Source organism: Homalodisca vitripennis, chromosome 7 (assembly GCF_021130785.1).
Source record: "Homalodisca vitripennis isolate AUS2020 chromosome 7, UT_GWSS_2.1, whole genome shotgun sequence".
Classification (NCBI taxonomy): domain Eukaryota; kingdom Metazoa; phylum Arthropoda; class Insecta; order Hemiptera; family Cicadellidae; genus Homalodisca; species Homalodisca vitripennis.
Window position 1 is genome coordinate 116,910,024 of NC_060213.1, and position 72,089 is coordinate 116,982,112.

Consider the following 72,089-nt stretch of genomic DNA (forward strand, 5'->3'; position numbering starts at 1 on the left):
TTCCTACTCCTCTTCAGGTAAATATTGGTTCTGTTTTGTTGCATAAAATGTATACTTTTATATATTGGGAGTTTATTATTAAGATTTTAAATGTAGAAAAGCATTCTGGGTGACAAGTTGTCCTTTACAAATTATTTTTAAAAGCTATAGAATAAGTTTGTCTACATAATTTCCAGTATATCCCATGTATATTTCGTATTATATTATTCAGTCTAGCATATAGCAATTGGATATGTAGTAGACACTATTAAAAACGTTTACACACACCGTATAAAGTAAAAATATATAATAAATAATGTAATGAAACTAAGAAAACCTTTTTACAAACTAAGGCTTTAATCAACAAAATTCAACTAGGTAACCTTAAATATTCAATCAGAATGTATAAACAATTACTTAACATCTTCTTTAAAAATAACAGATGATCTAGTTAAGTTTACATGGAGTTAATTATATAACATTCTCCCCCACTGAATTTAGTAGGTAGTCATTGAAACGTTTAGGGATCCTTCTTATTCTTGATCCTCTTCGAGGAGAAACTATTTGATTTTCTTGATTGAACTGTTCAGATTCAACTTCAGTGTCTTTTGAAGAATCTTCCTTATTTCCTTGTGATGCATCTTCACGTTCATCCTCCACCTCCTGTTCTTCCGACCAATTGGATAAGTCTGTCACCATTAGACTTTTATCACCTCGGGGAGCTAAGTGTTTTAGTGAAACAGTAGATTCTCTTCCATTGGGGTAACGAATTAGTGCATATTGTGGATTTGCTTCTACTAATTCAACTTCATCAACTAGTGGTTCGTATTTGCTGCTTCTTACATTTCGCCTAGTTAGTACTGGACCAGGTTGCAGTAACCATGCTGGTAGTGAAGTACCTTTAGTTGATCGGCGTGGATGTATGAAAATTCTCTCGTGAGGAGTACAGTTTGTTGCTGTGCATAGTAAAGAGCGTATCGAATGTAGAGACTCTGGAAGTACAGACTCCCAGTATCGTTCGTCCAGTCCTTTGGATTTTAGTGACAGTGTAACGGTCTTCCATATAATTCCATTATACCTCTCAATTTGTCCATTTCCTGCAGGATTGTATGGACTGGTTAAACTTGAAGCAATCCCCTTTTGATGAAGATATGTCCTTATTTCATCAGACAAAAATGATTTGCCTCTATCAGAATGGATGTAATTTGGTATCCCATAAACAGAGAACAAGTTTTCCAAACATTCTATCTCAGTACTCGAAGTCATCTATTTGCAGGGGTAAGAGAATGGGAAGCGAGAGTTCTCGTCAAAAATATTTAACATATAACGATTTCTACTTGACGATGGTAGTGGTCCTTTAAAATCAATATTGAGTCTAGCAAAAGGTGAAGTAGCCTTTATCAATGTGTTGGTTTGTTTGTAGAATCTAGGTTTGACTCTGAACAAATAGGACAAGATAAAGTCATTGATTTGATCTCATTCAAAGAATATGTCAAATTCTTGCTGCGTACCCAGTGATAGAAACGCGTTATTCCAGGATGAATAAGAGCCTAGTGCATTTCAAAAAGTTTGTTGTCGGTCGTAGAGGCATTAAAGATCCGAGAGAGTGCGTATGCAGAAACGTTTTCTTTACCAGGTCGATATTGAATGTCGTACGAGAAAGGAGAATGTCTACTGTTGAGTGTTGTTTTTTACTTCCAGACAAAGTCCTAGAAAAAAAGGCAACAGGATGTCCATTTTGGCTCAGTGTAGCAGCTATTGCAACTCCTGAAGCATCAGTTTCGACTATCAATTGATTGATTTTCCGGTTCAAAAGTCACAAGAAATGATCTTTCTATATCCTTCTTAATGTTTTGAAAATAACTAGCGGCAACGGAGGTTGGTTCAATAGGAAAATTCTTACAGCTTACTAAACTTCTAATCTTGACAGAAAACCTTGGTATCCATTTGTAGTAGTATGATAACAATCAAAGTGTTCGTTTAAAAGAAGCAGCATCATGAGGCAGAGGCATGTCCAAAAGTGGTTGTAATCTCTCTGGGTCGGGACGTATAGTTCTATTTCTGATTTGATAACCAAGGATAGATATAGTATCTTGAGCAAATTTACATTTCTTCAGGTTCAATGTTAGATTGTATTTCTTAGCCACAGCCATAAACTTTTCTAAATTTTTATCATGATCTTTTTTACCCATTCCTCCTATTGTAACATCATCAATATATGTGAAAGTACCTTCGAGTCCTTCTTCTGAAATAATCTTATTTATATTCCTTTGGAAAGCGGACACGCCGTTGGTTACTCTAAAAGGAATGGGTTTGAACTGATATAACTGCCCATTAGCTTCAAAAGCGGTAAGTTGTTTTTCATGCTCTGGAATTGGTATCTGATAATAAGCACTAGACAAATCCAATGAACTGAAAAAATCTAATTTAGCAAGTTTTAACACAAGTGATTCGATATCTGGCAAAGGATAAGCATCCAATAGTGTAAATTTATTTACTGTCTGAGAATAGTCTATTACAAGTCGTTTCTTTTGGTTTTCATTTTTGGTAATGAGCACTTGAGCTCGCCATGGAGAAACACTTTCCTCGATAACACCATCTTTCAGAATAGACTGTATTCCACATTGTATAAATTTTTCATCTTCCCCAAAAAAACCGCCTTGTCTTAGTCACAACAGGTCGACAATCTTTAGTCATGTGCTGAAATAATGATGGTGGTTCCACATTAGCACAGGCAACGTTACAAACGGAGAAAGATGACCTTGGTCCCCCAAAGTCTACAGTAACATTCGTATGTAGTTTCATGATATCATGTCCTATCAGTACATCAGTACATAACCTTTAAATTACAAGCATTTTGATTTGTTTGTAAGCATAGTCTTGTACATACAGATCTACCCTAACATGCCCTTTAATTGGTGAAACGTGTGACGTAGTTGCCATCGGCACCTGTTTGACTTCTGGAAATGTTTTAAGGTTGTCAGCCTTTACAAAACTACTAACAACAACACTATCAGAACTTCCAGCATCAACTAAAAACTTAGCAGAATTTCCGTTTACATTTCCGGATACAATTGCTTTAGATAGTACTTTGGGTTTTACTGCTGAAGTTATTACAGGACATGTTGTTAAAGAGGCTGAATTTATCTTACCTTTTTTAAGATTCTTAGATGAACAAACTCTGATAAAATGACCAGTTTTCGAGCAACCTTTACAAATAGCATCCTTTTCAGGGCAGTCATCTCTTGAAATATGTCTTGCTCTTCCACAAAAATAACATTTCCGTCGGAGTCCGTGTGCTGATACAGCAGCAGCAGTAGAATTGTCTTCCTGATTTTTTAGTTTGTCTGAAGGAATCTTTAAGCTACTACTCGTATCAAAGTTGTGACAATATGATTGAGGTACACCTGAAGTCATGGAATAAGCGTCCGCATGTTTCTGAGCTGACTCTAAGGAACGAGCTATTTCTTCAACTTTTTCCAAGTTTAAAACGTTATGTTCCAGAATAAGTTGTCTGATTTCAGAAGAATTTAAACCACTAATAAAGGCATCTCTGATAGACTCATAACTATAGGTTTTAGCATCGACATTTACGAAACCACACCCCTTACTAAGAGATTTAAGCGTTTGCAAATAGTGATTTATTGATTATTCTTCTTGTTGTTTATGATTAGCAAGCAAGTGTCTAGCAAAAAGTACATTTTTCTTAGGTATGAATAATGTTTCTAAAGTTTGTATAGCATTGTTGTAATCTTTACACTCACAGATAAATTCAGAGTTTTCATAGGTTAGAAAGTTCACTAGTACTCCAAGTTTCTTATCTTCTTTAACTTCAGCATTTTCTATGAATGTATTGAACGTTTGAAACCAATGTTTCCATTGTTTAGAAGCATTGGTTGTTTCAGGACTGCATGCAAATTTCTCAGGTTTCAGTAGTTTTTCCATTACAGAGTATTGAAGTTAGTATAGAAAAATTGTTGATTAAATTGTAATGAAACTAAGAAAACCTTTTTACAAACTAAGGCTTTAATCAACAAAATTCAACTAGGTAACCTTAAATATTCAATCAGAATGTATAAACAATTACTTAATATCTTCTTTAAAAATAACAGATGATCTAGTTATGTTTACATGGAGTAAATTATATAAGAAATATAAACAAATCGCATTTCAAGTTTCAACTCATAAACAAAATTTGTTCAGGCACTATTTAATGAACTGTATATTTAAGCTGGTAATATAGATAACAATTAATCGATTCCTTAACCTGATAGTTTGATCAGACATGTGAAGCATTTTAGATTACCATATATTGTCGCACTTGCTTATAAACCGTATAATAATCTTTCCCACGTTAAATATGTAGAAAAGAAATAATAAACCATGTTCTACAATTATTTCTGGATAAAAGTTCATTTTTGGGCAATGACACGTTTTTATACACATAACGTAGCAATAGTAGGAATTTTTGATTCATTTTCAATTTTGACTTTGACTTCAGTTCACCATCGTTTTATTGAAATGGCTGGTATCTGATGCTTTTCATGACGGTTTCATGTTTGCCTGGAGAGATAAAAAAGTCGACGACGAAGAAGCTGAGTATGAACCTTTACATCGGAGGTCGGGCCCCAGGGAACTGGGATAGAGGCTCAGTCCTCGAGGGTACACCAGTTCCCGATTTTTGCGGGCCGCCCTTGTCGCACGATGCGCTAGTAAACTTAAAGTATGGAATCGAAAAAACCCATCGACGTCGATACAGATAGTTTGAGGAAGGAATTCCCCCCTCTCCCTTCGTCTACTGCAGACCGGTTTCCTAAGAGTAGTCGCGTATTGAGGTCCTCTCCTTTGCGACCTCATAGCGAGACTCCGCCTTCGGCATCTCGGCAGGCCATGGCTTCCTGTGCCCCACAAGAGACGGTTACACCGGTTGTCTCTGATGAGTTTCAGTCTGAGGAGACACCAGTCAGATGTTAGGAAATGTCTTTTCCCTTGGTTTTCCCAGATGGGAAGAACATGGAGTATGCGGCGGACACCATCTTTACGGAGGTAAAGAAGATGAAAGACGTTCTTCTCGACATGCGATCAGCTACGTCTCGACAGAAGAGCCTAACCACGGTAGTCAGGAACGGCATGATCTCTCTGGAGTCGTCTCTAGATCTGATCGATACATTTTGGCAGGTATGGAAGATATCGATGGAGAGACTGCAGAGAGAAAGCCACGAAAAAGAAACTCAGGCCCCATCACCATCTATAGTGGCAGCAGCCTCTACCACGGCTGAGAAACGAACGCCCGGAAGTCCCCCTGAACATTCAAGGGAGGAAAAGCGGCAGAGAGACGCCGGAGAGCCTGCTTCTGTGGACGCGACAGAAGAGAGCGAGTTTCGCCCTGTAGTCTCAAAAAAGAAAAAAAGAAAAGCGAAGGCCGTACATAAGAGCGGGAAGAGGCAAGACCTACCTGTACCTTCCCCCCACAAGTAAAGAAGCCGGAGAAACTCCCGCGTTCCAGGCCTGGGAGGCAGGTGGTGATTGTCAAACCTAAAGCTGGCAAGTCATACGCTGAGATTCTTGGTGCAATGAGGGCTGGAGTTACTCCCGAAGAGTCAGGCACCGTGGTACGCCACAGAGGGAAGACTGGCACTGGAGGTTACTGGAACTCGCAAAATGCAACGACAGAAGGAAACTCCAGGAGGCGATACAGAAGGCGGTGGGTGACAGGGGCCATGTTCGCTCCATTGTTCCTAAGGCAAGGATAGAGATCCTATCTTTGCCGACATCTCGGACGCCCTAAACAGGGAGTTTCCTATCCTTGGTGGCGAAAGTAGGATTTCCTTCTTCAAGCCTAACCAGCAAGAACAGAGGAAGTGGTTGAGCTGCTCGAGAGTAACTCCTTGACAGTACTCCGAAAGGGAAAGATCAAGGTCGGGTGGGTCGTCTGCCGGATTTGGGGCCGTGTGGAGGTGGACAGATGCTTCCGCTGTCTTGGCTACGGTTACACCAGGAAGAACTGTTCTGGACCCGATAGGAGCAGTAACTGCTGGAAATGCGGCAGCGCCGAACACAAGGCGGCGGTTTGCACGGGGGCTCCTTCTTGCGTCTTACGTACCACCAGATAGAGACTAAAGCCCAGATAGTGATTGTCAGTATACCCTTCCGAACCAAAACAAGCTCATCTTGGTTTTACGATGGACTCGGCACTGCGGCTGTTTGGATCTCAGACAGTCGAGGGGTCCATGTTCTGAGTCATGGTTCCGGTGACGGTTATGCCTGGGTTAAGTTGAACAGCGTTACCATTTACAGTGTGTACCTCTCCCCCAATTACTCCGCGCGAGAGTATCTGGAAAGGTTGGAAGCGTTGGAAGACAGTCTCCGAAGTGTCCTTCGGCGTGTTATAGTGGAGGGCGACTTCAACGCCCGGGCGGTCGAATGGGGTATGCCCGTGACTAACGTGAGTGGAAGACATATTTTGGAGATGGTCTCGAGACTCGATTTGGAAGTCGTGAATAGAGGGACAAGGCCGACCTTCCGAAGCAATCTCGGTGAGTCAATACCAGATATTACGCTGGTATCGGCCGATTTGTTCCTTTAGTAGTGGAATGGCGAGTGATGGACGTCTACACTGCTAGTGACCACAAGTTCATCGCTTTCCATCTTATCGATAATCGGCTACCGCGGCGAGCGAATACCCGAAACACTCTTGGCTGGAATCTGGCTAAGCTGTGCAGAGGAAAACTCGTCGAGCAGCTAGATCGTAATATCGAGGCTGGTGTTCCGGGGTTTCCCGAGTCCACTGCAACAGCTGAGAGGTAGAGGCCTATATCGACTCTTCCATGAAACTGATAGAACACGCTTGCAATTCGTCAATGCCTGGGAAATGACGCTACCGGGACCGGCGCCAAGCCTTATGGTAGACGGAAAAAATCTGTGAGCTCAGGAGAACTGCACTAATGTGCAGACGTACAGCGCAGCGAGCTCGAAACCGGCATTAAGCTATAACTAGGTCGGCAGAGCATAAGGCTTCTAAGAAAGCTCTTATTGCAGCAATTCGTCTGAGCAAGGCGAGATGCTTGCTTGAGCTCTGCAGGAAGTGGACTCGGACCCTTGGGGAAGAGGATACAGATTTGTGAGACAAAATATCGGAGAAATTGGGGCTAACAACGCGGAAATGCCAGCTGGAATGATTTCGGCGATCGTAGAAGCTCTCTTCCCAAGTCACCCTGTTCGGCCGGAGGTGAGAGTAGCGAGGCCGGTTCCAAACGTTCCCATTTTTACGGAGCAGGAGCTTGTTGCGTTAGGGTCTACCATGCGCAACAAGAAGGCTCCAGGACCTGAGGCGACTTATCCGCTCTTGCTTCTAAATATGTTTAATGCATGTATGGTAGCGGGTGTGTTCCCGTCGCGCTGGAAGGTTGCTAGGTTGGCGCTGATCACCAAAGGCAAAGTTCACCTGAACTCCTTTTTGGCATACAGGCCACTTTGTATGCTTGACACCGCGGGGAAGCTCTATGAAAGGTTGCTGAAAGCCAGATTGCAGTCGTCAATCGAAGCCGCCGGAGATCTCTCTCCCCGGCAGCACGGCTTTCGAAAGTGACACTTGACTATGAACGCCATTATAGACGTGATCAGTGTCGTCCAGCAAGCCGAAACAGCTTGTCACCAGGCCCGGCCGATTGTGCTGTTGGTCACCCTTGAGGTAAAGAACGCGTTTAACTCTGCTCGGTGTAAGGACATGCTAGAGGCGTTGCAGCGAGACTTAAAAGTGCCCGACTATCTCATTGTCGTTGTGCAGGACTACCTGAAAAAACCGTCGGCTGTTGTATGAAACCAAAGACGAAAGGAGAAAAAAGAGCTGACTCATGGTTCGGCTCAAGGGTCTATTCTCGGCTCAGATCTATGGAATGTTTCATACGATGGTTTGCTTCGCTTCGAGACGCCCCACAACGTCTTCCTCGTGGGTTATGCCGATGATGTAGCTGCAGTCATCACGGCGAGAACTCCGGACTTGGTACAGTTACGCCTTAATCAGGTAATGATTCGGGTCAATGCCTGGATGACGAGCCACGGACTTGAGTTGGCGGTCGCCAAGACCGAAATCATTATCCTCACTCGACGTAGAATCCCCACTCTGATCTCTATGAATGTAGAGGGTGTCGAGGTTCGGAAAAGGACTGCGGCTAAGTACCTGGGTGTTTTACTCGACAGCTGTCTTCGGTATTGGGAGCACACTCAGGCGGTGTGTGACAAGGCCTCTAAGGTGGTTATGTCTCTCAGCAGGCTCATGGCTAACGTAGGAAGCCCTAGGTCAAGTAAGAGACGCCTCGTCATGTCTATTGTAAACTCAACCCTTCTGTATGGCGCAGAGGTTTGGGCGGGTCTCATGAGGATAAGGCGATACAGTCAAAAGCTTTTATCGGTACAGAGAAGAGCGGCACTTAGGGTCGCCTGCGCCTATAGCAGCGTTTCCGGTTCGGCCGTGGTGGTCGTGGCTGGGGATTCCTATTGATCTGCTGGCTATCGAGAGACGGACCGTCTTCCGTGAGGCTGCCGAGCGGGGTAGGGAGGATGCCTTGGCTGCTGCCAGGGTGGAGACTCTGCAGGTTTGGCAGTGGAGGTTTAAGGAAGGATCGGACGGTCGCTGGACCTTTCGTCTCATTCGAGAGCTTCAACCCTGGATAGATCGTGGCCACGGGGAGATAGATTTCTACCTGTGTCAGTTCCTGACGGTTCACGGTTACTTTAAGTACCTCTACAGGACGGGAAAAGTCAGGTCACCTCGGTGTGCTTACTGGCCGGAGGAGGATGATGATGTTCATCACAACTTCTTCGCTTGCAGGCGCTTCACCGAGGCCAGGCGAACGCTCGCCACCACAGTTGGCGATGTTTCAGCAGACACCATTGTGGAGCTGATGCTGCAGAGTAAGGACGCCTGGAATGCAGTCACCACTCTTGTACATGCGATTCTTCATCAAAAGCGTGAAGACGGATGCCTGGCTGACCCCTAGCTTCCGAAACAAGTTTTCCCTGGATGGGACATAAGACACACGGACCAGGCAATATGTCATCCGAAAGGATTCCGGCCTGGGTCCTCCGTGGCCCGTAGGGGGTTTAGTGAGTAGTCCACAAGGGAGTCCCACACTCCGTGCGCAAATGCATTCCCCCTACGTAAGAAAAATAAAAAAAAATTAACCTTTACATCGTTTCGACATAATAGACACCTACAAATAGGTCACGTCTCATCAGTTGCACTGTTCAGTGCACTACGATGATTCTGAAACGATCCCTAAACGCGGTGGAGCAACCGAGTTTTCTACATATAACGTAACCTTAGTTGTAAGGGTGGATTTAATTTTAATGATGGATTTGACTCCATACTAGCGTGAGACAGCGTCAGATACCAGGGATGTTGAAAAAATTAACGTGAAATGGAGCTAAATTCAACATTTAAAGGCTTTAAAATTTTACAAAAAAGAATTTCACAAATTCAATCTGTAATTAAGTAGTGTTTGAAACATTCTATAACCTCTGAAAAACAAGAATGATCATAATTGCAGAAGTTTTCAGTTTTTTTATATGGATGGATATTTTGGGAAGTTAGTAGGCTTTCGGATATTTCCCATCCTTATATTTAAAAAAATCTATAGTAAAATCTTTCGGGGATTAAAATCTGTATTCTCCGTAAAGTGAGGATTAAATTACTCATGAATAATAAAAGAAATTACAACATTTTGGTAAATCTTTTACTGTCTGGACTCTATGCAGTTTTCGGGGATGTTTAAAACGTTTTGTTTCCTTTCTGTTTTTTTCGTTTGCTGTCATCTGAGTGTAATATTTTCATGATTCCTCCTCCACCCGCGAAGTAGCCGATACAGCATTTAATTATATAATTGTAAGTTTCATTTTGTGCTCTTACTATATAGGTACTATACACGTAAAACGCTGTTTTTACAAATGTATTTTTGTTATTATGATTATTTTTAAGAATTAGAATAATTATACAACGTTCTATTAAAGTTTAACGTTTGAAGATGGTTTTATATAAAGTCATAAGTAGCAATGATATTTATTAAATCTGTTTTTTGACATATTAATATTTATAGAAAGTATAAAATGGGTATATTAACTAGAAACTAAATTAAAAAAATAGCGTTGGCTAGATTTACAATTAGTCTTAAAAATAGACAAATACTTATGTTTTTACAAATTACAAACACAGGTATTAAAAAATCTGATGAAATCTGGAACAAGACGTTCAGGATGTGAAAAACAATTTCTTATAAAGTTGCAAAATAAATATCAAGGAAGTGTGTAAACACTACTTCATAAAAGTGAAAAACAAATTCTATTTTAGTCCAATCATAAGGGTATCGGTTTTTAATTCATAAATTTTAAGAGAATTAAATATATATATATATATATATATATATATATATATATATATATATATATATATATAAGTAGATATGAATGTAAGGGTTCTAGACCACTTTTGGGACAGACAGAAAATCAAGGGAAAATACTGTTTAAAGGACAATAAACGAATCTGTAAAATCAAACAGTAAGGGGTTCCTAGACCACTTTTGGGACAGTCAGAAAATCAATGTAAAATACTGTCCATTGAACCATAAACAAATCTAAGAAATCTAACAGGAAACCACGAATGTAAAATACTGTCCATTGAACCATAAACAAATCTAAGAAATCTAACAGGAAACCACGAATGTTAAATAACCGAATCTATAGCTGTTTTACTGTTCATTGTAGGCTTCTAATTTCTTAAGCTGTTTAATGAAAAAATCCAGAAATCTTAATAAAAAATCTATAAACGGAAATAATGAAATTTGCTAACAATCACTCGAGAAGTCGGGGAGAATGTGAGTAAAACCGCATTCTTTTCAAGAGGTTCCTCGTTTAATTTCTTTAAATGTACTATAAAATCATCGAGGATTTCTGGCTTAAAATCGTAGACAAATTCAACATCCAGATAATGAAAAAATACAGGTAATATCTTTTCATAATAAACGTGTGTATTTAAACCAACAAACCTAATGTATTCTTTGAAAAGGAAAATAATTTTGTCAATGGTTCCAAGAGATAAGTAAAAATTTTTGTTCTTTTTTCTAAATTCTGTAACAAATTTTGTTTGCTTCTTGTCTCCGTATTGTAATTTCATAAGCAGGTTATTCAAATATGTTACTTTATTTCGAAATTTCTTAGGCTTAGGTCTTTCGTACAAAATTAAATTACAATCTCTACAAACTAATCTTTTATCAATAATTTCTCCTCTATTATAACACTTGTAACAGTTGGCATTATACTCTTCCATTTTTACAAAAAGAATAAATGGAAGCTATGGAACTAAGTCTGCCGAGATATAAATTTTTCAGCGCAAATGTTTATGTTTATATTTCAACTACCGAGATAAAAAGAAATAATTTCATTCTATTGTACAACTATTTAGGATATTTTGTTTATGATTACAAAGATTATTCCGGAAGAAATCGAGATTTTTCATCAGCGAAAGAGTATATTTTTAAAGTTTTAGAAGGAATGAAAGAGAACAATATGAACATCATTAACTACTGAATTTCTCTAATATCGTTCTTAATCACATCATAGGCTAAAAATTTCTCAGAAACCACAACCACATAACAAATCGCGTTTGTAACAGCATTTTGAAAATCCATATTGATAATTATATCGTTCTTTGAACTAGAAATATTTGTCAAACTCTTTGTTGTATCAATGACATAAATGGGTCTATTTGCTATAAATTCTTTGGGGTTGTAATACATTTCCATATTTTTGTAGTAAACTTTCTTAAAATCTTGATACATCTGATACATGATTCTGAAAAGACCACCGGAAATGTTTAAATTTTGTAATTCATCTGGATAATAAGAACCATTCAATTTTACTCTGATATTTTTCACATCCAAACTATCAAACTTTGAAGGATTTTTTTCTTGATTATTCTGTCTATCTGTTTGAAAACCGATGATAACGAACTTGGGATTGAAGATATTTCTATAAATATTTGTGATATCGAACGAATAAGTTGTTCCGGAAATACCTTTTTGTTCAATACATTGCCAATCTAGAAAATTAAACATAATGTTTTGACTTTTTGTAATTTCATCAATCAATCTAATTTTACTCGTGGTTTTATAATCAATCATTGGAACTCTAATGAAAAACTCGTTAATTGTAATTTTGCCATCAACAGGCATAACATTTCCAGTTGCAGTCTTCAGAATCACATCATCGTCTTCTGCTCTTATAAAACTTAGATAAAATCCTCCTTTATAGATCGGAATAGTAACATTTTCAAAAAATCCTAAGCCGAAATGTGCTAAATCACCGACCGCTTCAAATTGTCCAAATTTAAAAGTTGATTCAAAACTGTTTGAAAATACATCACTTTTGGAATAACAAATGGTTCCTTTAATAGTGCTTAATTGGCCACAGTTTTCGACTTCTTCTATCAATTTATTGTGTTTTCTTACTTCAATCTTAGAAAATAAAAACGGTATAAAATTATCGATTAATCTAACATTATCAGTTCCAAGATATGCTTGACCATCTTGTTTTGTTAAAGTTCCAGAAATATAAAACTGGAAGTTAGACGAGCAAAAATTATCTCCAAAATCAATATTAAACTCAGTTCTTTTATTCGGTTCATTCAAATGTTGTTTACTAATTGGATAGAAATTTTTAAACTCCGCCCTTTCAATATCGCCTGAATACTTTTTGTAGTCCACCATTTAATAAGAGAAAATTTAGAAATTTTAAACATCATGTATAAGTCGATAAGAAAAGATTTTAGTCATTTTTTAATGATCTACTTCGTCATATTCAGGATTCTGTTCCTTAAATTTTGCGATCTCGGTCACATATTTCAATAAAATCTGCACAGGATAGTAACCGCTATCTATAATATTGTTCCAATCAACTGTATCTTTATTTTCATCCAAAAACTTTATACTCAAGTGTTGATAGAGACAAAGAACAGACATATGATCTTTTAATTGATAATGTATATTTTCTTGAATGAACTCTGGGGACAGAGTTTGATATTTAGCAATGTTATACCAATTCAATTTGTTTAAGTATAATCTCATCATATCTTCGGATAATTCATATTTTTGAGAAATATCATCCCAATGTTCTTTTTTCAAATCTCTTTCGTGTTGCATGATAAAAAGATCGAAAGCACTGTAATGTCCCGCCATCTCTATTTATTAAGAAAAAATTTCAAGTTTTTATAAATTGACTCTTTTTTGAGTTACATTCAGCACATTTTCCCGAAATTCTTTTAACTCCATTGATGTTTGCATAGTATTTTATATCATTTGTTGCAGTTTTTTCTTTACATCTCACACAATATATGAGCGCCATTTATATAAGGAAATTTTATCATGCATAAAACCCTACACGAATACCTATCTCAGTAAGATCTTCCTCCATATTATTAAGTTTTTTTTCTAATTTTTGAAATTTGACAGCATAAGAATCATTGTATTCAACAAATTTATGACCAATATTCTCAAAAGTTTTCGTAGCATCTAAACTAAACTTATCAAAAGACTCTTTAAATTTAGTAAGTTTTTCATTAATTTCACCAACATCGTCTACTGATCTTCTATTTCTGGCTTCTAACTTGTCATAGACTTCTGTTGTAAAATCTTTAACATGCTGTTTATGATTCTCATAATTTTGTTTTAGTTCATTAAACATTTTAATAGGATCTTCTAATTGAATCATTACAACAACATCAAATGGATTAATTCCTTTACTAACACCGCTAATTCTTTTTCCTTTAAAATCTAAGGCATTTTTAACATTCGGATCATGTAAATCAACAATATCGATGTTTTCTGATAATTTTAGAGGTTTTAAAATTTGTTCTTTAACAACAACATCATGTTTGTCAATACCAGGTCGAACACCGACAATTCTTTTTTTATTAGCCAAACTAACATAATTCTTTTCAACTTTGATCGCTTCAGTAATTTTATCAGCTTTTTCGATATGAGACATTAAATTGGTAAATAATTTTTTTACACCATCATCAACTTCTTTTTCCAATGTTTTTATTTTATCAGCAACTTCATTTGAACTCATGAAATTTGCAAGTTTGTTATCATATTCTGCTTTAAAATCTTCAATCTCGATAGCAAACATATCTGAATCTGGAAGGTTTTGTAATACATTTTCTAACTTGTTATCAAACTCATTTCTCAAACTATCAAAATTCAAACTATTATCTACATTTTGAATAATTTGTGTTCCAAATACGTCAAAAATATTTTGTGAATCCATATTTATTAAGCAATAATTTGTTAACAACTTCTTTAAAATCTTTACCAGTACTCAGTTCATTTAAAACAAAAACACATAAATGACCACAAATTGGGGGATCTTTATAGTCTTGAATCTGAGAGTCATTGTAGTAGACGCTTGATTTTTTCAAATATTTGATCAATTCTATAGGTGGTTTGTCCTCAATTCTTCCATACGAATCAAAATAACATGCATTCTTATCATTTTTATAATAACAAACCCAATGCGTTCCACTCCCCAAAATCGAGTCTAAATTCACAATTCAAATTTCTTAACTTTTTCAGGTAATGTATCTCTCATGAAAATTCCTCTAAAATGTTTAATGTTTTTGCAGATTTCTTCCAATTCTCCGAATGTTAAAGGTTCAAATTTTTTTTCCGATGTTTGATTTCACGTAATTCAAAGTTTTTTCATCTAATCCAGATCCTGTAACATCTTCCAACTCTTTATCTAACCAATTTAAAATGTTTCGAACAATAGGAATCACATCTTTTTTAACGATTGGAGCAGCTTTACGAACATAAGGAACAACATTTTTAACAACTGGAATATTTTCTCCAAAATCTAATAAATCTTTCAAAAGACCACCATTTTTAAGTTCTTTCAACTGATTATAAGAAAATTCTATTCTGGTTCCTTTACTGTTTTTCTTATGTTTTTCGAGTTTATTGTATTGTCTATTTGTTAAAAATATCTTATCTTCGCCATTTTTTAGTTGATCTATTTTAAATTGAATACTAACGGGTATTTTTTTCTTAAAAGCGGATTTTATTTTTTCTTTCTGATTTTTGCTGAAATTTACATTCACCTCCATTTATATAGTTAAAATTTCAAGTTCTCTTCAATTCCCATTCCTAGTTTTCTCTTCAAAAACATTGCTCCAACTGTTGGAAGTGCAACAAATCTTTCACCTAAGCTAGCATCTTTTGATAAAAATCTATCCATTGCCTTATCTTGCAAAACTTTATCTGCTATATGTCTGGAATTTGTGTCTATATGTTTTGCATAAAAAATATCGTGTTCCATAGCAGCTTGATCTAATTTATTTATACCAGGATCTCCTCTTTTTAGTCTTTTTTCGAGTTTTGTGCCAGGCCCCAGATACTGATAAGTTGGTACGTGTAATTCAAAAGGTAAATTGTTGATAAAATCATTCTAACTATTAACATTCAGCTCTAAATTAGTTTTAAACTTGGAACATCCTATACACTTAGAGGAAGAATCAAATTATTTTATCGGTTTAAGCGGTTTTTATTCTGACAATTTTGTAATAAATATTAGTGAAAGTTCTCCTTATTGCATAGGATTTAGTGAGAAGAACATAACAAAATACTATGGTTTAAACAAAGGATATTATACTTTCGATCAAATAAAAAATTCCCTTAAAAATTATCTGAAAACATTCAAACAATCAGATAAATCTTTAAACTTTGACGAAAACAAGTTTGAAATGCAAAAAAATTATCTCTCTAATAAAATTCAAATAAAATCACCAGTAAGAATAATGTTTTCAGCAATTATTGTAGATTTATTAGGGTTTGTTCAAGAAACTATTGAGCCAAATCAGGTATATTTAGGAAATAAAACGCCAAAATTTAGACCGTTCGATGTAATTGAAGTGCACTGCAATCTCGTTGAACCTAGTTTTGAAAATCATACCGAACATTTACACAAAGAATCTGAAATTTTGTACACTTTTTCCCAAATGTTGCTTATGGATCAAAAATCAGTGAAAAACCGAATGAAATCGATTATATTCCAATTAGAAAAAATATTAAAAGAATTCAAAAAATCGTTCTAACTATACAAGACTCTGAGGGAAATTTAATAAATAATGAGAGTAAAACAACAATATATTTAAGATTGTCGAAAGAATGATGAATCAAGGGGGGAACGAATCGTTCTTACCTTCAAACTTTCAAAACGAGTTGATAATGATGATAAATACCAATACTTTTATCTAAAAGATAAGGTAGCCCTCGAGGGCCACCTCACAAATATTCACAAAAAATACGAATAAAGACAATGTTAAAGAAAAATACAAAAAAAGCTTTGAAAACATAGATTCTGACAAGGGCGTCGATTCGACGCTCTTACAAAAATTTTAGAATATGAAAACACGAGACAAGCAATAATATTAAACGTTGATGATGATAAATCAATGTTTAAAGACATAAATCAAGGGGGTCTATTGAATAGACTACCTTTAAACTTTCAAAATAACACTGTTTTCGTTAATGAATCTGGACTTTATACTCAAAATAAAAAATTGCTTGTTAAATTTTTTCTATCTAAATGGAGTCAGTTGTAGACCTACTCAATAATCAACTTATATTCAATAACAAACATATCTTTACGATTGTTGACGAAAACAATGTGATCTGGTTTAAGGCTAAAGACGTAGCAAAAATTCTAGAATATGAAAATACTATGCAAACGATCAGAATAAACGTTGACGAAGATGATAAAAACTTCTATTTTAATCTAAATATAAGGGGGGCTATAAATAGCTTACCTTCAAACTTCCAAAATAACACTGTTTTCGTTAATGAATCTGGACTTTATACTCAAAATAAAAATTGCTTGTTAAATTTTTTTCTATCTAAATGGAGTCTGTTGTGGATCTGCTCAATAATAAACTTAGATTTGATAACAAACATATTTTTACGATTGTTGACGAAAATAATGAAATTTGGTTTAAAGCGAAAGATGTAACAGAAATATTAGAATATCAAGATTCTAAACAAACTATTAAATTAAATGTAGATAATGATGATAAAATCTACTTTTGTGACTTAAATAATAAGGGTTGTATCGATACCACCCTTATGAATATGCATAAAGATACTATATTTATTAATGAATCAGGTCTATATTCTTTAATTTTAAGATCAAATAAAGAAGAAGCAAAATTATTTAAAAAGTGGATTACTAAAGAAGTTTTACCCTCTATTAGAAAATATGGCGAATATAAATTACGAAACGAAATTAAAGAACTAAGAGATGAAAATAAAACACAATTAAAAGAGATAGAAAACCAAAAATTAAAAATAGAGAATCAAGAATTGCGAATGGAATTAATGAAGAGAGATATGGTATGTAAAGATTTTGATAAGAAAAAACACCATGTTTTTGTGTTAATTAAGAAGAATCACATGTGGGAATGGCCTTATTACGTTATCAGAGCTCAGAAACGAGAAATACCAAACCGATTAAAACATCTAAAAATAAATTATCCTGAATTAGAGATTTTGTTCATTGATGACGAACCAAATTCTATCAATCTGTATAACCAAATGAAAGAATCTTTGAATATTTTATACAACGGAAATCATTTTACTACAAATATGGCAGAATCTCGACTGATTTATAGAATATCTAAATTACACGATGAAAATGTTAAACTCTCGAATTATGATATTTTGTTTGTAAATGTCTTTTAAGACTATAGAATTGTTGAATTTCCCTTCCGCATACGCAATGAACTGGTCCAGCAAAGATTTCTCTAATACATTCTTTACAATATGCTTGTTTTTTATCTTTACTATAATGCCAATTGTTAAATTCAGAAATATTCTTAACTATTTTACAGCGTGTGCATTCTTTCTCTTCTAAAGTTAATTTTTCCATTTTATCATATAATTCTTTTCTATATATTTTTTCACAAGCCTTACAATAAGCTTTCTTTCTATCTTTACTATAATGTCGATTGTAAAATTCAGAAATATTCTTAATTTCTTTACAAATGTGACACTCTTTCTCTTCCAAAGTTAATTTTTCCATTTTATCGTATAATTCTCTTGCATATTTTTTACGACAATCCTTACAATAATAGTATAATCCATCTTTTCTAAGCTTATCTTTATGAAATTCTTCAAAATCTTTAAATTCCTGACACTTTATACATTTCTTTTGAGACTCCATTTATATAGAAAAAATCTTTGACTTTCTCAATTCATATTCATAAAACTTTCCGGTTATTTCTTCATTATTTAAATCTTTTATACTATAAGTTACAGGATCTGTGTTATTAATTTGATAAATCACAAAGATTTCTCTTGACCAATTGTTCTTATATTTGTTCGAAAATGTTTGTTTTTTACTAACAATTCTTACATGATCATTGACTTTAAATTTAGTTTTCGTGTGAATTTCTGGTGGAACATACTTGAAAACGGTCTCTAATAACTCCTTTTCTGCATCCTTATCTACGTCTTTGGGCTTCATTTTGATTGTGCTGTGAACTGTATCGTTATAATTGTTTACGATTTTTTGAAGAATATCGATCCATTTAAAGTTTTTATTAATCTCAAAAATTACTTTCATTCTCTCATTTTGAGTTCTGTTATATCTCTCTACAATACTTGATTTCTCTTCGTTTTCAGTATGATAAATCTTAATGTTGTATTTTCTCAAAACTTCGTTAAATTCTTTATTTTTAAACTCTAAACCCTTATCTGTATGAAGTAGGTTTGGAGGTTTGTGATTGATCCTTATGGCATCTTTTACTATATCTTCGAAAGCTTTTGAAATATCCTTGCCGTTTTTTCTTTTGATAGCTCTTGACCAAGCATATTTTGAGAAAGTATCAATAACATTTAACATATACTTAAATCCATCATTTTGATCTGAATAGTTAGACATTATAACTAAATCTGCTGCCCATAAATCGTCAATTCCTAATGTTATAATTTTTCTCTTTTTAAACTTCTTTCGTACTGGTGCATGAATTTCTCTAGCTTCAATCTCGATTTCTTCCTTATTCTTAGATTCTTTCTTTACTTGTTTTTCATTTGGATTCTTTATAAATTTACTCTTATTTGTCTTACATTTTGAACATTTTGCTGCAATTCTATACAACCCGTTTTGAGTTTGAACGATTTTAGAATCTATATTTTTCGTTTTTTTCTTGCATTTGTGGCAGTGAATCAAATCATCTTCCATTTACATGTCAAAGTTTCCAAGTTTATTTAACTCATCTAATATATTAGATTTTGCTTCGCCTTTATATCCATACGGTACTGTATCGATCTTATTTTCTAGGACATTTCTCTTATCATCTTTAGCGTTCAGTGCCAGCTTGTTTATGGTGATGGTATACAAATCATGTTTATAGCTTTTGATTACTGTCATCTCTCTAAATTCTTCTTTATCTTCAAACAAACATCTCTTCAAGTTTTCGATATTTATTGTTTTATTTACAACGCTTCTCTTAATTCCTTTACACCTAACTGGATTTTTGTCTAGATATTTGTACGAGTACATCTTTGACCTCAAACCACAAAATTCTTCTAAGATTTCCCCATTTAGTTCGTCTTTGAATTTCCCTATTACCTTCTTGTTTTTAGTAGCGAAACATTCGTGATCTTTTGGATAATCGCTCGTATCGAAATCATCTATATTTTCTTTAATAATTTTGTAAGGATCACGTTTCAATTCTAGGAAGTAACTGTCTGTGTCCATGTAACACAGATTCAAATCTGGATCAAACTTCTTTAATTTGTTGTAATAAAACTCGTACATTAACAATTTTGAAAGGTCAAGAACTGAAAAACCTATGTAGATTGGCTTGTTAAATTTAACTTTCTGCTTGTACATGTGACTCGCTATACAGTTGTCGTCAAAGATGTTAAAGCATTTGAAATTTGTTTTCTTAGCTTGTTTCATTGAAAATTCTTCATTTCCTCGTCTAATATCACATCTGTTTCTCACATTTTCCATAGATTTTCCAAAAACAGAGTTGTTCATCAGCTTGTAAAAATCTTTCTCAAAGTCGCTTGTAGCTTTGGTTCTCATACTAGTATTAAAATCAATGTAATCTTTCATAAAAGGCTTCTGATCGAATGCAATAACTCTATTCACATGTTTTAACACCATTCCTTGTTCCAGATAGAATTTCAAATTTCTCGAATGAACAACATATTCAGTTTTATCCAGTAGAGTTGTGCAAAGTTTGTTGTTATAATGTTCTGGAGCAAGAGGCAAATCTTTATGATTTTCATGTAAATTCTTCGGATATTCTAGATCGACTTCGAGAATATAGCCATAATCTTCGTCGCCAGTGAGTTCCAAAATTGTTTCTTTCCATTCTGCAGTTGTGTAAGTTTTTGGATCCATCCACTTGATTTCGTTATATGGTAAATTTTGCATTAGGCCATACCCATAAAGGTTATTAGCATCGAGATAGAGTAAATAGTTTTCGGGCTTTGTCTTATCAAAATCTTTTAAATATTTGTTATTTGCTTTCACATATCGTTTAATACATTGAGAAATGCCTCCGCGAATACCTTTTTCGATCATCAAATACATATTATAATCACTAATTAATTGTAATTCTATATTCGTTAATTTTAACATAGCATCCCATGCAAGACTGGGAGCTGTTAGATAGTGTGCTGGATCAAGTTTATAGCAATTCAAACAAATATTCCTAAAATTTTCAAAGATATCAGCGAGCAATAGAACATCTTGAATGTTATAGAGATCGGAGTAATTTCCTAGATTTTTTACTTTTAATTTGTTCCATACATTTAAGTAGTGTTGAAAATCTTTCTCAGATATGCTCTCGTCTGTCAAAAGTGAATAGAAATCTTGAATTCTCAATTCTTCTGTGTAATCAAGTTTTTCAATACTGTCGATAAATTCGTAAGGAAATATGCCTTTTCCAGATAGAATTTTAAAGATTTCTTCTTCGTCATTTGGTTGTCTATCTAGAATTGCGTTCAGACCATCTTGTATAAAATGATTTGTATGTTTGAAATCATCTTTTTTGAGGTTTTTAGCTAACTTTTCTATAGACGATGCCATAAATCTGAACGTGTCTACGAAAGAAAACTTGATGAACTTTCTTGGTTTATCATCTTCAAACTCATACCCATATCCTGAATTTACTGAATAATTTATGTATTTTTCATCGGTGTTTGCGATCAAATCAACGTTTCCATATTGTTTAGCCAATTCTTTTATGTACAAATGAGTGTCGTAACATGACATATTGTGACAGAAAACTGGAATATTCTGAGGAAATTTGAGATTCAAGTTACAAGATAAATGAGCTGAACCTCTAAATTTACCTGTTAAATGACAATGATCTCGTACTTTTTTTCTTGTTTGATTATCAAAACCCTCACATTCACAAATATGGCAAAGATTTGAATTTTGATATGCAATTTCTTCTTCTTCGGTCAATTTCATAGGTATTTTATTCTTAGAATTATACTTTTTAGCTATGTATTTCGATAATTTATTAAGTTCTTCAAACAATTTTGCAGGAACATTTGGCAAATCTTCTTCATTTTTGGCTCGATAACATATCGGCTTGTACATACGATTGGTCACATTAGACACTAAGTATAGAGTAAAACCATATGGAATGTGCTTCTGAATCTTGGTTGTGATCGATTTTTGCGGATTGTTTTTGCATGTGGGAATCTTCTCTAATATGCTTTCAAAGTCCATATAAATTACGTACGGATGGCTAAACTTCTTTTGATAATTAGTAAATTTAGTTGTTTGACCCGGAAACGGCATAATTGGCTTACAAACTTCGTGATTTTTACAAATTTCTAAATGGTCTGCTAAATCTCCAGATTTGTAGAAATGGCTTAAACATCTTCTACAAAGAAATTTTTTATTTTTACACTTAGATAACTGAGAAAATACAAGTTTGTTTAAATCTGTTATCAAAACATAATGAGATTTGTCATCTTGTTTAACATACAATAAATGGATTTCTAACTCGGCATCATAAATTTCTGAAATTTGCAACGGAACAATATTGAGTTTTTCATCAAAACTATAGACATTTACAGACATTTTCGGATAATTATACTTTGCTTTACTGCTTCGTTTTTCAAATAATTGTATATCTTTTAAAGACATAGGATAGTCGAACCCAGAAAATATCTCGTCATTTACAAATTTTTCATATTGTTTTGCTCTGTCTACATGAGTTTCTGGTTTTTCAATAGCACATCGGATAGAATAAATAAAGCAATAATCATCTTTATTTTTGATATTTATACAAGCTTTCTTATCTTTGATTTTCTTTGGTAAATCGATATATGATCCTGCGTTCATAAATTCGTGTTTATTAAGGCTCAAAATCAGTTGTTTACAGCGTTTTAATGTCCATCCAGAACCTCGATTTGGATGATTTGTCTGTTCTCGATGTGTTAATTTATTAAATTGCTTAGTAATAAAGTCGTTTATGTCAAAGATTTCGTCTGCTTTTATAGTAAAGTACATTGGACAAGTTTGTGTTTCACCGTTCACTAAAGTTCTTTCGTATTCGCATTCCAAAGAGAGATATCCTTTACTATTTTTAACATTTTCTTGAAATTTTTCGATTAAACTTTTAATTTCCGGGCGCAAAATAGAAAGATATTTGTAAATTGACATGGAATTATCGTTCAAGTTTGTTAAAATGTATTGCTTGAAAAGACCGTGTATTGAGGATAAAACTTCTACATCAATGATATTTTCGGGTTTCTCATTAAGAGTTTTGTCAATTTCTTCGATCATTTCAGACTTAGTTTTATCGTTTGTTTCAATGGACAATTTCTCAGCGATTGATTGAATTTTTTCATCTTTAAATAGATTGAGATCTTTTTTACTTTCCTTAAAATTTTTCTTTAGTTCACGCAATTTTTCTATATTATACATGTTTTGGTGATCGGCAATTTGATTTTCTTTAGCCCAAGTCTTCAAATAATTTAATTCTTTTTCATAAATATCTTTATTTTTCAGATGATTCTTTGACTTATAATGTCGGGTAAAATGATGTTCAAAAACATCTTTTTTGCAGTATGGGCACTCTATCTTTTTCCGCTCCATATTTAAAGAGCAAAAATTTGTAAACTAAAATTTTGAGAAGTGGTGATTTTTGACACAAATCAGCACAAATTGTAGTAAAACAGCTGTAGATTCTTCTATTTATTATAGAAAAATCTGTAAACTAAGACTTAAAATTATTGAAAAAATAGTATAGTTATAGTAATAAAAGTACTTTTATTACTATATTGGTTTGTAGGGGGTAATTTAAATTCTATAATACTATTTTTTCAATATTTTTTTCTTTAACTTTTCCAAGATTTTTCATTAAGATTTTAATATATTTACAACAGAATTTTCGAGAAATATCGTTCACATTATCAACTTTAAAGCTAAAAATTCGCAATAATTAGAGAAATTCAGTAGATTTTCAGGATTTTTCAAAAAACTCTAGTATATGCACCTTAAGAGCTGTAGTTTTGACCCTAAAAAACCGTGTTTTTAGGGTCAAAACCCCGGTTTTTTGTGTATTTTGGAAGTATAGTGTTGATTTTTCACCTTAAAAGTGTAGAAGTATTAATTTTTTTCTATGTAAATGGCACTGTTACAAGAGTTGAATAAGGTTGGTGATTTAACATTCAAAGAATACAAGAAATTAATAGAATTAGAAGAAAATAAGAAATACAAAATTTTGAATCTGGAGAAAATGAAAGATAAATTCGGGTTTACAATAATTGCCGAGTTGGAAGATTATAAAGTACACTTACCGAACAGATTTTTGACTGTTTTGGATGAAAAAAAGATTAAAGAATTGAACAAAAATGAAAAATTACACTTGGTTGTTACTGGAAAGAAGACTATTAAAGATAAAGACTGTGTTACAATTAACTTCGTGGAATAAAGATTTCGAAGATTTCAGGATTTTTTCATTAAACAGCTTAAGAAATTAGAAGCCTACAATGAACAGTAAAACAGCTATAGATTCGGTTATTTAACATTCGTGGTTTCCTGTTAGATTTCTTAGATTTGTTTATGGTTCAATGGACAGTATTTTACATTCGTGGTTTCCTGTTAGATTTCTTAGATTTGTTTATGGTTCAATGGACAGTATTTTACATAGATTTTCTGACTGTCCCAAAAGTGGTCTAGGAACCCCTTACTGTTTGATTTTACAGATTCGTTTATTGTCCTTTAAACAGTATTTTCCCTTGATTTTCTGTCTGTCCCAAAAGTGGTCTAGAACCCTTACATTCATATCTACTTATATATATATATATATATATATATATATATATATATATATAAATATATATATATATATAAATGTATTTATATAAATATATATATATATATATATATGTCATAGGGTGATAACTATACGAAACAGCAACATCCTATGATTAGATTTCTTTGACATAATTCAAACACGTCATCAGTAATTGGTAAAATCTGTAATCCTATAGAAAAATGTTGAAGTTACATCCAGTTTCGTGATGATAGTGTTATTGGAGTATATATCTGTCACGACTACTTGACTATGCTGATTTCATTCTCCATTTCATATATCATTACTTTTAGATCATGTACAGATTCTAAAAAGTCGCAGTAGCATCCAGTAATTAAATAAGTTGCAGTAATTCAAATTTTGGTTTAAGTTTAAACACATTATTTTTAACTAATATTAAAGTATGCAGTCATAAGTTAAGTTTTACTTTAAGATAGCTTAAATAGTCTAGAAATATTTTTCAAGCCAAATCGTCTTCGTAATTGAACAACAAATTGGGTACAACAAAGTATTTTTTTCATCTAAGTATATAGTATTCAAACAATAAAGATTTCGTTACAGAAAAACAATATATAGATACTAAAAGAATGCATCTGTACAAACGGAACTCAACACCGTTTAAAAAAAATGTGCGTCTTATAGATTGTGCATACTGTGCATGTCGTTTTTACTGATAAACTATTTGTGAATTTTACGCTTATGCATTAGAACAATTTTGTTACATTTTTGTGAATTTTTTATTGGTTCAAAATCAATTTTTAATAATAAAATTAGTATTAAAATCACTTAAGTATTATTCAAAATTATCAATATTTTCAAATGTGAAAATATACGATGACTCAACAGTTCAATTTGGGGACAGATAATGCTGCTCAACTGTCTCATATAGTGTTACTGATAGTAAATAAATAATGGGACAAAGTATTTATAATTGGTGACGTATATTCTTCACTGTCTCGTATTGAATTTGTGGTAGTACATTTGTGATTAGCTAACAGTTCTTATTTGGTGACAGGTATTACTACTTAACCATTTAGTATTGGTTCATTAATAGTAAATATATCATAAAACAATATTTTACCGTCTCTTAAGAAGTATTTCTGCTTAAATGTGTCGATAGTAAATATATGATGAACCAAAGTTTGGTATTCAGGGAAAGACTGTTCTGTGTCACCGCAATATTTATGACGGATTTTTATTGCACCATGGCTTTACTTTTCTCATATAAACCGTTTGTGATATATTTTTGACTGTAAAAAACTTAATAATTCATAAACAGGAAGAAAATAATAACATACCAAATATTATCACGAATACGTAGACTTAAGTTTTTTTCATACTACTAGTTGTCTTTGCTTTAAATGTTTATAGTGTTACATTAGAAACTACTATATTTAATTCGTCGTGGTACTTTGAATTTATCAGCAATGATTAAAAGTGAATATACAACAATTTATGTGGATATTTTCCTTGAGAAATGCATAAAGTATTAGAAAATAATCAGTAACTAAGCGAATATCAATAACCAATTTTCTAAAATTGTCCGCCAACAGAGTTGATGAGACGTGAATTATTAAAGTATCTACAATAATCTTGCAGCAGTTTAGAATCGCAATAAAGTAGGCTATTAAATATTGCATTTTACAAATGTTTTAATCATTATCACTAAAGATTACAAAAGGTTGTATAACCGAAATAAATATGTAATTGAATTAAAATCATAAAAATCATTCAAAATAATCAAAAGCATTTTCACTTATTTACATAGTCATATAATATACATGATTATATAAAAGCATAAATAAAGTGGAAAAAAGGAATACAGACTGTAAAAAATGCTTCAAAAAAGTTCTAATGAAATAACTGTTTTGACTTAGTGTATTATTTTTAAAGGGTGTAACTATACTATCCTAACTAAAAAAATAAGGAGTAAGCATAAAAAAGCGTTGTTGGTTTAATTACCATATATGAAACTAAAGTAACATAGGTACCAATAGTCAAACATTAAAAAGCAAGCAATCATTCAGTTCTAAAATATACGAAACAAATTCCTGCTTTGAAAGTCAACTCTCGATGTTATTTTCATGACTACATGACATGATACTCATGTTCAACATGTAAATGATTAAAATGCGTACTGGTGAGGTGTGGTCAGGTGAACACATAGCGTCTGCCTGAGGGCTCTCTCTGTTGGGTGTTGTGGCATGTATAAAAAGTACATCTGCATACACTGTTGCAACAGGGGATGTTACACGCCACTGTGAACATTGCTGTTTCGTCCGATTACTTTAGTGTAAAGTTAGGTTTTAAAAATTTTTATAATAGTAGGTGCTCTATAGATTGTATTTTTATGGCATCAAACAGATATTACGACAAACACAAATGGCCTGGGTAACAAATCAGTGTCAGTGGCTACGACAATATTTCAGATATTGCCTAATTGGATGGAGAAATTGATAAATATGATATAAGCCAATACAATTATGACAATGATGTATGGCATCTGGTACCAAACTAAATACACAAACTACTTAGAATAACCATTTCCATTTACATGATAATATAAATTACTCATAAAAGTATTCGAAGAAATAGTTTTAGATTGGGTTAATAATTCTAACAAATTATATGGTTTTATAGAATAAAGTTACCAACATATTCTTATACATGGATTGTTTCTGGACAAGCTGAGCTGACACCAGCGTATGGAGTGAATAAAAGAAAAGCTATTTCAGCACAGTGGGCAGTTCCTAAAAGGATTACATGACCAGGGTAGGAGTAAAAATCAAGTTTGAAAATTTAACTTAGTTTAGTGCGAAAAAACTTCAAAATCAGAATATACGTGTTTTTTCTTTGTAAATATAGGTTATTGAATAAACAATGAGAATATTAAAAAAATGGACAAACTTTAAAAGTAATATACATTTGTATTATGTATATTTTTTACGTATAGTTTATAAATTGAGACGTTTTCAGAGCATTAGTTAATCAATATTTTGTTTTGTAAGTATTTTAGTTAAGATTCATCAATTTTGTTATATATCATCTTCTTTAAATTACTAGTCATTTAAAAAATTACATTCTTTGGAAATTTGTTGTATATCTAACTTTTGTGTGGTTTAAAATAAATATTCTATGCTCAGAATATAATAACCGTCAGAATAAGTATGTAAATATTGAGAAGAATGGAATATTAATCTTATAATAGAAAAAAGATATTCCAGCTACATTTGCCATGAAAACAATATATATATATATAGGTAATAAAAGAGTGGTAATAGACGAATGTGACTCAGGTAAACACAATGTTAATATATGTTAATATAATTAATAATATTAATATACAATAGGACTGCTATTAAAAGTATTTGTTATTGGTTAAAACGTGTAGGGCTAAACTAAATACCCTGTGAAATATTCAAAATGTTCCAAATTGACCCTTAAGGGTCCGCAAAATTATACAGGTTAATTTCTTAAACTCTTTTTGTCAAATTAATGCATCATAACTGAAAACTACCTCACAAAACAGCCTACCCTAATTATTACTATATTACTAACTAAAAATACATTGAATTTGCCTATAATAAATATATAATACCGAATCTAGCATATTTGATCTTACATATCAGAAATGCGAGGGGTTACAGGACTCGGACGTATATAATTCAGTTTTTCAGCCATTGTAAATAAAATAAATTTAACAACTATCTTTTCTAGAAGATCGGGCTAACTATTTCGCTAGCTGAAGGTCGCTAACAAAGCGTTTTCGGACATATGTTAATGTAATATTTTAAATTTTGTTTATAGGAGAAAACAACTTATGAGTTTTTCGAGTTACTCGTGCGTCACTCTGTATATGTATATAGGAAAAATCGCTGGAAAGTATAGACGCCTGAAAAGCTCAATATGGGATTATTTCTGATTGTTAATTCTTAAATATATTTTTTTGCTAATATCATAGAGAATACCAGAAAAAAGTATTGCTATTTAATGGACTCTATAGAGTATGAATTTGGAATTATATATGTGTCCTTTATAACTTTATTTACCTTTGGTCTGTATTAACATGCTAGAATATCTTTACAGTTTTGTCATTTACATATTTTTTTTCTTCTCAGAGTTTGGGAGACAAGTTAAATGGTAATGAAGAAGGTTCTCGAGCAAGAAAACCAATGGTCACCACACTATTATTTTATATCATCGAATTCACTCAAGGGTGATTGATCGACTAAATACAATATCCGCAAAACACCTGCGGCTCTAGAGGTCATTTTTTAACCTTCTATAGTTTTTATACCTATTCCAAAGTCCATTTACCTCTATATTTAATTAACGTACGTTAAATTAACTCGATAATAACTCTCAGTTTGTGATAACCAATGTCCACGCTAATTAACCGTAGACAAAAACTACGCATGTCATTGGTAACGATAAAATAGTCAATAAGTACTCACTTCGATTTAATAATCTGTTTTAGATTGTATTTAAATTTAACATAAATCCTTAAAACCTACATCAAGAAATCTCCAGGCAGTATAAACACTCGTCTTACCTTATACCAATATCCACGCGATAAGCCAGTTACTTATCTTTTGCTATTCTAAAACCACAGAATTTAATTGATTTAGCTCTTTATTGAATTATAAAATTCCTTTACCTACGGCAAAGTAGTAAAAACGTATGTGTATGTCAATAAAATAATAAAATGCATCAAGCTATTTGACTTTGATATTATCAACACATGAATCGTCAATTTATACATACTAACATTTTTTTATGTTGATATGTTTTACATTGAAGCTGCAAAACTTTCTATGAAAACGGCTAACATGCAAGTTTTAACAACTGCTATAGGTCCTGCAGTACATCGCAGCAGTATAGATGGTGAGGATTCAATTCTTCAGAAGAAAGCTTCACTACACAGGGAGCTGTCATTACTTTGTTTGCTTGATATTTTGTTTTTAAAATATCAAAAGAACTAACTTCAAAATCATTTCACCTTAGAGAATTTCCTCTGCTATTCAAGTAAGTGGTTATAAACTATATGATCTTTGTTTAAAAACATTTTCTCCATCTAAATGGTGATTTATTTTAGTACCTATAATAGACATGGAAAACTAAAAAAGGATATGTTTTATATATGCATTGATATATCAAGAGTAATAATTTAGTTAAATCTGTGTAAATAAATGTAAACACCTTTATTCATAATATGAATTGATAGTTTTTGATCAAAGTTGAGCAAAGATTATATACAGCATATACAATCATAACAAATTTAAACGTCTAAGTATTTAAGTTTGATTTTGCTAGAATTCTTTTTCTGGATTCAAGCATTTTTATTGTTATACTTAATTAAATCATATTCTATAATATACGCTGCAAACATTTGTCTGTCAGAACATTGTAACAGCAATAATCACGACCATAGTGTGTAGATGGGTACGACATCAACTGTACAGCTGTTTCAATCATCTAGTTACAATAGACAGGCCGTGACATTTTGATTAACTACATGCCTGACACTATATCTACAATTCATTGGTGATACGATTTGTGTATATCAGCGAGATTCCAGAACTAAGCGCCTTGCTGACAGAGTATCATCTTTCATTTGAAAATAATCGTTTAATCTGTATGTTTACTATGAATATTATAATTAATTGTGATTAAAAGTCTAGCTGTCAATATCAGTAAATAATGAGATTCGTAAGATTGCTAAATTGACCACTGTGCAAATTCACTGCAATGGTTCCAGCTCAATTGTTTCTTAACATGTTACCCCCAGGATTACTGTAGCAGATATACTGAAGTTACTTTATTTACTGATTATTTTGGTGCTTTTTGTGTGGTCATCTCTTGAATTTGCGATGGATGGAGATTTTTCAAGATAAAAGTAGAAACTTCGTGGAGAATATATAAGCTTGTTCCAGAATGCATATACTACAAGTCCAAACTCAATCCGAAACATGGGCTATACAATATATAACATTGAAGGCGTGATTTATTCCATACAAATTTAATTGTGATTTTAGAATCATTATCAAGCCAAGTTACACAATTTATTTTGAAGTACTTATTTGTGAAGGACGAAAATACTATAAAAGTTACATTTAAGAATGTTACAAAAGTTACCCCTGTTAAAAACCTATAGTATATAATATACGGTAATTAAAGTGAAAACCGTCATTACAAGGAATCAGGTATATTAATTTTTAATGAATAATATAGAAATATATTTGAAAAGAATGAATTTTGGTTATGAGAACCGTGAAATAATATTTCAGAGGCTCGATTAAAAAGGACCACTTCACACTAGGCAGTGAAGACGCCGAACACACCGATTTTAATAAGAGTTCACCAGGTTACACATAATGAGTTTATGAACAGTGCATATTCAAATAAAGTGCAGAAAATAAACAGTTACCTTTGTTTTCATGAGAGGTACCTAACCGTAGACTGCTGTTGTTGAGGGCCAGGTTGTGATCAGTAAGTGTGGAAATAGGCTGCTGTCTTGTAGGCAGGCGTGAAGACGGAAGATGTCCTTCACGGATTCACTCACGCACAATACGACCGCAAACGAATAGTTCATAACACTGTGGCCAGTCCTGTAGAGCACGGTAGAAGCGGGTGTCCGGGAGCAGAGACGTTCTGGTAGAGATTGCCAATCCAGAGCACTGACTTTAATGTTAATGTAAATGTACAACAAATAGAGATAAACTAATATTTTAAGTGAGAGAGTAACACATGGGGGAGAGAGTAAGTATGGTCAGCAGTGGCTAGAGAGTACATAAGTGCCCCAGGCGGGACCGAGAGTATAACGAGCAAGCGTGCCTACGCTTGCAAGGTGGGCAATTGATAAGTCAACCGTTGTGATTGGTTGGTGAGTGTACAGTAAACAGCTGATTCGTGAAACAATGGTTCATTGGTCTGTCGCTGTACGTGAATATTTTAATCCAGTAAGGAATGGTATTGTAGGCACTAGGCCGCAGAAAGAGATATAGAATTAATGCAGTATATACAGTTTAGTGAAATAAAGGCAAATATAGAGTATAAATATGCCCAAAAAATATATACATAATTATTGTTCAATAAAAGTAGCCTTTTCATATTAGGCAATAAAAAACAAGTTATTTAATGCAATAATACTTAACAATATTCTAATTAATAAATTAACAAATTTATGAAGTTTATGAATATGAGTAAACTATGTGGCGAGATAAAGACACACCATCATAAGTAACAGGTTTAACAATATTGTTTTATATATATATATATATATATATATATATATATATATATATATATATATATATACAATTGGGGAACATGACTAAAAAGGATCTGATGCAGGTATAGTAATGGCTGCGTTTTATTTTCAACATTTTGTCAATTTTAGAAAATATTAAGAAATTATAACGGAATTCAATGGTAAATTTGATATTTATATCAGTACGTTTAATATTGTAGCACATTTTGTTGATATACGTAAACAGTTTTCATCTGCCTCATATTTAATAACGATGATATAGAATAGTTACTTCTAGCCTACCTGAATATAATACCTATAAGAGTTTAAACTATATCTGAGGTATATTTTCCAGAGGAATACTTATACTACATTTTTAAACAAGGACTATAATATTATAAAACTTTCTCGACGATTAGTCGTAAGAATTTTTACCCTCATCTCAAGGCTATGATTTGAATCAGGATTCTTGGTTTTATTATGAGGAAAGTTGACAAAGTACAAACATTGACAGCTAACACGATCAAACATTATATGTTTATACACATTATATGTTTATATAAAAAACCAGAGTCTTTTTAAATATGTCTCAAAGCATAATGCAATATTTTAAAATAGTGTTTCTGGAATAAAAACTCAGACTCAAATTCCAACGTCTTAGACCACTCCAACTATATAAGACGATAGTTAGTTTTTAGGTTGAGTTAGAAATATATCATAGGTAAGATAGTGTATTATATTCTATTGTGTGTAAAATATCACGAGCATTCCATGAATCCGTTTCTGAACGAAGATTCCGCTGTGTGAACACCACTCTAAGTACCTTTCCAGGGCCGCTGGGCAGAACATTTTTAAATATTATATGAGATAGAGAAAGCTAAATACCACGAAATCGATGTTTAAGTCCTATGGTAAGTATGACTGTATTTAGATTGATGTATAGTGTATAATAATAAATGAAATTGTATGGTTGATCATGTAATAAACGATATTATTATTATTATTATTATTATACCTCTAACTTCCTAACACTGTACAATATTGAAAATATCTCTCTACTTACCATATAAAGAATCACTTTTCTCTCACAGAATTTGTATACGGCCGGCTTCTTAATTTTGTTTCACCGAGATTTCCTGCAGGGCATTAGGGGCATGTGATTGTTTTACGTCACATCTTTTACTCACTAATTGAGCAGCATAACCACATAGTATTTATGTGATTATTTTTTGTTACCAATAGTATGAAATTATATTTTTTCTAATTGTTTCTTAGGATTAAATCAAATATAAAGGCAAAGACCTGCTCTTGTAATTTTAAGGTAGGCGGTAGTAGGTGTGAACTTGGATTATAACTAGCTCTCATACAAGAGTGGAACTGACACTCTAAAACTAACAGGAGAGTGTGAAGTGTCTCCTACTTTCTAACAGATTCATATATAATGTATGTATTATTTCACTGCAAGAATGTTGGCTAATAAAATTTAAGAATTGAACAAATAATGGGGATTTTTATTCATTCTAATGGAAACTTCCCATTTTTTTTGCACAAAATTTAAAAATACATTACTTTCATACTGAACAACACGATAATATTTGCGATTATTGTCTAGTTCAATAAATATAAAGCGTAACCTTAAAATAATTGCGTTAAAAAATAAATTGAGTTAAAACATTGAAATTAATTTAATAGCCTATATTGCATCTAATTTAATATTAATTCCTTTTTTACTTTTTGATATTGATACAGGCTATAAAGACACAATGAATGTAATGTTATGATCGAAAAAAAATTAACACGTAGCTGTATTTATTTATTACCAGAGTCAAATTCCTAAAGTTTAATCTAACTAACTGTGTTAATCTAACAGGATTTGTTAAACTTTGGTAGAAGCACATTATCAAGCCTTTGAATAATTTGAATTTGGCATTTCTTTGCAATTCATACATTATATAAAAATCAAATTAAAAAATTTGCCTTTAAGAACTTTCTAATTTATAAATATCTTAGACAAATTAAAAAATTATTCCAAAGGTATATGTTTCTGATTTTAATAACAAAGAGTGTTGTAAGCATATTGATTCATTTTATGATTATTGTACCTCAACAGTTTATGTTATTCAAAAGGGATTTGTAATGACTTTGTTATTAGGTCCCACAGTATTTAGAACAGTTGAAATTTTACAACTCCAATAACTACATTATCATTTTTTAGGTTAATCCTTGATAAATGTACTAATCTGAGTAAAATGATGCAATAATGCATTCCACCTATGAGTTCTAGATTATTGACATCATAGCGTAAAACTTTTCGTTCCACTATTGTTTAATGAAATATGCGATTTTCATGTGTTTCAAATTGTAATCCCGAAGAAAATGCATTAAGCAATTGAGTTATTTAGAAAGAACAACAGTTTCACTATTTATTCCGAGGAAATTTCTTAAGGCTTACACAATGTCATGAATTATTTAAACGTGTTTAAAAAATGTCCATATTTTTTTAAATTAAATTCGGTTTTTATATTAATTATAGAATTGATCAAAATAATAACTTAAAAAATAGCAAATAGTGACAGAATAAATAAGAGACTATTGCGATCCAATGACTAAGTTCAGCACAGTATTATATTTATTATTTACTTGTATTCCTTCAATGCATGCAATAAAAGCGATAGCTTTAATGCACTTTGTTAACAACTTTTAGGGTACATCCTTTATTTTAGCGTAACTTCTCAAACTGCGTAGCTTGAAAATGAATCATGAAGACTATTATTAATGAAGTATGTTATTTATTTTATGAACCTACCTATTTTATGTGTTCCCAGGATATTACATAATATACAGGCTCGTTTCAGGCTTAATTGACCAAGGGACATTGTAAATACGTAGCATTTCCACAGTATGAGTTGTCGCAAAGACATTATTGAAATCTGCGGCCACACATAGGTTTTTCGTTGTTGATTGCTTGTATTTTCGTATATTTCAAGAGGATAGGTTTATGACTAAATTTTTTTGCTGTTAAATTCTGCAGTATTTTGTCTACATACGGCAGAATAGATCTACAATTCATTGAACCGTTAAGTAGCTAAATTAAATTTTCGAATTATTAACAATACAAAGGTTCTTGAGTATGATACTTTTAATAATCTCCATTTAGATATATTAACAAAGTTTAACACAAATGTCGGCATGAGAAGGTTAAATTGTGACTTATGGTCTTGTTACTCATATTTATAGAGCTGAGAAAGTTATGACGCTTGAGCGAATTTTGCTTTATTTCAATCAATACGTATTGTTTTTAGGAGTATATTGTTTAAATGTAAAAACCACTTCACACGCGCCTGAATTATTTTATGTAAAATATAACATTTTTACTAAAAACTTCATTTCGTCTTGCTGCTTTTATCCATAGGACCTACTTCTATATGAGTATTTCTGCTTAATTTTATTGTGTTTCTGATTGTAAATTTATAATTAGCGTAAAGTTTCAAATTTCGTAATAGGTAATCGTACTAAACAGTTCCGTATTGTTTTTTTTTTATCATAAATATATTATAGTATTCTATAAGAGATATTTCTACTTATGAGACCCGTATTATGTTTCTGCTGGTAAAATACATCAAAATACAATCGTTTAGTGATCCTTAAGAAGTATTTCCGCTCAAATGTATCGCGTTGTGTTTCTGATAGTAAACATATGATGAGCCAAAGTTCGGTATTCGGGGAAAGACTGTCATGTGTCTCACCGCTATATATATATATATATATATATATGATTTTGCATCGTGCTTTTACTTTTGTCATGAACAAATAATAAAACCATTAATAATATTATGAGGACGTAAACTTACGTAAATTTTATATTTTTCAGTGCCTTATATAATATAGTGTGACAAAATACTTTATTTATTTGGTCGTAATAATTTCAGTGGGTCAAGGATTAGGAACGAGTATGCATAAATTTATTTGTGGTAAAATAAATCTATTCCTCAAAAACCAGTGAGAAAAGAATTGAATATTTGCAGAAAGAAAATTACTAGTAAAATAAGAATTAGCATTAATCGATGTTGTGCATTGCTACAAATAGACGAATATCCAATAAATTAATAAATGAGTATTAACCTGTAAAAATAATGAAACAAAAAAAGCTGACAATCAAAACTATATATAATATAGGTATAGGTACCGTTTGCAAAGAAATCAATGGATTTAGGTAATGTAATACTCTTTACGGATGTTTCTACAGTATCCATAACAAAATAACAGCAAGACTTAGCAAACAAGACTTTATGGTAATGTTGATAAATATTATATATGTAAGTAAAATAATATAGTTAATAGTGGTAAAGAATAAAAATATATGTAATCGTGCAGTTCTAAAATATATAAAAGGACAATCATGCTTTAAAAGTCAATCAATATTTTTATTTTCATAGCTGTATGGCACTAAGATAAATGATCAAAACGTTACAGATTCAACGTACTTTGCTGATAGGTATGGCCGAACAAGGGCAACGTTTAGTTCGCAAGTGATCAAGTTGGACATGGCGACCAGCCTGAGGGCTGAGGTCAGTGATGCGTCGTGTTGTGTAACAGTACATTTGCATATCATATTGAATTAATGGATGTTACTTGCCATTGTGAACATTGATGTTTCGTCCGAATAAGCTACTGTAAATTTAATGTGAATTATGATTTTTGATAGTGGTTGATGTTCCACAGATGGTATTTTTACAGCATCAACCATATATTACAATAAAACATATGTCATTGGCATTGAGATATTGACATACATATATGACGTAAGCCAATTTAATGATAAAGATTATATATGGTATCTGAACAAATTAAGTACACAAACTGATTGGCATAAAGTTTCACTTTACAAGATGAGACCAATATTTTAAACTAAATAAATGGAAAATGATATGGAAAAAATATTGTATAGTATAGACAATGTCTTAATAATTTGCCAGACTATAGTAAGAGTAAGAATAATGCATGAAAAATTTACTTGGGTTTAGTTTGAAAATACCTGAGATTCACTATAACCGTGTTTATTCGTTGTAAATACAAGTTATAGCATTAGAATATATGATAACATCAAAAACCATTCTCAAATACAAAAGATTAATTACTGGACTAGAAGACATCCTGGTATATTGTACATTAGGCTAAAATGGTATTTTTACTACATAGCTTTAATTCCTAACTATTTCATATATACAGTATAAAAAATTTAATTGTAACTGAGATTAGTGAACTTATTTCAGAGGAAGAATTAAGAAATTTCTACTTGGAAATTATATTGTGTTGAAGTACGGCGTCTTATCGGGTCAAGTAACTATTATAAATTTTAAATAAACTGATAATAATATATATCTGTGTCTCTAATAACATTACAGCTGTGTTTAAATATTTTTCTGGTTTCAATGCTTTTCTAGTTGTTTATTTATATTTTATAGGTATATTGTTTTTTTGTTATTTTGTTTCAATTAGACGTTTTAAATGTATGCTTCCTGATCATATAGTTATCAAATCCCACGAAATATAGAAACTGTATTTTATTTTATTTCAATAAGTGAATTATATGATATATTTGTTACCTTAGAAACAAAAATTAATTTATTACTGAACTATACCTAAAAACCCACATTTTTAGATTCAATTTTTCAAATGATTTTAGGGTAAGTTTGATTGCTTATTAAGTAAGGGAGCAGCCATCATAATGGAGTATACAAGGCACTATCTAATCCATACCACCTTGAAATGTGAAAGCTGCAGCGTCTAATGGTCAGAGTGGGAAGGGTAGGGGTCCCTTGCCTGCTGTCAAGGTTGGTAAAAGCCTTTATACAAACTAATCCACAACCACTCAAAACATCTTACGTTGTAAATTATTCAAATCAATCAGGTTGTAGTGATCTTAATATGTCCATCTTTGCTGTTAGTGATACCTTCATCTTAGACATTCATACATTATACTGCAGAGATTAGTGATATTGTATATAATGGTTACCAGGTGTAACTTCTACTCGCAAACTTAAATTAGCCAGAAGTGACACTTCCAAGGATACTACACATGCTGAAAACTTTGGCTCAGTCATTGGTTGAGCTATAATTTAGCTTATCACTAGTGTAACTAGAATAATTTCAAATATATCTATCTTTCCACACTTTAACTGGAAAACGAACTGACCTAAGGACTTTAAAGTCTGCACGAAGCTTCATTTATATATGAGGAACACTAAGTCTTATGATGGTGCATGTCACTCCATGGGATTTGGCTAAGCGTAGGGAATACAGTATGTTTACATTTGTCTTATGGGTTATCATAATAGAAATTAGAAAATAGCTAAATATATTAAACAAACTATGAGGTTATAATAAATGAAACGTTTTCATATAGCACACTGGAATCAATGTTAAAACTAGGAGAAATACTACATCTGAACATTTTGAACTTTAGATTAATGATTATTTCAACATAGCAAAGTATGTTGAAATAATGTAAGTAGCAATACATGTCCAGTCATAGAATTAGTTTAACCATTACTGTAAGTATAAGAATATTTCGCTAGTGTGGATATAATGGGCACACTGCTGAGTCTGTATGGGTACTCTTTTCTAAAAAAGAGTAAATATTATTATGTTTTTAAATCTGAGTTTGTTGCTTATATTATTACATTGATCAATAATCATCATTACCTGTACATACATTTTTTTGAACTATCCTTTATTACTGAGTCATCTCACATGGTAAATGTTTTAAACTCTTGTTAAAGATAAAGATATAATTTATATAAACTTGAAGTACTCCTTCTAGCCTATGAGAAATATATCCAAAGATTTCAGTTTGTCTAAGGATTTTTTCTCAAATAAAGTGTTAACCTTTTAAGCTTTTTTAACACTCTGAGAAAATGTTAAACGTACGCGAAACATTGTAAATAATTTGACTGTTCTTAATATAACAAATGTGTAGGTGAGTGAAGAAAGTGAACTTTACCTTTTTATAAATTATTTACCAAGAGGAAGTACATACACCAGTTTAAAATTGTATGAGTCCTTACAAAAGAAGGGTCAGAGTTTAGACAGGGAAAGCGTTTACTCCTTCACTTGCCTTACACTGGAAACATATTGTATTTCATGTAAACTGGCTTCTAAAATTAAACCTGAGTCAACTTTGCACAAACAGCATTTAGAGAGGATATGCTAAGAAATAATAAAAGTATGATGCAACTTATTTTTACAAATACACAAAAGACAATTTTACGAATGATTACATTGTTTTTTTATTTTTTACAAAGTATGATATAACTGTATTCATGAGTATAGACAGTTATACAGCCACTGTTACTTAATGCTGACCTCTTTGTTGGTGAAGTGAGAAAATGGTAAAACCAACCCAAACACACACACACACACACACACACACACACACACACACACACACACACACACACACATACATATATATAAGGATCATATGTGGTATTTTTCTCTAGTAAGCCAAGAAACAACCACATTACTATTTCAAATTAATCTGAATAAACAACTACTGCCTGTATTATTATTTGCTACCCATCATTACCTTCAGGTAAGGGAGAATTCTCTTTTTTATTCAGATGTAAAGTAAGAATTAGGATATAACTTTATCATTAACTGTACATGACTATATGAATACTTGTGTGTTTCGAAATCCCCACTCATGCGACATACAAAGTAAAATTAAGCACATGAAGAGTCGCATAACAGGATTAGCTAATATTGCATGAAATATTACTTTTCTTTAGAGTTAATTTCATTCTATAGATGTCTTGTAGTCAAGCGAATAAGCATGCAACAATTCAAACGCTTTTACAACATCTCGGTAAACAAAATTGAAATGTTATTTGACTACCGAGTAATAGGGATCAATGAGGTTTAAACAAGCATGTATACATTGTTAACATTTATTTTTTTAATCTAGTTAGGTAACACAGACATTCAGAATTATTTATAGGTAAGTTAGTGAATTTGGAAAATACGCCTGATTATCACATGTATGTTTTAGTAATCATCTACTTTAAAATAATTAAAATACTACTACTTCATAATTAACATTGAAACATTTAAAGTCGAGGTGGTAGCGTCCTATACTCTGAAGTACCAAGTCTAAAAAACGCACATTTATAGTTTAAGATCTTTTTAAGTATACCAAATATAGCTGTGAAAAAAATATTTATGTATATAAAATCAATGTAGTAATAAAGAAATACCTTTTGTAACGTAAATGTATAACCCTCTGTGTTCTTGTAAATATGACTTTGAATTATGTTGTACTTTGTTTGTTATTTACCATTTCAACGAACAGTTACCTAATGCAGAATTTATTGACCGTGTATGCGAAGGAAACTTAATGGAAAGAGTGTTTAAGAAGAACTTAAACGCTTAGCGAGAAGTTGAGAACTTGTCCCAGTGTGAATTTCTCAACTGCCGAGAGATCAAATTAATTGGGTAAGTTGAAAAGTTTATTTTGACTATTTATCACTGATTCCTAATTTGATTTTAAAATACAGAAAAGCGTTTTGATCATAATCGGCTACTGTCATTGCAATATGGTATATTATAGTTTGGTAATAGAAGAAAATTATAAAGTGTATTATGGGCGTTATTAAATCTTAATATACGAGTTGTTTCATTTCTGCCTGTTTTTCCGTTGAAAGAATATCACTATAACTAACTGACTTATAAACTTTAAATTCAGGAATTAGTTTCATTTATACTTAAGCAACATGTAGTTCGATGACATGCGGGATTTTTATTCATAGTTAAAAGAAAAAAATGAAAGTTTGATGACGAGACTTCATTTCACCTCACTCTTGCGATTTAGTACCATCCATAGCTCACCAGACAGTTTATTATATGAACACAGCTACGAAAAATAAGTGAATGATAAAAGTGACCATTAACTCTCTTCTTGATAGTCAACCGCCTTCATCTGTTCCACTCAACCTTTGGGAGATTTCATTATACACAACCCAGTATAGTGCAACCTTTAGAAAGGTTTAGAAACCCATTGCCTCTGAAATCTCTCATCTTCCTATTAATGCAGTCATTTGAAGCTTTAAGATACGCAGGTTAGATACTAAGGCATAACACTAACAACTTTAATTTAACCTAATCCTCAGATTAGAGTAATACACTGAGTTTCGTCAATGAGATAAATATATAGATATGTGTAAAAAAGATCGCATTCAAATTATTTATATTTTAGGTAAACAGTAAAGTATTAAAATAACACACAAAATGATATGAGTACGCTTAGGCTAGAACACATCCGTTATAATATTTGTAGTTGTATGTTCCAGTAGACCGTGTTTTATTACACACTACTTTGTTGGACTCTGTTGATAGATTTGAACACGGGGATTGAACGAAAGAATGCACACAATAAATAAGCTAACGAAATGTACAAACCTTATGATACGAGAGATTCATACTGTGAATCACAACCTGTTTTTTCCGTGATACTCTAATTATAATATACAAATTATTTCAAATAACAGGTCACCTTTAATACTACTTTAAAATACGTTAGTTAGAAACAGTAAATAGTGGTATATGTAAGGTGCATGAAAGCGATTTACTCGTATTATGACCGCATGTACTGTGCGGAATATGTTATGTAAACTATACTTAACTACTAGCTGGAAACTTTTGGGGAAGTAAGGGATTCCGTACTTTATAGAAAAATACATTTAATTTGACTTAGAATTTAAAGGACTTTCCTCTTTCTAATCAAGAATTCGATTCACACAATATAGTGGTCCTTTTAATTTATCAGGTAAATATATATTAGGTACTTACAATATTTATTAGGTAGAGGGGTTCAGTATAAGGTGAGTAACGTTTGATAAATAGCCCTGCATTTGCATATGATGATACAATATGTTATACATAATAAATGTACCGAAAATTTATCATGCTGACAGACAAACAGACTGATGTACTACCCTTTAATTAGTTATAGTAGTTATTCCTAGATTAAATACAAACTTTTTACAAGTTTCAAGTCTAAAAGTATTTTCTATCAATAACTATAGAACGTAAAATTAATAACGTATTGTCTTTAACAACTGTACAACTGTATAATTGTCACACATGGCAACATTTACAACTATCTACTGAAAACATTAAAACTTTGAGACTCAGAGTGCAATTTTGCTGATTCTAATACAACACTAACCACACATTATCTTGTTCAAAATTTTTGCAAAGAAGAATTTTGAGCCAACTCTCTCTGTGCTCTGCTCTTTTTATAAAGTTACTAGTCAATACGCTTGGAACAGGGGCTCTTCATATTGGAATATTGAGCTGGAGATCTCGAAGTCAGAATAAAGTCATCAGCGTAGCCCAGTCCATTAGGAGCCAACTGGTGTTTTAGTAGTTTTATACACTTTGGATGTAAAATAAAAATAAGTTCAGATATCATCATCAGAAAGGATTTCTAGTTCAGACAATATTCTAAGTGGTGAATATTACACCCACAAGACCTATTTGGTGTACGCTAATGACTGATTAACTTTTATTTGTAACAAATCAAGACTTCCTAATCCGCCCAGATCCCTAAACAAATTCCACTGTCCCACTAAATGTGTCCTTTTGCATTCCAGTTCATATTTTACTGTCTTACACACTCAATGAATATTTGAACCTAATTCAATGTTTTTATTTTACATAACTCTGAGTTAAATAATATTTTGTATTAAATATGAATGATTTTGCGTTCAGTTTGATTCTTATTGTATTTACTTACAGCCATAATTCAGTTAGTATTAAATACATTGAACTATGAGTACCAAGATTAATATTAGCAATATTTTTTAAACAATCGTACCAACAGAACAAATAATATCAGTTTTCTCCAATTTCTAATATTTTTCAAATTTCTACGTAAGGGTTTAAAAATTGATTTTCATTCTTGTAATAGCTAAATGACATTCGTTCGTGTTGTGAAACATTGCATTTAAAGCAATAGATGCATATATTTAAAAAAACATGGATTATTGTTTTGTACTGGTCTGAGGGAAAAGAGAATTCGCAGTCGAGTAAATTTGTTCTGTGGGACTGTTAAAGTTTAAACGTAGTTGGGAAACTGATAAATGCATTGAATAAGTTATGTCAAACTAATTTTGTAATATTAAAAATAAATAAAAGTAGTCCCTTCCCTCGATGAAAAAGAGTGAAAACAATTTTTGACGATCAAAATTTAGTAAATAAATTAAATTATAAAGTACACAAGGTTTTTAACGCACTTTTTGAGAGTAATAGCACTTCTAATAATATTTATGTAACGGATTATAGGAAAGATAAAGATAAATGTGCCTAATAATTTTAATGTAATAATATACCTATATTATTGAATGTAAATACTAAAATTATTGATGGAATGTTACAAAATTTGATAAAAGCTTGATATGGCTATTATTACTAGAAACAACTTCATTAAGATGTATTTAAATACAATATTTACAGAATTTTTTATTTCTATATTTGTATTTTAAATAATTTACCTGTGATCAATTCGGAAATGCTACTTATAAGACTACAATTTGACTATAATAATAAAAAAGAGAAATACTTCAAAGAAAGATGACATATGGCAGTTAATGTAACTGTCAACGCCAGTTACAAAAAGTTTGTCTTCTAGTTCATCACAACTGTATATTGTGAAATAAATGGGATTTCAATTATATTTTGCTCAAAAATGATATATAAATAATAAAATATGTTACTGAATCTCTCAGGAACTAATACTTAGGCTTGCTTAATTTGTAATTCAAATAAACATTTTGGGTTTATTTAGGACGATTGAATTTTCAAATTATATTGTCGAGTATGATGACAGCTATCAACTAAATCAGCGAGTATGAACATACCATAATTATGTTATTGAACTTCATGAAATACCTTTTGAAATTACTGAAAAAGTTAACCGCAAAAACCATTTTAATAACGTCATTATTACCGTGCACAAAATGCTACCAAACATTATTTTATGTTGAAGATGGAACAAAAGTTTGACAGGAAACCGACAGTACAAAACTCTTCTTAAAAATAAATGTCTATCTAATCTGATCTTTGTATACCATACAATGCTTGTATCATGTTTGCATTGTAAAGTTTTCTATGACGCAGTATATATGGCTATTGCCATTTATACAATTTAACGTAAATAAAAGTCATTTGACAGGTATTTTGTCTTCCGATCATATGTTAGTTTGCTTATTTAAACACATATGTGACAGATACGGCCAAATACAAAATAATTGAATCGGAAAAAGTAAGCGCTCTGTGGTGTAATGGTAGCACCTTCACCCGGCAAGTGAGAGATCCGGGTTCGACTCCCGGCGGAGCAAGTACTTTTTGTGATTCAATGTTTATTGAAATTAAATAAGGCTATTGCCATTTATACAATTTAATATATATATATATATATATATATATATATATATATATATATCCTAAAGTGTTAACGTGGAATACTTAATTGCTAAACATAATGTTTATAAAAAAAATTTGATTTATTGTCATGCAGAGAACCTTTCGGGGTTTTGAAGTTACAAAAAATATTGTATTTCGGTTTACAAAGTATTCAGTTTCGGAATGCCTACTAAAGTGAGAGGTGGTTAGAAATATATTCGAAAGAGATTACTGGCAGTGACAATACTTTTAAAATGTAGTTACTTTTTTAAATATTCAAATTCAGTATATTTATACTAAATCTTTATTAAAAAAATTACACTATTTGTAAAATTATTTAACAGAATAACCTGTTTGGTGTAGATAAATGCAATATTTTCTTTACATAATTGCAAAATATTGGGGGGTCGGCCCCAAATTGGGTTAAAAAATTCAATTTTTTTTTATTCCAAATTTTGATAGCTTTAAGAACATACTTCACTTTTTAATTTCTGTCAATTATTAAACGCGTTATGAATATTTTCCAAAATGCGTCATCGCATTTTTTCGTCCCAAGAGAGCATGAGGCGTTCATTTATTTGTTATATTACTGTTATGCTGATAATCTATGCCCATAAGGCCCATACTCACCTAACAGTGTCTGTTATGGATGAAATAAAACCCATTTTCAGAGACTTGTCTAATGAAGAACTTCTTAGGAAATGCCTTCATGGTGGGACACAGAATTCTAGCGAATCGCTAAATAGTGTGATATGGTCGAGAGTACCAAAAACAACTTTTGTAATGAAAAGCACCTTGGAACTAGGTGTGCATGAGGCTGTGGCAACTTTTAACAGGGGCAACATAGTGAAGTGACAAGTGTTGGAAAAGTTTGGTATTAATCCTGGCTCTAGATGTGTGCAAGAGATTAAACAGCAAGATCTACGCCGAATTCAAAAAGCTGAAAAAGCGCAACAAGAAATAGAGAAAAGGTGCGGAAAACAACTTTCTATTGCAAAGAAAAGGCTAGAGGATAGATATGAAGAGTTAGAGGACCCAGACAACCCCACTTATGGGGCAGGAATGCACTATATTTAGGCCTAATTTTAATTATAATATGTTTTTTGTTTTAAACACGTTTTCCGAAAATCTAGTTTTTAACACAAAAGTACATTTATCTAAAAAACTATTGAAGATATCTGAACAATTTTTTTTATATTTTGTTTATTAGGTCTTCCTTTACATTTCGTATGAAGCAAATTCCTTATTTCTAAATCCTATATTTAAAAAAAATATATTTTATACAAAACATTCCTGGAAAAAAAGTAGTTTGGAAAAAAAATTTTTAATATCCAAAATATATATATTTTTTATCCATACAAACTATACAAAAATGTCCAAAGTTTCTAGTAACACAAAAAGTATATACCTATCCTTTATAGTTTTTGAGAAAAATGTACCTTAAGTAGAGGAATTTAACATGGGCTAGATAGGCTTGGCCGACCCCCCTTATAGCTGTCGCGTTTTTTTACGTAAGCAGGAAAATACAATTAGGCCTTAGTATTTGTAGAGTAGAAGATATTCCCTTTCAGTAATCTGATAATAAAAAGTGTTTTAACGTCACAGTTATTTTGAGGGCTTTTATTTTTTGACGTATAGTTTCCTTACTTTAGAACACAATTAAAGTTTCATGTATCTATATTTAAAATTAATTTTTATTAATATTTAAACGTTATTTTATCACAACGTCTAAAGATAAGGAAAATAGTTTTATCAGAAAATAATGCTTTGACCTTTATTAATAGTTGGTTTTTACCTTTACATAATATGGCTAAGGATATTCAAAGTTATAACCACGCTATAATTAAATAGTTTAAAAGAGTTAAACTTAGGAATTTGGTGGAAATAATAAGCACCATTTTTTAGAGTGTAAATAGTAGATTTACTTTAACGTTTTCAAACAATACCAGTATAAAACGCAATTCATGATTGCTTGTTTGAAAAACTTATAAAACGTCTAATAAAAGTCAGTAGTATAATTTAACAGTCTAATCCTCGTTTGCCTAATATTTATCTAAAATTTTAGTGCGACAATAATAAACAATTATAGAACTAAGCAAATTTGCTAATCAAGAGGAGGACACTGATTCTATTCTTTAGTCTGAAAAGAAGGAATAAAACCATTATCCGGAACATGTCAATGATTATGAACATAAATCCTGTTTCGACGAATCAAAGGAATGCAATTACATATTCACAAAGGGTGAACAGACAGAGTCATTTATTAATGACTCAAATGGAGAAATCATTTATACATGAACTGGCTTTATTGTCAAATCTGTACACAACCTGGTTTATTAAATACTGGATTATTCAATGTTTGCTATAGGCAGTACATTCAACCTCACTACTCTCTCGTATATTAAAAACACTTATGAAATACTAATTACAGTGAATGTTAGACAATATGGAAATTTCCTAAACGATTTCGCGTATAACAAACAAATTTTGCTATTGAACCAATCAGAAGCCCTTTTATAACTCTTCGCCTTGTTAATCAATGATGAAGGATGGTTCTGGAAAGTTTTAAATACCAAGAGAAACACATTATTTGCCTCTCTTGATGTGTCAAAAGAAAAAGTTTTTCCTTTGAACAATTATGAACATTTTTATTTGAAGCGCCGAGTATTTATGCTCTTACATACTTACTCGTTAAGTATCGATAGGAAATGTAATGTCCGTTTTAAAATGATTAATGCTGTACTACAGTAATAAGTCGATTTTATTTGTTAATTATACAATTTTCTAAATTCTGTCACTCTGATTGTTTCCTCAATTTCACTTTTTTCTAACGAAGTTATTTAATTTCTTTGCTGTATTGTCCACAGTTAATTGCGATTGTATTAACACATTTAGTTTCTCACGAATATTTACTTAATTATAGGTTCATCAAAACTGTGGCAGGGTCATTTTTAAAGAACATAAAAGTGAGGTATTCAATATTCGTAAAGCACAATCTAGGATACACCGATCCACACAATTGGGTTCCTACATTGTTTACTGTATAAGCCACTTTGTTCCGTCATTGTGCAACGTTTTACCGTCTAACAATGGTTTATTCTGTTACTACTTCCTTACTCATGCAATAGTTGAACTCTGCAATCTCAAAGTGATAGTTTTTCGGTAAAGACTAAAATAAATTAGAAATTAGAAATTTTTTGAATTGTAAAAGAATTAATGGTAAACAGTAACATTAGTCTAACGCAAAGGTACAAGAAGATAGAAGAAAGTGGCTATCACTAAGTGTTTTTGTGGTTTCTTTTTTGTAGTCAAGAAAACCTAATATTATGAAATGAAAAGTTATGTGAATATGTTATATATTTTATTTAATACGTTTTATGGCATACCATAACTACAATATGGAAAATGCAGAATATTTCATGCTATTTTATATGCTCAGCACAACTATTCAGGATCCTCTAATTTCTTCATATTTTAACATTCAACTCACCTTCCAACCCTTCAACCGTCACCTTTCAATTCAAGAATACAAATTTGAAAACGTATGATCAAAACTCTATTACTTGTCTTTATAGAATTATAAAAATGATACTTTTTTACCGAATGAGGATAACACAGGGGGGTGGTGACTTCTGAGGTCATACTCATAAATACTCGAATTGCAAAGTTTACTTATAAGTTCAATTTAATTAATGAAATTTACAAGCACCACTTTTAGTTGGTAAATTAAATGTATGCCTTGTCACGTTGCTGCCAATTAGAGTACAAGAACTAAAAATGTATATCTGATAGGTGGGCCTAAAATATCCAATTTTCAATGGAATTATGCCTACGATATTTTACTTTATAAAACTTTAAGATTTTACTTCCCTTCGCTATATTTAGACTCACAACCCGGGCGTCGGCGTCTTGGCACGAGACATTGAAGCTGTAGTCTAAGAAGGGTTATTTCTAGTCGGTAATTACTAGAAGAGGAGTAGAAGTTATGAAAGTGGTAGCCATCTACTCAAATAATACGTGAGCTCGCCTAAAACAAATTCACGACGGTTTTAGCCATTTAATGAGACAAAAAACTTATCACGACAACGTGCTCGTCAGAAGGTCGACGTCACAACTTGTATCCATTTCAATCAAGCAAATAGAAGATCTTCAAGGGTAAGTTACTTTACTATTTACAACTTTACTTTACGTTACATTCATTTTTATATGTTTGGCATCAAAGGGTTAATTTAATAATACGAAAATATAAATTTGACTTAAAGACATAGCGCGCGAGGTGAAATCGGTCACGTAGTTGGGCTGCTACGAAGGGTTACAATAAAATATTCATACGCGTGCCAATTAGGTAGTTAGTCCGTCGATAATTTAGTTCCGGAACATTGGATAAAAAAAAATATTAAGTTGTACTGGCTAACTAGGTTGTGAAATGTTGCATTATATAAAATGGAACTAACTAACGGTACACTTTCGACTTACTTAATTTTATAGTTTTTTTTATTATTTACAAACGATGCCTTATTATTTATTGTATTGTTGTAGAGTGAAAGTAACCTCTGACTAATACTTATTACTAGGTATTTCGAGATACTAAACTAAATCGATTTGGCTGGTTCCTAGATTCACCAAAGATCAGATGCACGTCATACATATATTAGAAGTTAGCAACTAATCCCATCTTAATCAAACATTTATAATAATTATTCCAAGGAACTAATATATTATTTATATAGGGATTGGTATTGAAAAAATTTTAATTGTTGTAACATAATATTAATAAACTTTTGACACTTTTAAACTTTTATTTTTCGTACGATGTACGTTTCGGAATCATTGATTCCATCTTCAGGTACAAAATTGTTATTATTTTATACTCCTTATACAAATAAAAATTACTTTCCTTCAAAGTAAAATTATTTGATTCTGTTTTTACTGAGGATGGGTGTTTCACTAGAATAATTTTTAGATATTTACCATGCAACACTCACAAAGTGTTTAGGGTCTAATTGATTTTAAAATAGATTAGAAACATGTATCGATCCATTGTAGCTCTTAATGATTATTAAATTCCACGATTTTGTCACTATAAATAGCTCAATTAATTCATTGCAAGTAAGAGATTACTAATTTAAAAATCTTTACTACTGAAATGTTATTTGTCTAGGCTAACCTAACTTAATATCAAATGTTTATATAAAATAAGGCTCTATCTCTTTTTGTAAACTCTTCATAAAATAAAATATGTTTAGTTATAACAGTTTAACAATTTATATCGTTGGCCATTCTTAAACCTAACAACCATTTGGCTCTCAGTATGAATAAATACTTTAAAAAATTCTAACCTTAAACTTTATAACATTTTTCCTACACAACCACGAAAGAACACGCTGGCGTAAACTAAGTAAAATAAAAGGACACTTTAAATGACATTTCCTAATAATTATACCTACAAATCAACCAAAGAACTTATATATATATATATATATATATATATATATATATATATATATATATATATATATATATATATATATATATTTATTTATTTATTTCAAAATGCACCCTCCGTATATTATTTGTACGTTCCAATATTTAAAAAGAGCCTATTATATAACTAACGAAGTATAGAAGCAAAATAATTTCGTCTTTGTAATTAAATAAATATATACTTGGAAAATAAAGTAAAGGAATGTTTGTATATTAGAAATATACACTATCTTAATGTGTAGATGTATATCTGTACAATAATACACTTTAAATAAACTTTCCTGTAATTACATAATAATAACAACCACCCATGGTTCTCAGTTATCCATTACTTACCCTGGAAGCGCTGGTTTTGCTAATTACAGGACAATTATCATAATGTTTATGGCTTCCCTAATTACTTCCACGTGCGATACTTGAGCTAAAAGTAACGTGGCTTCACATAATTAAATTAAAATTCAAACTAGGAATTTTTATGTTTAAACAATGGAAGTTGTTGAATAGAGTATTACTAAATACAGCTAATATTGTCAAATTAACCTTAAGGTAACAGTTTTACTAATAGTCAAAATGAATAGTTTATATTCAGTATTATATTTTTAATAAACTGTAACTGGCTTTTCCTAAAAATTTTAATTTTGTATAGATTAAGCAATTTTGTTATTTAATATTTAAAGTATAAGTTAATAATTTACCGCAATTGTATCATACTATTGTACATTTATTGTATACGATATGAGGTTGAGTGGTGGAGAGGGCTCGATATCCTAACTCCGCCTCTTTAATAAAGGCTTTTTTTAATTAATTTAATTTCTTTGAAGGAATTTGACATATTAGTTTACAATACTTCAACTCATCTATCTAGAAAGATTGAACATTAAACACTGAAGCTAATAACGAATTATATTTCAAGTGAATTAAATTAAGTAAATACATCGAAGTTAGTTATTATATTACTTACCTTTAAAAAAGGGAGAGAAAAAGGATAGTTATATCTTAACGACCAACCTTATTTTCAGTGCTGTCACGCTTCTACTATTCCTCACTGGGGAAGGATGTACTGAAGGATATTTTGTAACACGATTTATACGAACCTGTGCTGTTTTTTTGAGTTTATGGAGCTATTATTGTGATCATCTTTGAAAACTGTAAGCCTTTATCACTGAAACTTGTTGTGGAAAGATATTCTTACCTGCCACAGTTGCATTGCAAACCTATGCAGAACAACATGGGACTAATATAAATTGTATTTAGTTATAGTTGCAGCAATACTTGACAGCCAGATGTGAATTACGGAATCTCGCTTCCTATAAAGTTAAGTTGGACTTAATGGAATGGTATGAGCTTAGTTTTGGAAGCCTTAACTACACTTACAGAGCAGGTTATTGGTGATAATTATTTGAGCATAACTTTTAATAAACTAAATGCGGGTAATGTAAAATTTCTCTTAAATCAAACAAACTTTAAATATAAATTTCCATGGACAAAAATGTTATATGAAAACGTTTATAACATCTACGAAACAACGCTTATGATGTTACAATTTGTATGGATTACTAGTAACATCGCTTAAACATCCAATAGAAGGAAATTTAAACTGTATATGGAAAACGTGTCTTAAACCGATTTTGTGGTACTACATTCCTTAAATTACCCTTAATGAGTTTTATTACATGATGAAGTTAATAAAATAATAATTATTATATGGCAAATGGTTTTAGATTAAATACATTAGTAATATGACATACATTACAATCATTTACATTACCAATAATTTGTATGATAAAATAATAAATATTAAATGTTTGCCTTGTTCATAATTAAAATTATACTTTCATTAATTTTAACTCCTCCAAATCCGATCCTGCCTCCTGAGAATTAGAACTCTTATAATACAGGTCTTTGAAACAGATAGAAACCTTAAGCCTTAGGTCCTAATGAAATGATTTTAGTGTTAAAATGTGTGTTATTGAAAAGAAATTAAGTTTATGTTCAATTTTTAACAAAGTTGAATAAGGTTGCTTTTATTAAACAGTAATATGTTTTTCAATTTAGAAGATTTTGTAACAACGCTTTATATATAATATTTTCAGAGTTGAGGTCAATTGGCCTTTACGTCTTTTTAAACATTCCAGATTGCATTGATCCAGTTCTCAGTGACATCATCTTAGAAGCCTGTTTACAATCGAATACTCCTTTAATTTGTCACTACTTAAACAGTTTATAATTAGAGTACCTTTACATAAACAAAGGGAATAAATTAGTTATACACCTCTTAGGGTCCTTGAAAACTTTCTCGCTTTCTTCATAACTGCTACTTGAATATTATTTGCCATTAAAATATATAAAATACTCCATATAAATTTTAAAACGTTTAGTGAACACGAGATAATATTTTGAGATGAACTTCAATACACGTGTTACATTTACCATTTTCTCAAACATGAATTATCTATTTAGTAACTGCATAGTGATAGAATAGTATTCACGCTGTACCTCTAGGTGTTTAAAATAGCCGAAGAGCACAGCATAAGGATTTTAAGCCCGAGGAGTTCTTTACTCATCTGGCTTCACAAATGCATGCGTCTTAAACAGAGGAGAACTATTTTCAATAAATCTTCCTCAAGAAAGCATGCTCTTTTTTATAGATCACACACACACACACACACACACACACACACACACACACACACACACACACACAATATATATATATATATATATATATATATATATATATATATATATATATATATATATATATATATTCTTATCTTAATTATCCCATTCGATATTCATATAATCTCTAAATCTTGACATAGCACCTACTAAAAACCTGGAAAAACATTTACAATCAGGAGAAGAACATTATTTAGAAACACTCAACCCAGCTACTAACTACTTTGCAGTTTCCTGAGATATACTGCGGGTATTGATGTGGTATAAGAGAGAAATAAGCATTGAATGTATTGGGTGTAATAAATTAAACGTATTTATTATTGTACTGCATCTACATAAAGAACAGACTCGAAATAAGTATATTGAGTGAATTATTAAATTTCTAATCTAGTTGAACACGAGAATATCATTCATACTATAGAAGAGAGTGTAATCACTTTATTGAATTTACTAAAATGAGAGAGAGTGAATCATACATTACAGCCAGACACAGCGTACCATATATCACAGCCTGATTAAACAACTATTATATCAGTGTTGATATGGAACGGAAATATATAGAGGTATATATATATATATATATATATATATATATATATATATATATATATATATGTTAGTTTCCTGCATCCGTCTAACTTAACCAGTCGTGCTGTCTACCGAAACTGCCAAATATTTTATTTTATAATTTCCATACAGGGTTCAGTAGATCTAAGGCTCTGCGTAATATACATATTTTTTTACCAGTGGCGCGTGTTTAATGATTGTTACCTGTTCCTACAGAAAAAAACTTTAAGACAAATTAGTAGTAACTTAAAATAAGAAACTATTCCGTAGTTTAAAAAATACCGCCTTCAAGAAATAAGGAACTACTCCTTTTCACTTCAATGCTTACACACACTTATGTAATGTAAACAATTATTAAACAAGATCAAATCCACTTCCCCGAAGAATATAACATGAAAAATATAAAATTAAATAATTAAGTGTAACAAATAAATTGAGCCAAGTTAAAATTGTACCTAACGAATTTGAATATAATATGTGTTTCGAGGAGCAGAATCTATCCTCTTCGTCTGGTGGGGGGAGGTAATAATAATATGCACATAAATCAAGAACAGAAGGAAGAAAAGAGAGAATGAAAAGGTCACATATCCGAAAGCTGCTTAGAGTCGAGTTCAGTTGTCACCGCACAGAAATCAAGTCCCGAGCACAAAACACGAGTGCGAGGATCACAATGACACATAAAATCAAAAACTAAATAGATGTGGTCCCTTTTGTTAACACCCCCGTCCCACCTGACGAAGAGGATAGATTTCACTTCTAGAAACGTTGTTTTATACCTTTTTGTAACATATAACGTTAGAAAATGACCTAAGTTCTGATATCCTTACAATTTTAAATTCATTTTTACTTTCAAATCGTGAGTGCCTCTTCTTCTCTGAGAACAATACCTTAAAAAATTCTTCTGAGTTTCAACAACCCATGCAACTGAATATTTGCTGACTGGAATGTTACAGTATAGATGAATAATACAATCACATTAAGAGTCAATAACTTTGGCGCTATTTAAAGAAATCACATAAATATGTATAATATTTACTGACAATAAACTCGAATGAAAGGTAAATCGAGATATAACATCGGATAAAACGATATACCAACGAGTTACAGAGGTATAAATGTTACTGAAATCCTATAGCCAATGCATAATTTACTAAAGCAAGGGTAAATGTTTTCAAATGGACCGTTAATCGATTTCCACATAAAATGATGTGTTTTAGAACATCAAGAGTGTATAAGTATTACTGTTTGTGATTATCAATCTTTTTCTTTATTATTTTACTTGGTGTCCCTTGTTGATATCGTGAATCAACATTATTACATTAAACAATGTAATAAACTGTAACATGTTATTTTTTTAACATACAAAATTAAATTTAAATTTAAAATATTCATTAGTAAATTTGAAAAAATTAGAACAGACAATTTTTTTAATATTACGAATAACGACTTGAGTTTTAGAATTATCATAAAAAGGAGCGAAATAATTATTTTACTGACGATGAGTCAGACGCTATCTGGCAGGTCCGTGCCCGCACGGATATCGCCGCTTCCCCTCCGATCACGGCGAGAGGAGAAGGCTTCCCCCACCCCCGCGATCGCGCGAACCTATATAGTGACGGCCGATTGAAGACACAGGGAGACAGTCAGTAACCGCGACACCGCCGACGACCGCTGCTCACCACGACTACTTCGACCCCTTCCCACGACCACGCTCGCTGAACGACTGTACATCGCGACTCGACGCTCGCCGCCGATATCCAGCACTAGGTAAGGAACAACGACCCTGTTCCTTACTAAAGTGTTTTATCTCCGCCATCGACAATTCTTCCAAATTTTTTTTTATGTGAAACAGAATTTAATATTTTTTTGTCATTTATGAAAATTAATCGATCTGAAATATATTAGTAATGTTTGATGGTTATAGATTTATTTTGATAAGATAATTGTTTGATTTTAAATATACTCTTAATAATTTATTTGATATTTAAGGGTATCATTAAATTTAAATAGAATATATTTGACTTTCTCAATTTACTGAAACTTTAATTACTTTTTCAACTTGAATTACTAAAGTTATTCTTTTCTTCAATTTAACTTATATTTAGAATTTCAATTACTCAGATTATTTTTTTTGTCATTTCGACTAAATTTTAATTACTGTGTTAACATTTTCCTTTCTAAACTTTTCAGATCTCGCATTTCTTTTCCTGGCGATCGATCTGACACTTCATCCCGAGTTTCCTTTACGAACTTTCCTACCAATTATCTCATACCCGGAAAAAATTATAACAGTCGGGACTCGCCTTACCACTGCTTTCTTTCCGGCGATAGTACTGGTATCCTATACCCACGACTTCCTTTTATAAATACTTTCTTCCCACCGACCCCGTCCTCATAAACTAAATCTTATGTTCAATCGATGTAAATTTTTATATTAGGTATAAAGTTTTCTCGACCATCATTCTGTTGTCTGATTATTATCACATTTCTTGGCGAATCTCTAATCTACTCGGAAATATTTTTCTTTCTTATTGAAGTTCAATCCAATTTTCATTTTATTAATTATTTATATCTTTGTAAGTGATTATCTTTATTTTTCTCCTTTATCTATTTCGGGACTCGCAACCCTTTCTTTTTATTTTTGCGAACGTCCTGACACCCTCACCCTGATAACCTCCATCAAAATATTTATTTAACGATATTTTAGTTTATTTTTCTGGTGAACTGTGCAGATAGGGTGAGTGTTCAATTTTTCTTTAGAGCCCTAATATTCATAGAGCCCTAATATTTATAATAATTTAGCTTAGTAGCCTTATTGCTTGGTTTAAATCATTTACCTTTATCTTAGCTTGCATATGGTAGGGTAATTCTGCATGGTGTGTTATAAGTGATTATTTTGTTTTTATTTTCCAAAATTATATGCCTGAGAAAGTAAACTTGATATTTTATTTTGGAGCTATACACTTGCCTACAGAATAAATACAGCTTAGTCTATGTTTATGTTATAAATTCATCTAGCTTTTGCATCCCGTAGAAAATATTTTTTTTAATGGTTAGTGCTTGCTTTATGTATATAGTAGTTGCACTGTGATATTGGTGCGTGGCTAATCTTTAATTTATAAGATTGTATATTTGCTATTGGTGTTATTTGAATATTGCTTTTGTTTGCCATTGCTATTCATATTTTGCTTTGATTTTGTATTTTGCTTCTACTAACCATCATTATTTAACCGATTAATTATTCCAACCCCGGGCTCTTACAATAGTTACTGTATACGACTCCCCGACCAAGTTATCAGTGGAGACTACTCAGTTTACTTGTAATTCCTCACTGACCGACGTATTAATAAACAATACAGTTGTTTTCGAAAATCGAACTCGCTTGAACAATAACTTTCCTAGAACAATAAATTTTTATTTTTCAGAGCAAGATTTTTTTTTGACTTCTTCAAAATTTTATTGGAGTTGACGTGATGAAGTAAGCCCAACGTTATTTTGGTAGTATCAATTTCTTCCGCAGGGCCCTCTGATTCGACTCCTAACAATAAATAATAGTTGTATGAAATTCTCGAACCCTGGAAAATTCTAACCCAGCTCGACTGGCTATCTGGCAAGTTGCGAGTATTTTCGCTTGCCCCGAAAATAACATCGCAAAACCATACAAGAATAACGCCGGTAACAGAAATTAAGAATAAAAAAAAAACAAAATTATTATTCTAAATGGTTAGTGTGTGAGTTATAGCGTGTACATTTCTGTTTCACTATATTTTGAGAATTTTTAATTGCAATACTTTCATAATGTAAAAGAGAAAAAAATTTTGTTTGATTTCTTGTTCTTGTTTCATTCTGATCATCAAGGTTGAAATTCCTGACTACTTAAAATTTGCAGAGCCTTCTTTCTTCTTCAGACCAAAATTCGCTGCGGATATTTTATAATGATATGCAGTTTGCTATGTCAATGAAATTTACATTACATGTCATTCCTAAAAAATAATCTCAGAGTTTTCGGAAGTAACAAGACATACTCAAATATGGCACCAGAACCACTAGGTTGTAACCGGCTGATAAAACTAAGCCAGATTAGCTAAAAGTATACATTCTTTATTTTAAATTATAATTCAAATTATAATTTGAAAATTAGATAAACCAATTTTGTAGGTAAAACTTTTACCATCCTATAATGCTTCGTATCCGTGAACAGTTTAACTCGTTGCAGAAAATGGTTTGCTGTTTTAAACGATAACATTACCCCCACCACTCATGTTTCTCAATTAACCGGCAATTACTGCAGTAGAGCTAGTCTTACTAATTGTATTACATTTATATTAACGCTTACGATTTCCCCTACGAAATTAACCCTAAGCATTTTATATTGCGTTTCATGAACTTGCATGTTCGCATATGTTGTTCATGTTGACTTGGTGGAGCCACGATTCTGTAAAACCATGTGTTGCAAATAAATAAATAAATGAATTGTGATCGTTTTTTAATACACGTGTTGGTGTGATATTCGTCGTAGGGCAAATGTCATATCCTTGTACTTGGCGTATTTCAACATTTATTTAGTTGCACGAATTTTTCTCATTGCGATTGAGAATTTCAAATTTTTATCATTTTTGTCATTGCTATTATAGTTGCTCTGAAAACAAATGATAACATTTTTGTTGACATTAGGGGACTGTCGTGTACTATTATGTAACTGGAGTGTGCCTAAGTAAAGTTTCTTCTAAAATTTCTAGTCTATAGGTTAGTTTATTTATTTGGACCGACAGACTGATAGAAATAGATATACCCAATAATAGGCTTCAATAAACCACTGCCAATAGTAAACATTAAAATTATAAAAAATTCACTGTGATTCTTAAAGGTATGTTAAGTAAAAAATTAGGGCAGAACAAAGAAAAATTTTATGAAGTTACTGAAATATGTGATGTGCTAATACATACAAATGGCTAAGGTTAGTGAATAGAGTTTAGATAGTTTGTCACAGTACAGAAATTTATAATTATAAGTGTCATTTTTAATTTCTGTTTAACATGATAGTATAAAACATTTAACCACTTAATGTATATTGTTTTAATGTCACAATTTCATAATTTATAAATAACAAAGGATGTTGTAAAACATATTTTGTAACATAATTTATGCCAGACTTCGCAGTTTTGACAGTAAATGGAGCTATTATTCTGACTGTGTAGCTTTAGGACCATATGTACCTGCCTTCCTACAATTTCATACGTTTTTAACACATATATAAATTTCAGTTACGTGTCAAAAATGTATTTAGACACACATTTCCTTTATTTTATAAACAAAAAATTCAGTTAAGTGAAACAGATCTTTTTTGAAAGAGCTGAGTTTTGAGCAAGAAGCACTAAGTCATGATAACAATTAATAAAAAGGAATACTCTAAACGCATCTTACAAATTACTTGAAAATAAACTTTTTTGAAAGTATACATAATATTTACTTAAAATGATTTTTTATGACAAAATAATGTATTAAAAACTTGTTATAGTCTATAGCAACATATATTCAATAAGGTGTCCACACTCTTCGTTCAATACCATACATAATTTTACTAAAACACAATGTTTGAAATGTCAAGGATTTACTTGGTTTATATTAATTCAAACAAACTCTCCAATAATATAAAGTTTTTTATTTTTGTGAGGCCTTTCGTACTCAATGAGTACATCTTCGGACTCACACAACTGAATAACACTAATAATAACAATAGTAACATAAACAATTTTGTACTAAATAAAAACATATGTCATTAAAAATACAAAGAGGTAATATTCTATGATAGCACAGTATGTTATATGTATATATAAAAATAAAGTTTATATTTAGTTAAATCAAATAAAGTAACGGTGAATTTTGAAAAGGCCCAGGTTCGTTGTTTACCAGATTATTTTGGTTCTTTTTTTTTAAATTGTTTCATATGCATATAGGAATTTTTTATTTTGTACTTCTTTTAATAATTTTGCATTCGAAAAAGAGTGTCCAGTTTGAAGTGCATGTTTTGCCATGGCTGATCTTTCTTCCTGTTGGTATTTTAAACATGCCATATGTTCCTTAGCTCTCTGTTTTAACTTTCTTTTTGTTAGGCCAATATATTTTAAATCGCAATTGTCACAATTAATTTGATAAATTCCAGATTTTGCGTCTTCATTAATTTTATTCTTGGGATTTCCTAATATATTCTTTAATTTAATTTTAGAATTTGTAGATACATTAATATTGGCATGTTTCTTAAAACTTTTAGTAATATCTGTAGATAGATTGTTGTAGGAAACAGATATCCATTTTTCAGGTTCTGTACTTTTGATTTGATATAAGGTTGTTCTAGAATTTTTTTCAATACATTTCTTTTTCTTTTTTATCATATTGTCAATCATGTTAGTTTTGTAGCCATAAAATAAAGCAGTTTCCTTTATTTTCTTAACTTCTTTTTTATAACTTTCTGTTGATAATGGAGTATGTAAAAGCCGATGGATTACATTATGAAAAGCTGCTCTTTTTTGTGAAGGGGGATGAAATGAAACAACTGGGATGAATCTGTCATTTTGTGTTGGTTTTCTGTATATATCGAATTCAAAATGGCCATTCGCATTTTTCATAATTAAAAATTGAGAAATGGGAGTGGATTGTCATTTTCTATTTCACAAGTGAATTTGATAGAAGGATAAAAGGAGTTGAGAGAATCGATAAAATTTTGAAGATTTTGTTTCTTGTTGAAAACAGCAAAAATATCGTCAACATATCGCTTCCAGATTCTGGGAAAATAATCCATTGTTTCCTTTGCATGAGTTTCAAATTTACTTAAAAATATGTTTGCAATAAAACACGAAAGGGGATTTCCCATGGCAGTACCATCAAACTGTTTGTAATATTTTTCTTGAAATTGAAACATATTTTGGGACATACTAAGATTTATTAAATTAATGTATTCGTTAACAATATTTGTTTCTAAATTTAAGGAAATCAGCCAGTCCTCTATGATTTTGATAGTATCTTTAATTGGTACGTTTGGATAAAGTGATTCAATATCAAACGATACAAGATATTCATCTTCTTTGATCTTTAAATCTCGTGTGGAGTTTATAAAATCATACCTATCTTTAATGGAGAAAGTGGGAGGAAATTGAAATTGTTGAAACTCCTGCACTAACCATTTTGATATATTATAAGAAAGGAGAATTTATGCACGAAACTATGGGCCTCATTTTATTACCAGGTTGTGTGCCTTTTCAAAATTCACCGTTACTTTATTTGATTTAAATAAATATAAACTTTATTTTTATATATACATATAACATACTGTGCTGTCATAGAATATTACCTCTTTGTATTTTTAATGACATATGTTTTTATTTAGTACAAAATTGTTTATGTTACCATTGTTATTATTACTGTTATTCAGTTGTGTGAGTCCGAAGATGTACTCATTGAGTACGAAAGGCCTCACAAAAATAAAAACTTTATATTATTGGAGAGTTTGTTTAAATTAATATATCATTTCCAATAAGACAAGAGCTTCAAGAATGTACTTACTTGGTTTGTTTATCAATTCTTTTATTCTGTGGTTACTCCTTGCTATGAACATCTATTGTATCATGGTTAGCTATGAAATAAATGTAAACATACTCCTTAAATGCTCGACCAAATCCCGATAAGTATATGTACCACATTCAAAATCAATAATGCTTATAAAAAATGAAGCTTCATTGCAAAATTTTTAATCTTTAGGTACTTTTCTGGAGATAATTGTGGAAGATATGCAGAATGACATTTTTACAGTTCCTTGAATGACAGGCTTCGCTAAAACTTATAATACTGTAAGTACTTTTAACTTATTTTTTATAATTGTACTAGTATTTGAGCTCAATTTAACAGTAAAGAGTTAGTCTTGAAATAATCTAGCATATTATTAACAGTTTACGTACAAAAACAGATTATGAATAGCTCTCTGTTTACTGATTTTAACTGTGGTATTTACTTTTTAGTAATAGCTCCTTTGTTAGAACTCACTATTCCTACTCCCACAAATAATACTTGCCACCAAAACAGCCCAGACACGAACAAACTGTGCTATATATATTGGGATGGATATTTGTAAATACGTTTGTTTGTTAAGTACTGACCAATTAACAATAACGGTTTAGTTATATTCGATGTAATAAACAAATTATAATCTAAGTGCAATATTCGTTGCTAAGCAAAATATTATTTTAATAATATATATTAATAAAGAAAAAATGTTATCATTGAGTTAATGCTATAAATGATAAAATTATTTAATGATTTTTGGGAAGTTTCTATGTTTAATATTAGTTACCACAATATATAATGGAAATATTAGAAAATTTCGGGATATTTATTGCTTAGGAATAAAGAATAAAACATAGACATATCGTTCTCCAACATACCGCCAGTAATCTATTCCAAGAAATATATTACCTAAAATTTTACTCTAAATTGTAGATACTTAATCAAGTCCCAGTAACCTATCTCGTATACTAGTTTTCCAGAGGGATGCTAATAGCAATGCCATTATATAAGTTCTAACGTTATTGGAGCATCCGGGGGGTTTTGACATCAGATAACAATCACAGTGAATGAAATTATATGGTCGATGTAATATTTTCTTTTTAAAATTATAAATATAGGTGAACCAATCAAATGCACAAAAATATATTAGTAAACATTGTTATTTATTTCTTAAAAATGAAACTCCACGTTGATCATAAAAATTCATTCACTGTAATTGTAATCGAAAGTTTGAACGTTTTGAACGCTCCAGGCCCTGCACTATGTATCTCAATTTTCTTTTCACAAATAGGTACATATTGTTGCATTCCTCGTAGTTATTTTATAACTTTTATATACCAAGCGTTGCTTTTTAGAATTATTTGCATCGCATTATTCAAAATCGTAGCGTATTGCTTAGATGTGTCCAGTAAACTTCTCTTATATGACGCTCTCTTTTCTTACTAACAACTTTGACTAACTCTCCCACAACCCCCACTCCTCTACAAAGGTATCAGTGTGATGATGCAATAAATATTTTATTATTTCTTAAATTTCTTCTAAACCTTTCAAATATTATCTGTGGTTTATACACCAAATCTTAAAAATTGTTAATGTAATAAACTTAAGTCCCAATATTTATTTCACAACGGACTCACCTAAAGTGTAATGCTACCTGACATTCTTCTAATATATATTTTGTAGTCCTTTAATATAAACCCCTCCTATCACCATCATAATCATAATTTATATTGTATAAAATATTAGCTAATCTCATTTTCATCATATAGAATTATAGCAATGTACCAAATTTTAATTATAACTATATTTTTTACAATTCTACTTTTTTAAGTACAAACCAGTTAAAAGTTAAAACAAACACAACCTATTTTCAAATCTAGGTAATAGTTTCATTTCAATTCTAGATAATAATTTAGGAATGTTACGTTAAAAGTTTTAATATAAAATTTGACACACACAAAATATTTTAAAACATTTAATTTAAAAAAACATTTCAGAGAACAAAAGATGAAATTGTTCTTATCTTTTCCTAAGCTGCATATTTATAAGAGAGAGAAAATAGGATTTAATACGTTTCCAACAAAGCCAAAACCAATACACTCCTATGGTAAAGTGCAAATGTACAGTGTTTCTGTATTGACGAGTCGCTTCAGTCAGACTCTGTGATGTGTATTTGATATACGTCACATGTCAAACTGTGGCTTGGAACATTGATTTCTCGTATTGTGAAATAAAAATTATACCTCTATTAGTTTTATTGACTACAAGTTGAGAGAAAATTAAAAATGTAAACTAAAAATTCATGTTTAGTTTTAGTTATAGAAATGACCGATAAACGCCAAACATAATTTGTTCTTGAATAATAACTTATATTTTAAACACGTTAGCAATTACCAATTTTGATCACCTATAGGAATCTTACAGTTAGATACTCGTACACTTATATTAAATAAACTTTAAAGGAGAGTAAAGTAACTGTTGTACACATAATTCATCATATTCTACACATACTCAGGAACACATCTAGGAATATTTATTTACATCATGGAATGAGAGTAACTTAGGATACTAATCCAGGCAATAATGGCATGGTCTAAATGTTTTATGAATGCGTATTGAGTATATGTTTCCATCTCAATAGTTTAGTTATCCGGACATTGGATTTTTAAATATTTATTTATTTTATAATACCTAAAATTGCATTAGAAGGCCACCTTTATATTTTAAATAATAACTTAGTTCAATAAACACACAGTCAAAATAAATATATACAAAAGAATTAATATTTAAAAACACGGTATAAAATTAAACAGATCCATCAACAGCTACCTCAAAATACAGAGAAAAAATATGAGTGTGGTGTAAACTCACCATACATTACAAACATATATGTTTCAAAGTGTTTACGTGTTGGATCTTATAAGAGTATTCGGTGTTAAATGTAAATATATTGTGATGACTATTTTTAAATACGCATGTTTTTTTAAATACTGACAATAACGATTGACTTGTATTCAATTTTAATAAACAAGTGATTCCTTTAATTACAATATATCGTTGGTAAGCAAAACGTTGTTTGATAAAAGATAATATAGACATGCCATTCTCCAAAATAACGCAATAAATGTATTTCCTAAAAAGTTACTCTTAATACTTGATATCTAATCAAGTTACAGACCAGAACGACCACGCAGAGTCCCAGTATCTCGTATACTAGTGTTGTCTAGAGGGATAAAAATAACAATGCATTATTTAATTTCTAATGTTAGTGGAGCACTTAGGGGTTTTGACCTCAGATAACAATTGCAGTGAATGAAGTTATATGGTCGATGTGATATTTTCTTATTAAAACTATAAATATAAATGTTAAAATGTAACGCAAAAATATTACGGTAAACATTGCTAACAAATTAAAGTTCGCGTGTTTAATAAATCTATCTTCGTCAGACATATCACAAAAGTAAAGACAAAAAGTAATAGAAAAATAAAAACACCTAAAAAGATGTTTTTTAATTTTAAAAAGAATGAAATTAAACCGGAAAGTAATTAAAATATATTCCCAAATAAATGCTTAGTTCAAAAATTTTCATCTATACCATTTTCAGACGATCAAATGCCTCTTTAAATAAAGGTTTAAATTTCAACTTCCGTTAAGCAAAATACATTGAGTCATTAGTGATTGATATTGTAACAAGGAATCAAAATTTAAACTCAAGTCAAAAAACAATAATTAGATCTGATGTTTACTCAGTTATATCTAATGGCTTAAATAGTTCTAAAAACTAAGATTTCAAAACTAAGATAAGAAAAATAAAAACTCATTACACAAGTAACAAAAGAAAATGTTTTTTTCTTTAAAAACAGACAAAGGGAATTCAATAGTGATCTTGAACCAAGACGTATATTACGATAGAGTAAACAGTATGTTAAGTAAAGGACCCTAAAAACTTTTAACAACAAATCAAATTTCATAATTTACCCATTCATTTCAAAGTCTATGAAAAAATTTAAAATAGTAATCAATAGTAAATTATATATAATGCTTATGATATAAAACCCCATTCTACCTCTATTATACTTTTTACCGAAAGTTCACAAACTGGAAAATTGTCGCCTATAGTTCCATTGATAAACTCTATAACATATTTAATGTTTAAATGGTTGCAAACGATACTTAAATTTCAAAGCGATTAGAATTTTATATATACTGTTAACCAACCTACACTGAACATTTTATAACAAATGAATCAAATAATCCCACCATCAAAAAAACGAGCAGTCTTCGATTCATTGATTTTTAGATTATAAAACACTTGCCTATCACAAGAAATATTCAAAAAGGAGCATCAGTACAAGAAGTGTTGCTGTTTTAATGGATACAAAACCAATTTAATCGAATATATGTTTAAAAAACTATAAGGAAACATGAGAAAAAGTTAAAGACAACACTTTTATTACACACAAATTGCACTACATGGGCAAATCTATCAAAAGATGTGTAAAACTCATTCACAAAACATACAAACAAAAATTGTACTTATAAAACAACAAGTAACTTGAAGAATAAATTACAATTTCCAAAATATGATGTAGAAATTATTGAAAAATCAGTCATATACCAAATTAAATGTGCTGACTGCAGCACAAAATACATTGGATAAACAAGAAACAAAATTCTTACAAGATACAAAGAACATTCCTCCCACATTAAATTCAACAGAAAAGAAAAATCGGCCGTCGCACACCACTGTATCAATACTGGACACATTATACCAAAGGAAAACCTAAAACTATTAAAACCTGTTAACACATATTTAAATGTGTGGGAGTCATATTACATAAATCAAACACAGAAGATTTATCAACTCAAGAAGATAGACAAATACAAAATTCTACGTTATTACCACAAAGTTTACAAAAATAACTTTTAAAAATTATATAGTATGATTAAATTTAATTTACATACTACGCCACACAGGAAAAATTAATGTTAAAATCCCTAAAACCCTAATTCCAAGATGGAAGCACCTAAGATTTAATGCTACCTGAAATCCTTCTAATACCTATTCTGTTGTCCATTAATATAAACCCTTCCTTTTAGGATTATTATCACTTTTAAATGTTATAAAATATAAGCCAATGTCATTTTTATCATGTAGAACTATAGCAAGTTACCGCATTTTAACAATAACTACATTAATTTTTACAGTTCTACATTTAAGTATCCGAAATCGGTTAAAGTTTGTATAAAGAGATATAAAACCAATTTTCTCTCGTAAATTAATAATATATTATGTAAATACTAGCTATTAATTTAGCTCCGTTATTTTAAAATTATCCGGGTTTTAAACTGTACCACACAAACAATTTCTTAAAATTCATAAATTCAAAAACAAATTTTTCGTACCTACTCCTATCCTGCAAGTTTTTAAAAAAGATAAAAAAGGATTTAATACGTTGGCAACACAAGCAAAACCAATACACTCATGTGGTAAAGTGCAAATGTACAGTGTTTCTGTATTGATAAGTTGCTTCAGTCAGACTCTGTGATGTGTATTTGATGTACGGCACATGTCAAATTGCGGCTTGGAAAAGTGATTTCCCGCCGCTAAAGTAAAAACCCATCTGACATGTTTGTATTATGATACCGAAATTTTTGTTGATTTTATTAACAAAGTTTGGTCAAATGAAAAATCTACACCAAGAATAAATCTTTAGTTTTAGATTTAGAGATGATGGATACATGTGAAACAAAACTATTCTTGAGTTAGAAGTGATATTTTAAATTTTGTGCAATTTTATAAAATATATAAATATTAAGTGTTATTCATATGAATTATATCCTTCACCTTAATTAATTGTTGTGAGTTTACACTTTATGTATAGAAGTTATTAGATAGTTACACATCACAAAATACAAAGTATATTAGGGGGTTACAAATAGGTAACATTTGAACCCTTTTGAAAGAAACAATTCTGACCTTATGATCTTATACTTTTATTTGACCTAGATATTGAAATTAAAAATTTTCATTCTTGAGGTTTAAAAGCTACCATCAACATAGCTCAAAAGTAAAGGAATTTTTTGAGATATAAAGATAAGGCCTACTGTTTAATTAGCACATCTGAGTTTATGTTATAAAAGTACTACGTAGTTTTGGTTTAAAATGGATGTATTTATTTTTTTATTATTTTATCTCTGTGAAATATGTTTCTTTTAACGACTAGTAACTATATCTCCGTAAGGTGAACAATTATGCAATATTAGTTTGTAAATTAAAATGGAATGATCAAGGGGGATTAGGAATATGTACATTGAAGAAAATGTGTCTCACACCAACTTTTATCGCGTAATAGTCATTTTAGTGTCACCGTTTTCGTATCCTAACTCCACTGTACCACACCCGTAATCTATTGGGCCCAAAGATGAATATTCTTAGGAGATTTGTACTCCCATTTACGTCCTAACCTCTCCGCCCTCATGAACAACTACCTTTCCGAGGATGTTGTCAAAAAGAATAAGGTGGAGATTTGATACAGTACATGGTCAATGGTATAGATGTGTTAGAGCTCTAGGAAGAACCGTTATTGATTTTGAAGCTCATATCTAAAACTCGTCTCTCTAAGAAATATAACAATTGAATAGCATTACAATTAAAATGGTAAGAAAATCTTGTTTCACTTTCTAATCCAAATATCAAGCACAAGAGCTCAATACTTACAGTGTTGAAGTCTGAGTGGTATTGTGATCTGCCACTAATTTTCGCGATTTGATATAAAATAAAAGAATTTAAAATATCTGTATTAGGGTCTATAGTGATATAATTGTAGATTTTTTTTGTTAACAATTATTCATAAAATTATTAAATCCAAGACCCGCATAATATACGCGAGTTTCGATAGAAACCACAGAAAACGAATTTATCAACCCACAACGTAACCAACAACGTGATGATTAATGTCCAGAGAAATCCATTTAACACATTCGTCGCTATTTCCGCTACGGCTAACGCGGTCGCAATTTGTGTTCTGTTCTCCGCTGGAGTGTGGTTTATATTGCTTTTCAAAAGTTGAGTTTAATATATTTCGGATAAACTTGTCTTTAAATCTTCTGTGAAGTAGACACAATTGAACACAGGGATTAATTGTAGTACTTGTGTCTGCCAGGTTTGCTTATAAGAAACACAAAATCTATAAGAACCACGTACAGTATTTACTAGGCAGAAGGAAGCCACCACATGTTGTGAAACAGATTTCGCTGATCCAGCATGCAAATTTTAACCCTATAGCTCATTCAATTTCCGTGTTCTTGCGGCCTGATAAACAAACAGAAAATAAATGTTTACAGCCCACAGTCATATTAAAGAAAGTTTATCAGCTAGTAGTGTATCTATAGGCGTGCATATAATCAAACTCATTCTCGACTACATAGAAATGGATTTGTGTGCCAAAATGAAATATACAGATTAAATCTGCCTCTAGAACTTTTGCAGGCAAAAGCTAAATAAATTCTAAGAAAGGAACATGCCCATCGTAAAACATGACTTTGCCCATACATTTAAACTTACATGCAACATTTTAAGTATACATTTGATTCATTCAATTAGTCGATCACGAATGATCGGTTTATATGCCATTCTCAATAAATGTAATTCAAAAATCGATTTTGTTGCCTTAACCACTGTCGTCTATCTCATAAAACAACGTGTGCCACCATTAGTGCCTTTGTTAAGAAAATGTTTCTACATTTGTATCTCTAAAACTATTATTTATACAGGATTCCATTCTTTTATTTTATGGATATAAATATAGAAATAAATTTAATTAGTATTCATACATAAATATAATCTTTAGGAGTATTCTAGGGAAAGTTCTCTTGATGTGTCTGATTATGTATTTTAGGGTTCAAACTGTAAATTGTAATTAGAGAGCATGGGTGTTGGGAATAGATATTGCAGCGTAATCCCTACTTTATTCAGTAGAAGTACTTGAACAAACCTCGCCTCGTAGGACTGAATAAACTCAATATGGCAGTTAAAGTAGTGTAGGAACTCTATGTAATGGAAACCGATAGATAAACACTCCACATGTTTGTGACACGATACACTGACTCCAACAGTGTAACCCTTGTATAATGTAATACTCACTTTAAATTTACGAGCTCAGTTTTCAAACAAAAAAATACAAAGAGCGTGTTTTATTAACTGTTTCTATAGAAAAGGAAATCCTTTCGTATTACCGTCTAAACTTTGATACTTTTCATTTAACACTTTTTCAATTTGGTAAACACTACAACTGCCGTAAGCGTTTTAATATCCAATCTTAACTTCATACAAAGGCAGTACTTGTAAGTAGTTTTGACCACTTTATCAGTTATTATTAACCAATAACAAGTTTCAAAATGGTGGTCATTCACATTCCAACAATAAGATTTTAATTTTAATGATTGAATTGTTGTGAAATGAAACAGAATTTTCTGGCCAACTTTCAGCGATAAATTCATATGATTTTTTATCACTGAACGATGGTTAATGTCTGGAAAATCCTGTTTCGTTCATAAAGTTTAACAAACAATTCCAAACGTACACTAAAACAGGTTATGCTTTTAAATTATAAACTTCGTTTATTATTTCACATTGTTCGACATCTCTTGATGTTTAAAGATATCGAAACAGTATTTATTTATGTGTGTTTTTTTAATATTTACTATTTATTTAAAATTCTCCTGTAAATAAATCGTTACATATCAGTTATTATTCAATATATAACAAACTAACTTTTTTTCACTTACTAAATTTCAACGTGTTTTTTTTACGTTTTTTATATGTCTAAAGATTTAATGATAGCAGGCTTAAAAATGTGTAAGTGGTGTGACACGTTGTATAATAACTGTCACCATGAGAACAACCGTAAATATAATTAGATACAAATTAAACGTAGTACAAAGATAGTATTTATGCACAACTTGCATGAGTTCGTTAGCTAGACTTAACAAATAAACGTTTTAAGGTTATTGTCGTTCACTCTGTGTCAACACTTTTATTTTGTGTAAGTCATAAAAGAAATAAAAATATTAAAAATTTTATAACAGATAGCTTAAGAATATAAATCAATTACAAGCAGCATGTATTATTATTAATTTTTATGACTATTAAGGATACAAGGTTGTGGTCATTTATATATGTGAAAGTTTTTAGGTAAATCGTTTTATTTAAATATTTTTCTATACATAATTTTATAATAATAGGTTAGTAATTAATATAACGTTATTTCGCAGAAATTTATACATTTCCAAAAATGTTTCCCCTGAGAATCTTGAATATTATGAAGTATATTAATGTTTGGAATTGTTACGATTAACAAATGATTAAAATTGAGAGCTATAAAGCCAGCATTTTTTTGCAAATTTAACATCTAATCAATAATTATCTTTGGTCAATAGTAGGCATGACTATGGAATATTTTGTTGGGGTGGAGCCTATGAAACAAATCTAAAGCCACTTCTAACTCAACAAAAGAAATTCACAAGTTTGATTAAACGAAAACGAAGAATGGAGAAATCTTTTCCTCTTTTTGTTAATTTAAATATTCTTCCCCTTAAATATATGTTTGTTTATAAAGTTTTAAAAAATATTTTATGTCATAAGTGGCAATTTACCAGAATTAAAAAATAGTTACAAAAACAAATTAAGAAAGCAAGAACCAATACCAGTTCCAAAGCCTAACTTAGCATTTTTTTCAAATAGTTATTGTTTTTTGGGACCTAAAATGTTTAGTATAATATCTTCAATTATTAGTGGTGAGAATATAAAGTTATTTTCAAAAACATTAAAGAAGTGGTTATTGGGTTTTGATAAATTAGATTTTCTTCTCTGCATAGATTCCTAGTTAATTAAAGAAAGTAACAGTAAATTTTAGTTTGAATTTATTTAAGTGGATTTTCATTTCCTTGGTAACTGCAGCAGCACACTTTTAATCATTTTTTTAAGAATCTTATAAAAAATCAAAGTTTTGTTGAAATTTTCTTTGAGCTAAAAAAGATTTTTGATATAAAAGGAACCTCTCCACAGGCACTTGCCTCTAGAGGCCCTAGTTATTTTTGAAAATATTTCTTTTAATTTACGAGTGTTTTTGTTTTAATTTTATTTACAAGAATGTTACATTTTTATTTCAGTTTGCTCATTAGGTTTGTACATTGTGTATACATTTGGTTGTTTAGGTTACTTTATTGATGTATTATATTGTGTATACCAATGTATATAATGTGTTATTGTAAGATTTTCGAAAATAAATCATATTCTATTCTATTCTATTCCATAATGCATCTTCAGTTTGACATTTAGATAACGGCCAAATTTGAAATTTATATTTTAACGACTGAGACTGGTGTTAAAAAAATATGTTAAAAAGACATTCAAAATTTTGTAACAAGGAAGGGGTACGCCATACTACGCGTCAAATAACAGGCTTATCTGAGGTTGCGTGCTAACTTTCTAATACAAGACTTAATTCATACTGGAGATGTCCGGCTAGCAGATAGTCAATCATGCAGAAAAGAAAATACACAAAACTGCATTGACCTGATTCCATGGCTGGACATGCACAATCACGGATCTCATATTTGGATAGAAATGAAGTTGCATTAAAAAGCCTATGGCTTAAGTCTTTCTCAAAATATCATGTTACGATGTAAATTAAATTTATTTTTATTTTAGTTAGGTTTCATAACAATGTTCAAAGAATAACAGTTCCGGTGACCTGGGAAAGGAGCTACTATGTAATATTGGGATAAAATAAAATAATGTCACCGAGCTTTTAATCTATTATTTAGTTTTACTCTATAAATAAATATGTTATACATTAAAATCTCATATTATTTTTCGCAGTTTTCCTATATATTTATTTTATTGTTGTCATTATTGATACCTATAAGACCATTCCATTTTTGCTAGCGTTCAGTTGAATCCCATACAGTGGCGTTAACTATCATCTAATTTTGTTTTTAAGATATCGTGCAGATAGATTGACAGACAAATAAATAAAAACGAAAGTTTTCCAGAATCTGGACAATAGGTTTTTCTATAGCTCAGCCTATTAAAATTTCTATGAAAACATTTGGGATCTTATAGGTGTTGAAATTAAACTTATATATATATATATATATATATATATATATATATATATATATAAAGTCAAACAATATATTGAAAAAACCCAATAGAATCTATACATGCTTAAAATATAAATTGTTATAGCAAACACAATGTATTCAATAAAATCTACGAACTGTATTTAAGACTTGGGTGGTATTTACTGCAATGTTTACCATTTAGTATGACATTAACATATAACTATTTTTAGTACTCTTTCTAAAGAATGTTTAATGCATCCAACATTTTTATTCAAACAAAGGTTAGTGACGATCCTTCAATATATTTACGTTAGATATTTTTTTTTTCAAACATATGTAGTAAAAGAACTATAATCAAAGCTCGGGTAGAAAAGTTGGTGTAATATATATTTTTAGTATAACATTAAATATTATTGTATAGTACAAGCTTATTTTATTATCATTCACATAATTAGGTTAAATATCATTTGTATTATGACTAAATCCATTCCGACTAAGGCATTTCAATAAATAACATAATAGTCGATATGAAATGTCAGTAATAAGATGTTATATTTGGGAAATATTCAGCAATCTTTTGAAAGGTA